Here is a 67,443-nt window from a genome sequence, read left to right on the forward strand (position 1 = left end):
TTCAGTAAGCTTATATTTTAGATATTAATATCTTTTGCACAGAAAATTATTGAAGCTTATATGACACTTTTTCCTCACGTTTATCCAACTTAATCTATGATTGTATGAATATGATAATCCTATAAAGCAAAACATGAAGCTGGATACACACTACACTATGTGCATTTAGTTAGTTCTTTATTATATGCAGAAGTGAACTGTTAATACAATGAGAACCAACTAGATAGAAGAGAGTAGGTAAAAAGTGAGCACCACCTCGAAGCAATAAAACAACCTGGAGAAATTAAAGGCACATTTATTGTCATTCAGGTCACCAAATTTTAATATGATCTGCAGAATTATTAATTTCGTAAATTTAATGTGCATGTTTGATGATTTAGGTAATAAATTTCAGTTGTATTCATAAAGTGACGAAATCAAAGCCCTTGCAGTGCATGCATTTGTTCTAAAACCAGTGAAACTGCATCTATGTTTTTACTGATGATAAAATTTTCAGGCACTCAAGAAGAAGCAGCAGAGGCTTATGATGTTGCGGCCATCAAATTCCGCGGACTTAGTGCTGTTACAAACTTTGACATGAGCAGATATGATGTGAAGAGCATACTTGAGAGCACTACTTTGCCCATTGGTGGTGCTGCCAAGCGTTTGAAGGATATGGAACATGTGGAACTGAACGTGGAAGCTCGTAGAACAGACCAAGAAGATCATAGCAGCAACATCTTGAACAACTCTCACCTAACTCAGGGAATCAGTAATAACTATGCAGGAGGAACAACTCATCATCATAACTGGCACAACACTCTTTCATTTCACCAACCTCAACCTCAAGCTTGCACCACCATGCACTACCCTTATGGACAGAGACTATGGTGCAAGCAAGAACAACAAGACAATTCTGATACCTCTCACCCTTTGTCTTATCCTGATATTCATCAACTACAGCTAGGGAATAATGGCACGCACAACTTTTTTCACACAAGTTCCGCGTTGCACCCTATCATGAACATGGATTCTGGTTCCATTGACAACAGCTCTTCATCTAACTCGGTAGTTTATGATGGTTATGGAGGAGGTGGGGGCTATGTGATGCCTATGGGTGCTACTACTGTCGTTGCAAGTGATGGTGATCATAATCAAAGAGGCCATCATGGTTTTGGTGACAATGAGATGAAGGCACTTGGTTATGAAAGTGTTTATGGATCTAATGATGCTTATCATGCACATGCAAGGAACTTGTATTATCTTTCCCAACACCAATCATCTTCTGTGGATGCAGTGAAGGCTAGTGCATATGATCAAGGAGGTTCTGCATGCAACACTTGGGTTCCAACTGCTATTCCAACGCTTGCACCAAGGTCTACCAGTATGTCTCTATGCCATGCTGCTCCACCCTTCTCGTTATTGCATGAATAGGTGGAAAACCAGGGAGAAGTTTGAGTCACCAAGGTGATGATGGATGACAATGATGCATATATTTCTGACTTTCTTCTTCCTCTCCTATGAAGTTGTTAATTTGACAGTGTGCACCTTTTGAAAAATGAGAATATAGTGTTTCTTTCATCATCTCTAACTTGAAGATCCTTATTTCACTATAGGGTCTAAGTAATCTAGCTAGCCTCAAGTTTAGTCATGGCAGAACCATTTGCTGTGAATTTTGGTAATTAACCTGGAGAATATGTGGACAGATAGATCATTGGGATGCTTTTTATTTTCACTGTTTTTTTTTTAAATTCTGGAATAACAAGGATCATACAAAGGGTGGAGTTTTCATCAATGTATAAGCTTGTCCCTAGTTTTTCTTTAACAGAATTCTTTCTATACATTCTGCACCGCAATCACAAATTATGTTCACCTTCTACAAACATTCGATTCGTTTGCTTCATTTGACATATTATGAAAAATATTTTGCACCTTATATTACTATATATGGTCACTCACGAAAATATTACTTAAATTCTGAATGCCTTATATAATCTATATATCTTATATATAACGAACGTGTGTTGAAAACGTCTATGTTCTTGTTTAATTATTCGAAAATAGAGGAATGTCAAAATGATGCAATAAGAATAAAGTTAAACAACGAGTACAAATTAAAGTTGTAAGCACATGCCTATATGTATAGTTTTTTTACATGATTTGTTCCACCTTAATATAATTTTCAAATAATGATAAAAAAATAACAACTTAATTATTCGTAGTCCAAATGATTTAGGAAAAGAAAAGGGATGGTAGGCTGATAGTGAAGACAGAGAAAGAAACGAGACAGTCCAAAAACAATGTTGTCTAAAACCTTAGTTTATTGAAGGTTTGCATAGGTACAAGGCTGTTTTGGTGGTGGTCAATATCTTTTGTCCAGTGATTCAATCAATGAGAAAACAAGAAAGTGAATCTTAGTTTTTGATTTCCCCATTTTGCTCCTTGTTTGTTTGTGATTGTTGTGGTAGTGATGGTGATAAAAATATGAATGAATGAATATAATAAGAAGAGGTGAAGGGTAAAAGAAAATGGCATGAAAACAAGTGAAGGAAACAATGAGGGAAGGAAATCGATATTTATCGGAGAAATCAGCGGAGTACCCGTGCCTCCTCGGAAAGAAAACCTAATATTATTTTATGAATCATTTCTCTCTCTGAGCATCTGCTTCTTGCAGGATTGTTTTCACCCTTATCCATGCACAAACACTGCCCCTTCTTCACCAAAGAGATTTCCAAGAAAAGTGAACTTTGTTAAAGTGTTGTAGCATGTACTAGTGTAGTGGGTCTCAATCCTTTTCCTTACTTTTTGTTCCCATGCTTTATCTCTCTGTTCATACCTTTAACCCTACAGCAAATCATTTATCAGGGTTTTAACACCCTTTTACCTTCATTCTTCAAATTATTATAGATTATTCTAAACTGTTGCATGTATGATTAATACTCACTAACTCACCCTCATAACATGTTTTATCACCTTCTCACTCAATCCTTAGGTTTTGACCCCACTGCATGGCTTTAGTGGGTGAGTGATGGAACCACCAAATTAGGGCCCCAGAGGTACCTCTGGAGGACTTAAACCCTCCATTTTTTTAAGCTATTTTCATGCTTTTTGGGTATGGGATATAATTTGATGGACTTGAAACAATATATAGTGACATCTTTAGCTTCAACTTTTGTCTTTTACTAAAAAAACAAGTAAAAAAACAGTGTTATAGCAACTCCTTTTTTTTTAATGTTTCCATTGATGTGCATTCTTTTGTTTAATGATTTATAAATGAGTCTCATTGAATAAAGTGTGATTTTGGGTTGTTTAATGAAACTTCCACAAAATTGATCTAATGTTGATTCATTATTTTAAAGGGTGTTTGAGAAAAAGGTGTGTTACTACTACATTTTTCATTAGGGTCATAATGATTGAAACTTGGAGGTCACAGATTTGTGTTTATTTGGTTTATTGTATTAAAGTTTACAATGAAGACAAGAATTAAAGAAATGAAATTTAGAGTGTTAAAGATGAAAGAAAGTAAAAGGGTTTTGATTATGGGATTTGGGTTGGAATAATCGAATATTAAAAAAATGCATGCTTCATGCATGTGCTTCTGTGTCTAACTTCTCAAATAGAATCCTATCGTAAGCTAACAAGCTCTAGGAATGCTCATTCATGTCTTTTTCTTGGGGCTTTTATTAATTTATCAAATCCAATGCCCTAGCTTTGTGCTTGTGGAAACTCTGTTTGGGATTTCAACTTTTTTGACTTTGACTACCTACCCTTTCCTTCCACTATTTATTAACATTCTTTATATAATAATAAAATATACACCATATGTGGACCTACCCCTAATTACTATTTTCTTAATCAACTCTCTTAACATTAAGAATAACAAACCAACTCTTCAAAGTTTTAGATATTTTGTTTTATTTATATTACTTTTGAAAAGTGACAAGGTATTCACTATTATTTTTTATATTTTCTCATTAAGTAAAATGGGACACGATTTATTAAAATAGAGTGAAAATGTAATTTAGTCAAAGTATTTATTCTTATAAGCATAAATACTTTCTTAAATAATATATGAATTAATAACTTTGTTGGCTTAAAAACCATTTACTGCTTATATTTCAAAATGGAGGTGATATGCAAATATATGCATGGGTGTGTCTTAAACTAATAAACATACAATATCATGAAATAGAAACCAATTTATAGAAATCAAAATAATTAGTTGCAATAATAACTAAATTAGAAACCATTTTAGAAACTAAAAAAAAAATTGGTTTTTAAATTAGTTTCTATTATTTTTTATTATTGTTAAATAGTTTCTAAATTGACATCTAATTAGCAAAATGTTTTTGCTACCAAATTTAGAAACTAAATAATTGGTACTTAAAACCTTGGTTGCTAATTAAATATCAATTTAGAAACTATTTAACAATAATATAAACTAATTTAGAAACCAATTTTTTTTTTAGTTTCTAAAATGGTCTCTATTTAGTTCCTATTATAACTAATTATTTTGGTCTCTAAAAATTGGTTTTTATTTCATGATTTTCTTGTAGTGATACTTGTTTAATCAAATTAATATTAGTTAAGGATAAACTATATTTCTCAAAATTAAATATTGCTTATTATATCTAATAACCCAAAACTGCTTATATTTGAAAACAAAAATATAATATATATTTAATTTTGTATGTGATGAATGATTAATTAAGAAAAAGAAGAAGAAAGAGAGGTGAAAACTTGTGGATGGGGGAATGGGTCACAATCACATGAAGCAAATGGTTAAAGAAATGCATAGTTTGTTGAGCTTGATCAATTTCCTATTCCCTCTTCAAAGAATGTGTCCCAATCACTAATGAACTTCTACATTGTCTTGTCCTCTCAAGAATACCACAATCAACCTCGCTGTGGGGAAATAATTAAACACTTCCCAAAAAGTTTGAGATAATAAATAGATTCACCAATTTTGTTTCACTTGTTTAGTATCAGCCATTCCTTCGCCACCAAATAAGATGTATATGCAGAAGATATAACACAAGATCCATCAACACACATTGACCAACACCCACATGCAACACTTGCTTCAACTTTGCATACATTACTTCTGTCCCAAAACAATGAATACTATTGTTCCTCTCTTTGCCTTGTAAAACACTTTTATATATGTTCATCAATTAATAATATTTCACTCATATTAGATCTATTTATGCTACACTTAAGTTACAAATATGAAAAAACATATGATTAGGTAAGATGTAAATTTCTCTTATACATGATAAGAGAAAATCCAATGGACATAAAGGAAAATCCAATGAAGGGCTCATGAGACTAGTCACATTGCATCAATCAATTACCATGAAAAACATGTACATTCAAATAGATTATCACAAGATCAATGAACTTAAGTCTATAAATATTTGAATATCATAATGTACTTTGGGTGTATGATTTATATCAGGGTAGGACATTATTTATATATATTTTTTGGAAACAATAGGAATCACATATGTTTTTGTGTTGTACAAAAAAAGTTGTAGTGATAAGAAAAATGAGGTGTATTTTTGTGTATTTAGCTTGAGTGAATCATCCCTCCTATGTGTATTTTTGTGTATTTATTTTGCTTGTATATGGTTGAAATACCTTTTTATATTCATATTTTTTTTAATAAAAAAATAAGTTATAGCCTATTTGACAATATTTTAGCTGACATTACAAATTTTTACTGTAGTTTCCATGTGTGATTTTAAGTATTAAATAATCATTTTTTTTTAACTTGGCTAACTTCTCTAGAGGAATCTTCCTTGGAATATAGAAAATATGGATGAAATTTCTATATCTTTGTTAACAACATCATGAAATATATATTGGTTAAGGTAGTTCTATAGAATGCTTTTTAAGTGATTGGATGGTTTAAGGTGGATGAAACGATCATATTAATTTATTTGCTCTGCAAACTTGAACTCGAAGTACATGTCGAATGGATAATACTATCTTTTAAGTTATTTTGTAGTTCGGGAAAATAGACAAGGCTTGAGTCCCATCCATTTAAACATAAATTTCTCCACTTGTACTTTTTTTAATAATTAACCCTGAAAATTATAGTTTTGGTTTTGTTAAAATACTCCATGAAAAAAATTAATGTTGTATATTTAAGATACTTTAAAAAAGCTATTTTTTTGAGATATTTTAATAAATAAAAAAGCACCCCAAAGTTAAGGTTATTTTTCCTCTATTATTATAGTTTCTTTCTACACTTCCATGACGTGTTAGGAAAGTTTAAAAAAAATTCATGCTTTAAAATTTTGGAATGTGGAATTTAGAAATATATTTTGAAATTGAACAGTATTATGAAGTGGACTTTAAGCCTAACTCAACCCCATAAAACCGGCTCAATGGGGTGAGGTTTGCACCCATTTATATATTATGAAATGTCCTTGCTCGTGCGTGGGACTATATATTTTGGGTGGTCCGATAGCGGCCCGATAGCGGGTGACACGATAGGCCCAACAAATACTCGCTAGGATAGGCTCGAAAATGGCTCTGTTACCATATTATGAAGTGGACTTTAAGTCTAACTCAACCCCATAAAACCGGCTCAATGGAGTGAGGTTTGCACCAATTTATATATTATGAAATGTCCTTATCTCTAGTCGATGTGGGATCTCCAAAACAGTTTGGTGGGATGTATGTCTGGCCATGAAAATACATTCCAAATTTTCATGCTACGCAATTTGGAAATATATTATGAATAAGTGAATTCCAAAATATTTCTAATAAATAGATAATTTGGATTTTTTTCACTTATATAATGCAAGAATATACTTTTGAATTTTGGATTGTAGAATCTATAATGAATAAGTGAATTTCAAAATATTTTTAATAAATAGAAAATTTGGATTTTTTTCTACATCTATAAAAGTGCAATAAGAAAGTATTTGGTTATGAAAGACTAAACTTGGAACATATAGTTACGTGGGACCAAATTCAATTGCATATTATAATGAATGGAAGGGGTGACAAACGGCCAACCCGCCCTGTTTTGACTTGACCCATCACTAGCCTGGCAAAAGCAGGACAAGATAGGTTGGTTCGTCAAGGTTATACAGGCTAAAATTGTTAACTCACCCCGTCATAGGATGGGTCAGTCAGATTCACTACTTTTCAATTTTATTTTTTTTTATAATTTTTTTGTTTGTTTTGGATATATTCTTTTGTTATAGTAATTGATATCACTTTTTGGACAATAAAAATGCAATGAAGAGCAATAAAATTGAATCAAACCTTAATATTCTAATAAAAAAGGTTTAATGTCTAGCAAATAAAGTAAATATCAACACTACTTTAATAAATCAAATTATGTATACAAAATTATTGTAAATAAATTTTTATATAAAATATTGATCATCACTAACTTTAATTCCAAAAGAATGATATTCTCTTTAGGACCTGTTTGTTTTTGTGGATGTACAGTTCACAAACAAAGAAGTGAGAGGATATTTGGATCTAGGGTTTTACGGGGAAGAGAAAGAGAGAATATATCTGTGAACGGTAAATATTCTTTTTCTGCCAAATGCAAAGATGTAGAGGAAAAATCAAGTCAGCATATGTTATTTTCAAATTTAATCTCATTTATTTTATTATACTGTTTGTGGTATTTTTTATTTTTTATTACGGTAAGGTTTTTTAATATTAAAAAAAGTATTTTTTATTTATATAAGATGTGATTTATTTTCCAATTTTATAGTATATATTTAATATTTTAAAAAATTACTTGATGTTCTCTTTTTATTTAATTTGTTGTTGTGTTTATATTAATATATTTTGTGTATAATTATTATGTTTATGAGTTATAATTTATTTTATAATAGTTTATTATGAAATTCTTTTATATTGTTAATTACATTATACTTTTTTTTATTTTTCAATACTACATGGTTTTTAATATTAGAAAATAATTTTTTTTTTTTATATAAGATATGATTTATTTTTAAATTTTATAGTACATGTTTAATATTTTAATAAATTACTTGAAGTTCTGTTTTTATTTAATTTATTGAATACATATTTTTTAAATTATACTTATTTTACATTTAATACATATTTATTTTCTAAGTATAATTTTTAAATCTATTAATATGTGAAAGTTGTTTATTTTTAAACAAAAATAACTCATTTCATTATTAAATTTTTTTAATAGATAAGGGTAAATTTGTAAAATAATATTTTACACCTTTAAAAAAATTTAAAATTCTCTCACAGTCATCACATCATTCACAAACTCCCATAAATTTTCCTCACATATTCTCTCTAACATACTTCAATCAAAACAACCTCACTTTTTTCACACATTTTTCTCACATTTACATATTCACTCCATCAAATCCTCACACATCCTCTCCTTAATCCAAACACACCCTAAAAGTGCCAAAAATATAGAAGGATGGGTTGGTGGGCTGACCCGTCCCGCTCCGCTTGTAGTCCACCGGGTTGGCAGATTAGATAGATCAAACAAATTCAGACTGACAAATTCAAAAGATTGATCCGCCTCACCTAAATGATGATGAATCGACTTGTCAAATTCGATTCACTTTATCATACCTAAGTAGAGTAACTTGAGGTAGAAAAAAAACATTTTTTAAACCATTTCTTCCTTTGTATTCACACTTTCTTCTTCCAACTTCTTAATGTAAAAAATAAAGATCAATATGTCATTATTATAATTTATCAAGAATATATTTTTAATTATCTAATATAAAATATTCAAATTACGTAATTTGAAATAAAATATTGGATCGTAGAAATCCAAATTAGGATTACATAATTCATAATATAATTATATAATATAATAAAAAATTATGTGATTTGAATTTCAAACTAAGTAAAAAAACAATATTTTAAATTAGATAATTTGGAAAAATATTTCGGACTGTATAATAAAAAACATGGTTTAAAAATTGAGATTAAATTATTTAAAATATAATTTTTAATGACATAATACTAAAATATGGTTATTTTAAATAATTTTGAATTATATAATTTAAATATCTCATGTATTCTATATTATAGTTTCGAGTTAGATATTATGATAAATATATGTTGGTGTTTTATATATTATAAGAATAAGAGAATAAGTTATGGGTTGCAGTAAGAAAAATGTTCTCCCATGAAAGAAAATAATTAGTCTCACAGCAGCAAAGGGAAGTGTAGAGTAGTATAACCTTTTTGCCTTCAAATAGTTTAAAAGTGTTTTAGGGATTTTAGGTTGCATATTGATCCATCAAACTTTCGAATAGGGCAATCGATTCCTGCTTCGGATGATTTTTGACATGTATTTAATCAACTTTTGAATTTTTAAAATTATTTTTTATTTTGGAATTAAAAATATGAAATTAAAAAATACATTCTGAAATAGTTTTTTTTGTTCCAGAAATAAATTGGAAAACCAAAATCATATTCTGGAAAAATAATTTGAAATAAAAAAATTATTTTAAAAACATATTTTAAGATAGGGATTCCAGAATTTAGATAAGTATTTTGGAAATCAAAATCTAGAAATATATTTTGGAATATCAAATTCAGAATTATTTTGATCCACATTTTAAAAGTAAAAATAATATTTTTATCATTTTAGATGAGGCATTGGATGCAGGTTCAAAAACATCAGGTGGGTGCAAGAAGTAATTTCCTAAATAGAACGGATTAATTATCTTTCTCTTCTAAAGACACCATAAAATAAAGGGGACTGTTTCTTCCTGCACCTCCATATCTTCTTCTGACACCTCCATACACAACATGAAAATACATTTTTATCCTTCTTGTGCCACCCCCATAGAATAACTTCCGGATTATGTAATCCGGAAAGACATTTGAAAAAAGACTTCCGGATTACATAATCCAGAAGTTAAAAAAGACTTCCGGATTATGTAATCCAAAAAGTAATCATGCATCTGAAAAAAGACTTCTGGATTATATAATCCGGAAGCTAATTACAAATTTAAAAAATGATTTCCGGATTATGTAATCCAGAATATTACAGAGGGGTAGTTTTGGAAATACAAAAATCTGGGGGTGAGAGAAGAAGGTATGGAGGTGCAGGAAGAAGCAGCCGTTATTGGGTATTTCTTCCTGTATCCATATATTTTTCTTCCTGCACCTCTACATTCTATATGCAATACCACAATTATCTTTGATAATTTTGGATGATTCTAAAATAAGGATTCCATAAACAAAAAATATTTTGGAATAGAGATTCTGTAAGCAAAATATCTTTCTAAAATAAAAAATATAAAACATCATTCCAAAATATCTTTTTCCGAACACATTTTTTTAATTTTCAGAATAATAAATCCAAAATTAATTAAAGGTGTTCTAGAAAGTATTCTGAAAAAAATAATTCGAAAGTTATTTTAAAAGGGATAAAATAATCTTTTCGAAGAATGATAGGGTGAAGAAAGTCATTTGTTGGGATGCAGGAGAAACAACCTTAGTTATTTTGTTAAACTATGAACTTAATATTTCAATTAAGTCCTTTTTAATTCCTTTTATTTTTAACATGTTAAGTTTTACTTTTTTATTTCAAAAAAGTAAAATTAGCATTTTAGCATGTTGAGGGAATGGATATGATTAGATTCAATTAGCTTTCTAACCACTAAATATAGTACACAGCCCAATAATAAAATCTAAAATAAATTATCAAATTCGTCTTTGAATATATGACTGTCAATTTAATTCTTGAAAAAGTTAAAATTTTAATTTAATCCTTAAATGTAAAAAAAAAAATCAAATTGCTCCATAATATCATACTTCCATGCCATTATATTTTAATGACACAATAATCTCAAAAAACTTAACAAAAAACGTAATTTGCATTATTTTTTACATACACAGTACTAGAATAAATATTGTTTTTTCAATAATTAAATAGATAACATGTCACATTAAGAATCAAATGGGTCACTTACCCTAAAGTTTACAGTGAAAATTACAATGAAGTTACAATATAGCTAGGCAATTTAGATTACCCGAACATGCACCAAATTATTTATTGCACTAAGACCCGTACTTTAGGTCTCTCTTAAGCTTCTTTTCCTTTTTCTTAGAAGCAAGGAATGGCATTTTCATTTGGTAAATGAGGAACGAAAGTAACAAGTTATAGAGCCATATGCACGATTGGATCAGCATCTGCAACTTTAGATGTTTTAGATTGCTTACTAACCATTGGCTCAACATCCAACCATTTTTTAATAAGTTGAAATACTGTTTCATCTCGTAATATTCCACGATGAGAAGCAGCAACTCCCACCCTTTCTGTGGCTTTCAGTCCATCACCCTGTAATACGAAAAGACAAGAACTCCACAAATTAATACTGTTAAGTAATTGCTATCAGAAGATAAATTTGGAAGTAATATATAATGAGAGCATCACATAGTTCAAACAAATGCCCTTCTCTTTGGACTACTTCCATACGCATATCTATCTGGTTTAGCATTACAGCTCTGCTCAAAGCAGTTTACAAAAAATTTCAATATGGCTACAGGTAAGTGTTCTACAGAATACAGAAAGATCGGAGAGAGTACCTTCGCAGATTCAGTAGGAACTGTTCCATCTCCATCGACATAAGAATATTGTGGCTGAAAACATAGAGGAGAAAATTTCTTAATACATGCATGCACACACAACAACGTATTATTAGCAAGAAATGAGAGAATTATATCCTAGGAACAAAAAGAAAAAGAAAATACAGTGTCAAAATGGCATAAAGTAAGTAAAAACAATTTAATATCTTTCACACCAGTTATATTCCCTTGAAACTAACATGAATTAATTAAAACAATGCAAGGGAAATATGCACATTTCTCTCCAACTAAATATATTGAAGGAACTACAAAAGCAGCAGCCGGAATCATAGCCTCCTTATTTTTATCAAAACCCTTAAAAGCAAAAAAAAAAAAAGGAAACTAAAGTTGTGCTGTAAATAGGCACTAATTTATGAGAGTATCTCTCTATATATTCATATTATATTTTGTAATTATTACAGGAAATATTGTATTTTCCGTCTTTCGTTCGTAGGTTGAGCCTATTTATAATTCCATCTTTCCCTTAGTAGGTTTAGCCTATTCCTAGCTTCCATCTTTCCCTTAATAAGTCTATCTTGTTCATAGTTTCCATCTTTCCTTTAACAAGTTTAATTTTATAAATATGGCTTTGAGCTTGTAAAGAATCATAATCCGATAATATTGAGTTCTTCTCTTTTCAAGTATCTACAGGTAAGGACATAAGGAGCCAGGGCTGCCCGAAGTATATAAATTAGCAACATGTCACTTGTACTAAGCCTGTTATTATATAGCATTGCCAAAACAGATTAGATCTCATAAAGTCTTGGACATCCCAGAGCTTGTCAAAAGGAAGCTTCAATTATTATGACCATGATGAACTGGAAACTCAGAAAAAAGGACATGCAAGGACAAAATGACTAAAATCAAGTAAAAGAATAACGGACTTTAATTGACTAGTTTCCCTATCACAGTGAAAATTACAAGAAATGTGAGGACCTTTAATAAGAACTTAAGGGGAACTGTGTATAAAGGATAGATTATGGAGGCAAAAAGAACCCTAAGAAAGGAACATTCCCCATTTAACTGTGCTCCTTGAATTTTATACGAGACAATGACAAATCCCAAAGAAATCAACGGTTTTCAAGAAGTATATCCCTGAGAATAAAGTCACTGATCATCGTGGGTTGGCACCCTAACCATTTTGATCTAAATCTTAGTCAACATTCGTAGCTAGTTCCATGGGAATACCCAATGTTTTTTTACATGAATTTCCAACCCCTTCATACTTTGGCTTACTGTAAACTTCCCAACAGACAATGTAATTTTTTATATGCTTTCAGACCATAGCATCAGAATTTTATCTATCCTCTAAGACTTCTGCAGCCATACACGGAACAAAGTCTCACATTGAATAAGGTATGATGCTTGTTGAAATATTTAATCAGCTTAGTTCTCCCCCTTTGACATCTAGCTTCTAAGGGAGAGTTCCCCAAATGCATGGGTGCTTATCCATCTCAAGGGTTGTGGTACCTGATCACTGAACCTTCTTTAAAAGAGTTGCAATGGGTCAACATCACACTCAACTGTTACACTTCAAGTTATGTCCCCTTTCACCTTCCCATCAAAGGTGGGTAAATCCACCTTTAAATGTCCAAGAGGCAAGAACGACCCTTTACTTCACCGCATTCTGATCCACCCTCCTCCATGCTCTTGTCCAGCCTGATTGAGTAGCTATCATCCTCCCCATTCAATATATTGTGCAACATATGTTTCAGGTGTGAGATGCTGGTGGATCACCCAGCAGACTAAGGTGGATGACCTTGATAACCTTCAGCTGCAACATGAAACACTATGTTTCATGGCCAAAAATGCCTCGGGAGGAAACAGAGAAATAGAGAAGAATGAATGGAGGCACTCGCATATTTGCTTCTGTCCCAGGACAATTTAAATTTATTTTCAGCGGAAGTTTGGTTAGATTGGTCACCATGCTTCAATCAGTTGGAAAACTAATGGGACTTTATTTCAGCAGCCACAGATTGGTTGGCTAAGGGATGAATACCCTTTAGTTAATTAGTTAGGATAGTTGGTTCAAGAAATAAGGAATGTTACCTAAAAATAAAAGTGCAGAAGAGAGAGATCACTAGTCAAAGTTAAGTGAGATAAGTGAGAATGTTGGTTGTTTAAGTGAGAATGTTGGTTGTTTAATTCAGAATGTTGGTCGCTTAAGGGAGAACAGCAAAGATAAGTCGTGAACTTAGCCCATTATGATTCTTATAGATTAAGACCTAGAGAGATGTTTTATATAACTTTTTATGGGTAAACAAGATCCTAAATTCATCACAGATCAACTATTGATCATAAGAAATTACTCTCTAATTAAAATATTGGTGATTAATTTCCCTTTTTGTTAGGCTTGGATGTAACATGACTTAAACTCATGTAAACACCTCATTTTAAATATATAAAAAATTTATTCCAATTATATTGTTATTATATACACTCAGTACTAGTATTAGTTTGATCACCGTTTACTTTATTAATTAGGATTTGATTGAAATTGAAAAATGCTTTTAAACTTAGATTATTGTAAGGAAAACTTAATTTAGAAACAAATTGATTTTAATTTGGCATTTTTAAACTTTTATCGATAATGTTGATTGATTATTTATAATTTGCACGGGATTGAGATTATAATCAATTAATTTAGGTTTATTTGTATAAGAAATTAAATTTGAATAATTTAATTAGGTAGTGATAATATGAATAGGATATACCAAGATAAGTTTATTTTTTAAGTAATTTATATGAAGGTTGTTTTCGTAAAACTCAAACTTCACATCTTTATACCTTCTGTAGTAGGTATGGTGATTATCTATATTCCCAATTTTTCCCTTTGTATACCTCAAATGGTCCATCATAGGGGCACCAAAGAGATCACTCATGAGTAATGAGTTATTAATTTTCAATAAAAGTAGATCTGCAATCATTTGAAGATTTGATTTTTTAGAAGAAAATAATAATGTTCTTGTTAATAGTTTTCTATTCAGTCTGTAGAGGAAGCCCTAATTCCCAAGAGCAAGAATTGATTTATGTTTAAATTTAGAATTCAGGATTTTCTGGTCTAAAATTTAGGATTGTGGCAAATACTAGTCTCTCAGTAAAGATATAATAAAACGATGCAGAATCAATGAACTATTTTTAAAGATTGAAGATTGAAGATAGAAGAGTCTCATTAGCGGTCTTCCTCTTTGGCATGTAAGAGATTTAAGTGACTCACCATTGTGTGGCAAATTTCGGATAAGTCCTCAATTGGAGAATCTTCCGAACCATAACTGCATTAAGCCCGAAAATCAGGACATGTCATAAGCAAACATAGTATAGAAACCTTTGAACATCTAGAAGTGTAAATTGCATCTAAACTCTCATGAGGATAAGATTATCCTTCTTTTTTATCAAGCTCAAATGCTAATGATAAGATTCCCCTTCTTATGTAGACCAAAATTATGAAAAAGGGTTTTAAACTTCAATAATAAAAAGAAGTCCAGATAATGGGAAAATATAAGAAACTGGTTATGGGGCTTCGTAAATTCAGATCAAAGTTGTAGGGAGGATAAACATTCCAATATCAAGGTGATCCAATTTCTACCAATTTTCTTATCTCTCAACCTAAATTAACGCTTCAGTCAAAAAAACAAAAATCTAAATTAATGCTTCTGGATTATAGATGTACTATTTTCCAACAACAATTTAATCACATACCAAACATCAAAAGGGGTGTCCAATGATGTCCCATAAATGTTATAGAAGCTGACTCCATCTGGCAGTGTAGCATTTGCGGTAAGTTGTCGTGTTTTAATAGCCCAGTCTAGGATATCAAAGTTAAAGGGCAGCGATATCGTTTTCCCATTATAACTTAGCTGCAAAAATAACAACATAAGTCCTTTGTACAAGTAAAAGGAAAATTGGATGAGAAATCATTTTTTGTATTAGAAAAGGAAAGATAACAACTTGTATGGTTTTCATGACTAACACGATCATTTCTTTCTTGGCATTAGAGATAAAATTTGCATAATGACATTTAATTAGCTTACTAAGCGAAAAACATCATGCTGACTTCAGATCTTCCTTCAAGGAGAGGTTACCTGAGCTACAGCCAGAGTCCTCAGAACAGGACCAGATCAAAACAACCAGTTTTCCTGATTGACCCCGGAACTCATCCAAGGTCTGTTCAACTCTTATCTAATAACCACAATTGGTCATAACTGGTAAAAGAATATGCATGTCAGCTGGTTTTTTCAGAAACTGTCAAACACACTGTAGAGCCTAGGTGGGTCAACCAGTATAAGTTGGTGTGGCATAGCAGCTCAGCTCATGAAGTGCCATGCCACAAATGGTTAGGGGCTTAACTCGAGAACTTGACATGCAACGCAAAGGAGTTAGCCATTAGGCCAAAAACACCTTAATAATGGATGCAGTAATATATCTATTAATCAGATTTAGTTATCACTAATATTCCATTAATAACATTTCTTTTACATTTAAAAAAAAAGTGTAATCATGGATGATATAATTTGAAATATTGATTTCTTACAGAAAAAAGATATATACAAAGAAATGGATAACTAAAACTAAGGGAGAACAAGTTATCCTCCAAACCAGAAAAAGGATACAAGAAGAAGAAACATGAAAAAAAAACCCTCAAGAATACAACAAGTCTAACCATAAACAGAATATTAATATATGCCAACAAATTACTTGGCAATCATACAAGAAAAATCAAAGCTTCATCATATAAATCCTTGAACATTTTAAAAAGCATATATGCCCACATATCTTACATTCATCAACCTAAAGAAAAGTTCAAATAGATTACCTCATTATGCCTCAGTGCTTCTTCAAATAAAGATATACTCTGGGTTGGTCCATAAGATTCCAAATTGCTGTTATTCTCCCCGTCCTTTGTATGCTTTCGCCAGACTAGAATTTCTGGCTGCTTTTTCCATTCATAAGATGGATTTGCCAACATTTCATAGACTGATGGACACTCCACTAGCTAATGTGTAAGATTCCAAAAAAGTTAGTGGTTTTACAGCATATTACAGAGAATAAGAAAATTGTGACTGTTTAAAGGAATGAATTGGACTTCGACCAGGCTTTGGATCTCAAGAACCAATAGATATGAGCTGCAGACATCGATGAATCACTGTAATGGGTGCCAGAGAGGTTCAACAAAGTGGGGCCTTCAATAGCTAAGTTAGAATGGTTAATTGTAGTGAGAAACTCTCAGAGAATGTGTGGAAGTTATACATGGGGAGTGGGCTAAGCCATTAGAAGCTTCATAGCAGAAAACAACTCCAGCACCCCTCGGCCATTCTGTCCTTAATGTAGCTCATATCCACTAGTTCCAAAGGGATTCAAAGCTAAGTCACCATCCAACTCGTTCCTTTGAAAAGGCAGTTCATTTGAACTGGACCATGCCCCCTTCCTTTGCAATGAGACCATGATTTAAACTTTTGAAAATACAATGGAAATCTGTCCTTGGAAAATTATTTTCCCAATGGTCAAAATTCATTCAAAGATGGTGACTGAATTAATTAATTGGGAACAAGAATTTACCAATTGATGCATAGTCCACCTTTTCACAAAAAAGTAGCTTTGAAAGCCATCAACAAACTCTAATCCAGTTAATAAAGAATCATTGATGCACCCTGGGGCTCCTGTTCATGTGGAATTCATATTCAAGCATGGATGGTTAAGACATCTGGGAAAATGGAAACAGATGCGTATAAATGAAAAGTATCTTAAGTTTTTTACAATTGTGATGCAGAGCACTGGCAATGGTTCGACATATTCATAGTTGCACATTTTTCTAACACTTTCATCACATCAATATATTTTTAGTAGGGTCCATAGGTTAAAAAAGTTCGACAAGAAAAGACATTTGTTTCTCTTAGTAACTAATGTTGGAAGACAATAATGGCTCGGTATTTATTTCACTCCAGTGCATGGAAAATGTCAGAAAAAAATCAAGTTCCTCATAAAGAACAGACACATAAAATTATGGATTTTAATGGGGCCCTTGCTAATCAAATCAATGAGGTGAAAATATCCATTTGAGTACAAAGAGTAGACAATTAGTATTAAGTAGTTTCACAAATTGGTAGAATAGCAGGTTGTCCATAAATTACACGCTGTTAAGAATTTATTTCAAATTCATCTTATGAGTTTCACATTGACTATATCATTGGTGTTGGATCTATTTTTCATTCATGAGAATTTTGTTGGTACCAATCCGTTCATGTGTATCAATGTGCAGATATTCTCACTAAAGCTCTCTCTCCCTTTTGGTTTTGTGCTCTTCAGTCCAAGCTCAGAGTGGTTGATTAGCATGTTTCTCACCCCTCAGGAGCTTGCAGGGGTATTGAAGCATAGTTTTACTCCACAAGTATACTTTACTTATACAGTAGTAATTTAGTAGCTTCTTTGACAGTTGAATTCTCTAACTAACCTAGAGTTCGTTAGATTCTGTCAGTACTTTCTTTCTGTTAGAAGCTAGTGTCACCAATTATATATATAAATCTGAGGTAACTCAAATTCTTGGGGAGTGAATTCATTTTCATTGATTACAGAAACTTCTCTCTCAGAAACTCAATATATGCTATAGTCAAGAGCAAGTTTATATAAAGCAAACCTAATGTTTTTAAATTTCCTATCATAGTCCAATACAATTGACTGCTGATTACTGAAAATAACAGATAGGCCAAACGAAAGGAAAACATGCGACGACAAAGGAATCACCTTGGAAAGGACAAGCCAAGCAAATCCACTTATTCACATATTTCGTAAACACCTGCCAAGGAACAATGAAAACAACCAGTAGTTACAATATAAGTTCCCTCTCTATAGTTACAATACAGGCATTTTAAGAGGTCATTGAGAAAAATTATACACACATCTCTGTGAAGCGACATGAAACACGAAATCATAATTCCTCCCATGGAATGTGAAACTAAATTGACTTTTCTTCCACCCGAAGCTTTGTGAGCAGTCTCCAACTTATGTTTAAGACCTTCCATTGACTTGTCAATCCTACCATCAACAACATACATAGTGTGAAGTTAGACCCTAAACTCCTCCATAAGCATTTATAGCAGAAAAAAACAAGACAGTAAAATGAAAGGAACTTCTATTGTAAATTGAAATCAACTTATGTGAGTGGACGTTTTGAAAATTTAAATGAGACATATTCGATAAAACTAGGGCATAAGGACCTGTTTGGGTAAATTTCTCTAATAAAAAGAAAAAAAATGAAATGATTTTCTCCAAAAATTAAAATTAACTTATCCATAAACTAATTTGTAAAACTTTTCTCCTATTAGTTTCGCCAAAACCAAAAGCTACTTTTTAACTTAAACATAAGCTAATTATTGGAAAATCACCTTAATTGCAACCTCAAGGATGACTGTTTAGATCTCACGGATAAGGTCAAATTAAAGTAGATAAGTGGAGACAAAGTTTATCTTACAAGTCAATTTGGTAGGATCGAATTAAATCCTAAATCCAAATAAAATTCTAAGACTAGTTTTAACTTAAAGAAGAAGTTCATTTCCTATTTTCCTATCAGGTAAGTGTTTATGGAAAAATTTATCCAAACAATTCATAAGTTGACTTGAAGTCATGGAACATGCCAAGTTCGCTTGATTTATATGTTTTCTCCTATTAGAGTCTGAAAAATTCAGGAAACGACGTTCATAGTTCATTGCATTACCTATTGCTTTGGCGGAAATCATATCCGAACCCAAACAGCGTGGTTCCCTTCTCGTAACCGCATCCAACAAGCATCTCAATCATGTCGTGAAAATGATACACCTCCGTCAAATGCACACACTTCGTAAACTGCCGCACAACACAAGAGAAACAAACACTCAACCACAAGAACACACCAGAGAACTAAATAATTACGAGTAAAAGCATCTATAACCAGTGACTCACCCACGAAGGATCCAAAATATCGATCGCATAGAGACCGTGATCATCGTCAGGGACCACAAGCTTAGACTTCTTGTCCAACGTTTCACAGTAGCCTGAGAGTTGGCGTCAATTTGCGAGACCAACAACGACTTAACCGAAAACTCATAAATGGTGGAAAGAGAAGAAGTAGAGGTAGACCTGTTTTGGGATTGTAAAGAGACCAAATCTTCTTCCGGAACTCCATGTCAGCGAGCAGAAGCCTGACCCAAACCCGAGTGGTGAACCCGAATGTCTTGGGCTTGGAATTCACAATGGAGCCGCCCATACCCGAAACCAGCAGAACCGGGTCGCGATCGGCGATCGCCCTCACCTCGTCGGATCCAAAGCACGGGCAAAAACGCATGGCTTCGTCTTCTTCTTCTTCTTCTCAGTGAAGCTGGTGAGTGAGTTTCATCAACAACCAGTGAGCGAGCACGCACCATTTATTTATTAGTGTAGGGATGAATAAATAAATAATAAAATTATTATTAATTTTGGTTACTGCTTGGTGGAGCCAAAATATATACTTTTTGTTTTTTTAATTATTTTTTTCGTATATATTTATAGTTAATAGTCAATTTGATACCGTGGTTTTTAAAAAATTCAATTTGATCCCTAAGTTTTTTAAAATGTATTCAAAATGGTTTTTTCTGGTAAATATCACCAAACGATATTAAGTGGTGCTTATGTGGCAGACACGTGTAAGTTACATGGATTGTGCTTACATTACTTTAGTGAATACTGAATTAGGATTTAGGTTATTCAAATTGGGGATTTCGAATTTTTGATTTAGGACACCACGGTCTGATTTCGAAATCCCCAATTTGAGTAACCTAAACCCTAATTCAGTATTCACCAAAGTAATGTAAGCACAATCCACGTAACTTACACGTGTCTATCACATAAATACCACTTAACGTCGTTTAGTGATATTTAACAAAAATGACCATTTTGAATACATTTTAAAAAATTTAGGGACCAAATTAAATTTTTTAAAATCCACCATACCAAATTGACTATTGACTATAAATATAACGACAAAAAAGGTAATTAAATTTTTTTTTCTCTTATAAAAGCTTCCTCCTTAATTACTATTATAAATATAAACTGATACTTCAAATAATAAAATAATCTGCAAAATAAATAAAAAATTATTAAAATTAAATTAAAAGGTTTTGTTGTCCATTTTGGAAATATATTTCATTGGATTCTAGAATTTTCGGCTTTATCCTCTGCGTGTGTGCAATGTACGCCATCTGGATATCCATTTTGCATCTGCATCCTCCTTCTTTGGTTTATTTGCTTTGGCGTATTGTTGAGGCTCTGAATTTACAACTCTAGTCCCTAACATTTATGCCTAATAAATCATTCGCCAAATGGAATAATATCAGTTTTTTTTTTATCAAATTAGTTTTATATCATTACTAAATTCTTGAAGAATAAATTTAAGTATTTTCACCCACATTTTATGTGACATTCATTTTACCAACAATACATTATTGAATTTCAACACTTCACATGTTTCAAGTGTATCGAAACTTTGATTGAAATAGGATACTTCCGATACCGTATTATATCAAATATATATTTAACTAACATTTGTCAAATAATTATCTGAATAATATAGTTTATTGTAGCAATTCAGATTTTTGTTTCATTTTAAAATTAGTTTTCATTTGTTTTTTAAATAAAAACAAAATAAAGTTGAATTCTAACTATATTTAAATAATAATTTGACATGATATATTATTTAGATCAATATTTAACACATTGTATAAATTGTACAAATGTACTATTTTTTTGAAAATTCCCATGTACTCCTTTATAGGAGTTACGTTTACGAAATCATCAAATTTTTTCTTTTGAACACAACCAATCACGTACATTTTTTCCAAAAGTGTGTTTAGCACATTTTCTTTGTTCTTCCCAGGCAATTTCTTTCCATATTTCTTGATAAGTAGTACATGATTTTTAAAATTCAAAATTCAATACATTTAAATCAAATTATTTAATATATGATGAATTAAACTTGTTAAAATTTACCAAAAATAATATAAATAACACATATTTCTAGAATCATACGTCATCATGTACAATTAACTGAAAATCGAGTATTGAACATCTTTATTCACTTGAACGTCGTAGTGCCTTTAACATGTATCTTCAAAGTTTAGATTATGAGAAGACCGAAAACCAGACTAAGAAGAAAGAGCAAAGAGTTTGCTAGAAAGCTGAAAAACAATACGATCAACCGATATAAGGAGATAGAATAATTCTCTAGGTCCAACTCTAATGCGAGAACAATTACTAACTTGAAATACTCACAAAGATAAAAATGAAGGAAAAAAAAAACAACAAAAACACTATTACATTTTTGTTACTTACACATCACTTTACCGATGAAGCATATGAGTATTGGTTACTCAATTCGTTGCAGTATTCTGAATATACTTCTCATCTCAAAATAGGTGTATAAAGGTTTGTTTTTTTTTTTTACATAAAGAATATCCTAGATAGTGAAAGGTTTTACTCCAAAACTATTTTCTTAGAAGGTACTTTTTAAAACTAAAATCTGGGTATAGTTTCTAAAAAATAAAACATATAACTATAAATATTTTATAAGGAGCTTAATTTATTTTTCTGTTGAAAAGTAAAGATCATTGAAGTAAGTTTCTTTTCTTCCAATGAAGTTTTTTTTTATTTATATAGTTAAGAATTGAGTTATTAACAATATATTTAAAGAACTCAGCTATTTACTGAATGTGTAAGTGACGAAATAAAATGTGGGAGGTTTTGTACGAAAAACAAAATGGCAAAGTCAGAAGGAAAATAGTGTCAAATTGAGGAGGCAAATAATAAATTAATTAAAAAAACTAAAGGTAGGAAAATATGAGAGAAATAAATATAAAATTATAAGATAAGATATTGCTTTTCTAGCAAGAAACAATTAAATAGGTAGACACGTGCATTCCTAACAGACAAAATTGAAAAAGAAATGCAGCCACGTGTTTTGTCTCAAGAGTTGTAGAAAATCCTTATACGATACCTACATGTTCAAGGCATCTATAAAATTCTAAATGGTATATCCCTTAACTATATACCTTTGCTGGCCCAATGCCTACACATTATTTCACACTTTAGATTTCTAATAAAATATATTCTTTAATTAACATGTTATGACAGTTAGAATTAAGTACGGATCGACAGAATAATTCAAGTATTAGGTAATACACTTTTAATCATGATAAAAAAAAACAAAAGATTTAATTGTGGTTCAGTCCCCAACTGCAACCTGCATCCACACGGGTAACTATTAGGTTTTCATTCTATCTTGTTGCACACCAAATTATCTCTTTAAATAAAGATTATAAAAGGGACACAATGATTAAGCTCACCCACTAAATATGGTGCCTAGTTAGCCTAACCCAATTGGTCATGGCTTCATGCCCAACAATCTCCCACTTGAAGCCACGAAACAATGTTCATCTGCACTTCAACTATGTACATGGTGTTTTGTTAGCCCAATTCAATTGGTATTGACTTCATACCCAACAATCTCCCACTTGAAGTCACGGAACAATGTTCACATGCGCTTCAACTGTGTACATGTACTTCTGTAATCTGTCGACGGAACTGTGTACATGTACTTCTGTAATCTGTTGACGGAACTAAATGTTCCACCTCTAGTTGCCACCGGCCTTCTTAATCATTTTAATGACTTCGTTAAAACTTCCCTGAGTTTCAACACGTCAGTCACTGACCCATTCTCTGTTCCTATCGACTCCCACTTACAAGAACTGTCGAATCCTGGAACAACCTGAGAATAAACACTCTCCATATTCAACAAGAATTTTTCTGAAGAAGTTTCAACCGCTGGAATACTAGTTCTCCTAACCCACTGTCGTCTAGGAACCTCAGCTGAAGCATGACACGTTCTCCCACTGCCATAAGTACCTCTGATTGGTCTACCTGAACCTTTCCATGCTCGTTCATCCTGAATCTGACATGTGGCTCTGGGTTTCTCTCTTGTAAAGACAACCCTCTTCTGCCCACGAGATTTTGTGAATCGGACTTTGTTTATCTTATGAACTGGGATGGTCACTTCATGTTCCTGTTCGTCCAACTAGTGTCTTCAACACTATGTCACCCATGCCCGTAACATCAAGAGTGTTGTCCGCTAGTCTTACCTTTCCAAAGTCCTCAATAACTAGATTCTGCAATGCTTCAGAATCCATGACCCAGGAATCCACAGTGCTATCCGCGCAACAGACTAAAAGGTCCTCGTCCGCGAAGTCTTCTGCAATGTTGACTTATTTATCATTTGGACATTGATTCCTGAAATGCCCCACCTCCTTGTTCCAACATGTTACACTTGAGCAATCCCGAGTCTTTGACTGACTCCTTCTTTTATTATTGCTCCCACTATCTCTGATATTTTTCTTACCTCTGATGACATATAGCGATTCACTAGATAATTCCCCATAACTCCTTCTTCTGACGTCCTCGCCAAAAACGAGATAACGAATCTTCTCAAAAGTAAATCCATCAGATCCCGCTGAACTGGTAACTACTGTAATAGTTCCGGACCAATTGTCAGGCAAAGATAATAACAGTAGTAAAGCTTGAACTTCATCATCGAACTTAATGCCCACTGACGCAAGTCTGGCTAAGATCATATTGATGTGCTTAGTAACTGAACTCGCAAATCCTCAATTTGCATTTTCAACTCACTGAAATTTGTACCATCGAATTTTCAATTCGGAACTTTCTATTTTCTACCATCTCAAACAACTAGTCGAGATACTCGGTACAACTAATTTCAGATCTTTGACAATCTTTTTTTTTTTAAATCAAGACCACAAAAATTGCACCACCCAAAATCAGTCACCAACAGACCTGGTCGCAGTCCCCAATGCACTAGTGCTCCGCACCACCACCGTCGCTGGTCACCACCGTCATGAAGCAGATATGGGAGCCTCTTCCTTGCACCGCCATGAAACCCTAAGCCTTGGGACGCTTCTGCCGCCTCTGGAAACCCTAACTTTGGATCTCTAGTGTGTAAACGAACCAAAGCTCTGATACCACTTGATGGGAAAAACGCACGCGAAAACAATACACAATCATGAATCAACTGCAGAAAAATAAACAACGACACAAGATTTAGCGTGGTTCGGTCGCCAACTGCAACCTACATCCACATGGACAACAATGATCTCTTTAAATAGAGATTATAAAGGGGACACAATGATTAAGCTCATCCTGCCTAGTCAACCCAACCCAATTTGTTCTGGCTTCATATCCAACCATCATTGTTAAGTACTGAGAGCACTAAGTATATCGAAGACCAAAATCTCACTTAATGTCAGAATATCTTTTATAAGTACTATCCGAATTTAAAGTTGACTAGAAGTAAAAAAAGTAAAAAAAAAGAAATGAGAAACAGAGGAACCAATTCACCCAAAACAACAATTATTGTTAGTGCTTACCCGTTTGGGAACACCTTGTATATACTTTTGCTCGCCCAATGCCCTACATATTATTTCACACTTTAAAATTCTAATAAAATATATTCATTAATTAACCATACATCAAAAAATAAATTTAAAGAAGTATTTCCACTGATATCTAAAAAGCACTGAACACAAAATTGCATTAACTAAAGTCATTCAAAATATTTAAAGTTAAACTGTGATTATTTTGAGCCCCTGATATTTGTAAAACTGTTACACATTATAATTTTTCGATTTTAAGTCATTGAAATTAATCCCAGACACAAGAACCAACTTTTTGAACAAAAAAAAACCTACTCTTTTCTAGTTTAGGAATCCATTTATTTGTTTAGAAAGTTATTTAAAATTTTGCAAATAATCGAAAGGAGGTGCTAAATAATTATGTACCAGTTTTTACGGTACAACTTTCTAACTAACAATAATTAATATCCTTTGATGTCTCTTTTTATGTGCCGACACACCCAAAAGTCTCTAAAAAGCTCATATAATAATAATTATCTAGACAATTTCTCTACACGTTTCTTAATATTCTTAATTATATAATACTAGTCATGTCAAAACAAAATTAAAACAAATCAAACAATAACATAACAATGCATTAGGAAATAACAAAAAATTAATCATATGTACCCAATATTTTATCATTCCAAACCTTGAACAACAATGCTTGCGAAATTATATATATATATATATAATATAATATATATTTTATTGTTTAATTACCGATTATTTAAATTTAATAATTTTTTTATAATTAATTAGATATATAAACTTTTTATTAATAATAGAAATTAATAGAATTCAATAATTATTTTAATCTTTAAAATATCTTTAATTTAGTCTCTATAATTAATTATTTTTTAATAGTTTCTATAATTAATTATTTTTTAATAGTTTCTATAATTAATTATTTTTTAATAGTTTCTATAATTAATTATTTTTTATTTATAAAATTAATTTTTATTTAATTATTAAAATTGTTTTTAGTAATTATGAGAAAAAGAAATATATTTTAAATATGATTATTTGACCGCTATATTTTACAAAATATGTAATTTTAGTCTTTAATTTTAGTACACTAATTTTTATTTATTTATAATTTTGATCTCTAATTTCTTTTATACAATTTTGACGGTTTAATTTTAATAATCCGTAATTTTATTCAATTTTTAGTTTACTTATAAGTAGTTTTTGTTTTACTTTAAATATAATATAGTGAAATGGAAAAAGGAAACGCTATACTCGTAATTTTTATGTGATTGAAAAGACTAATATTGTTGCAAAATATAATTATCAACAATTTCAATATAATTTTAAAATAAAAAAAAAAGAATGAAAATTGCGTAAAAATAAATCCAGCATCAAAATTTCAGATTATTACAAATTATAATTTCAGAAAAAAAAATCACCATTAATTCCATATTTTAAAAATAAAATAATAATAATAATAATATTTTTTGTTCATATATTTATTTATTTAATATTTTTGTAATCAGTTAGAGTGCGAACCAGTTTCTTATCTGGTTGTTGTTCCCTTACCTTACGAGCTCGATAGCCATGGAGGTTGTTTCGCAGCCTCTGTGCACCATTCTATTCGCCACGTGCAAACACTCACTTCTCATTCCGCAAAAAATCCCCAATCCTTCTAAACACTTTCCCTTCTTCTCTTTTCGCTCCACCACTCTCTCCTCTTCTTCGCGTTTTTCTCCTCCGTCTCGTAATTTCTTTTTCTTTTCCGCCATTTTATCACTATTCACTTTCTTCTCATCCTATTTAGTTAATTAATTAATTTAATTTCTTTTCACATTTTCTAATATTCGGTGCGTTTGTTGATTTTGTGGCAGTTTTGTTCGCGGCGCCGGAGAACCAATTGAGTGTTGGTGAAGGAGAGAACACCGATGCAAGTGATTGGGCACTGCAAGGTACTTGATTATTAGTTGATTTTTTTTAATCTTGTTTTAGTTCAACGTTTTAGTGTGTTTTTGAATTCAAGGAAGTTGATTAACCTGTTTTATTTTTTATTATCATATTATTGGTATGGAATATTATCGATTTAATTGATTATTAATGTTTGGATAATCATCCCCATAAGAATTTAGAGAGAGAAAAAATGAGGAAAAAAGTTAAAATTAAATCTGTAAGCCAATTTACAATAGCGTATCTGTTTCCGTGTCAATGGCCGTGTAGCGTCCTCCGGAAGCTATAAACTATTGCTTTTGCTAAATGAATAAATTTGGCATGGTTTCGTTTCTCTATGTGCATATTGGATGTGTATCCAAACACACTCAGTGCTTGTATTATAGTAAGGCAAAGGTGCCTGTTGCATGTACCTCTTTCCAATTATAAGCCAAGACCCTTGAGTGAGAAGTTCACAGTGAATTAGAGATATCGAGTTTTGAACTGCAAAGTTGTTTTCTGCTATTAACTTATAGTTGAATGGAAGGATTTCCTTGGATTTTAGGTTTACAATATGCCTCATAACCATAACCTGCTTCATTTGTTTGGCAGAATTTGTATCTTTTTTTTTGTATTCAATTACTGGGAGTTGGAAGCCTTTTAATTAAAGGAATGGAAGTGATTGAAATGAAACACACAAAGACTACTGGGCAGCCTCTGATTAATATTTGTTATTCATTATTTTCAATTTTCCAAATCCATGCAATCTAAGATATAGTTTGGAATTGAATAAGTTGATTTGTATATTATCCTGTGAACTTCTTTAGATTTTAGGCGCTTGAAATTTTCCTCTTTCCTCTGCTGTTTCATGATCATAATCATATAATTCATCATAATTCATGAATAGGTTTAATGAGAGGAAACTTGCTAAATCAATTCTGGTTTGTTGTTATAATTAGCTCATAACTTGGTATTATTTTGCAGATTTTTATTCCCTGAGGAGGGATGTTGAAATTATGTTACAACGTGTTGAAGAGATTAGAGAGTCTTCTGGTCTACAATTACTGGAGCAAGAACTTGCCAATTTGGAGGAGCAAGCAGCTGATAGCTCTTTCTGGGAAAATCGGGCCAATGCTCAAAAGACTCTTTCGACCTTGGCTGATATTAAAGAGAAGATAAAATTACTCAATGATTTTAAAACCCAGGTTAGTTTCTTATTTTGATTTTCAACAACGGGGAACCCCAAGTTTCAGTGTCCAATTATAAACTCCTGACTGAAAGAGCACTGGTCTAGATATGCTAACAATAAAAAGTGGAATGTAAAATTGAAATACATAACAGGTTTGTTTCAACTACCGTGTACAAATAAAAATGCATTCTTGTTGAGTTTGATATTTTTGTCCTGATAATTAAAACACCATGCTCTTCTCTAAAATTATTTTTGCATTACTAATTAAAATGAATTTGCTTTTACAATTATTAGTAAGTGGGTTTATGCTTAACTCAACTTCACAAAATCAGCTTGTAAGGTGAGGATTGCACCCCACTTATTCCTAAACGTGGGATCTCCAACAACAATTATAGAAATAAATTAGAATATAACGTTTTTGTACCTGCTTTTTGGGTGCCTCTTCTAGTTTGAAAGGAAAAAGATTGATCTATTTTCTAAGGAATGCACAAAATTGTCCCTGACCCTGACTTTAATTCTCCCATTTATGCTTTCATGCCCCCATTTTTTATAATATATTATCTAATACCTTTGTTTAAAAGAAATTTGAAAATTTTAAAAGTAATTTTGTTCACGGGTTTCATTTATATTGATATGACGGTTGCAGTGCTAGATTTATTATAAAAGTTGTTAGATTTTTGGTCTTGTATGTTGGGCATATGTGCTAAATATGTTTCTTATATTTACTGTAATAGGGATGGGAGTAGCTATAAAAGCTAGACTAGACTAGACTATTCGTTGCCTAAATAGCTATTGCCATATGTTCGAGACATTGGATTATGCCAGGCTAGTTACCTATCTCAGAAGGGGTTGTTGACTGGGGATTTTTTGAAAATATAAAAGCTTTGCCTGGCCTGAAAGTTTATTCAGAGCCCTGCAATGTTAAGTCCTTCAATCGGGCCAAAAAACTTAATATTGGTATAACCTTTAATAAAAAAAGTTGTATTTTCTTTAATATTGGTATAAAAGAAATAAAAGAAAACTTAGTGGTAAAAGAACATAAAAACCAAAAGGAACTAGCCCACTAGCAGACTGGGGAAAAGGAAACCATACCATCTGAAGACTTGGCTTTTAAAGAGGGCTGATTCATGGTAGGTGTATGGTGTATGCCTAAATCTTCCTTTTCTCTCTAAGGGCTCATTGTGTGCCCTTTTCTTCTCTTATGCAAATTAAGCTATGTGCCAATATGGATTTTCATCGCAATGAATGTAGGTTGAGGATGCAGAAACAATAGTTAAGCTGACCGAGGAAATGGAATCCATTGACAGAGGACTTTTTGATGAGGCCGCCAATCTTATTAAAGAACTGAATAAATCGCTAGATCGATATGAGCTAACTCAACTTCTCTCTGGTCCTTATGATAAAGAAGGTGCTGTTATCTCTATTACAGCAGGTGCTGGTGGTACTGATGCCCAGGTAAATAGGTTTCTATGTTCAGATGCTATATTAAGAAACTTGTTTCTGACATTCCTAGTTCGTGGTGAAAACATTTTAGTCTGATATATTATACTGGTAGAATGTCAGAACTTGACTGCCAAGAAAAGCTACAATTTGACTTTTTCCTTGTCCTGCAGTTGAGTTTTGACTTTAGAATACTACCTAGATGTCTCAACATATTTAACCTTTCCTGGCTTTTAGTAATATTTGTTGATCTCTACTACCAAGTATCTATAAAACAGTCATATACAATAAATCTGGACAGGCGATCTCCTAATATATGGGGTGTGGGTTTGTTAAGTAAATAAAATTCCACCATAGTTATATGCGGGAGCCTGTTTTACTATTTTATTTCCATCCCACAATACAGGGTTTTTTCCCTGTCTCGTGTGAGATGATGCAACCAACGTATCCATCTTTCCTTTTCCTTTTTCTATTTGGATTATATTTTGAAATTTGAATACTTAATGGTGATTCTGCCAATTCAGCTTTAACTTCTGTATAAAAATTATCATCTCCAGAACAGGATTGGGCAGACATGCTTCTTAGGATGTACGTGAGATGGGGTGAGAAACAGAGATACAAGACCAGAGTGATAGAGAAATCCCCCGGAGAAGAAGCTGGAATTAAATCTGCCACTGTTGAAGTTGAAGGTCGTTATGCATATGGGTATTTGTCTGGGGAGAAAGGAACACATCGCATTGTTCGTCAATCACCTTTTAATGCCAAAGGCCTTCGTCAGGTAATAACCAACATTTTGATAGCTGAAATACCGTGTTTGTGAATAACAAGTGTAATGTCCACTCCTCCCCTCCTAGCCCCACGAATCAAAATAAATATATGTCCTTAGTCATTTTCTACAGATTTGCTATTAGATATTTGATGAACCGTTAATATTATTTTTCCCTTTAATTATCAAATTCATAATATTTTCTTTTAAACTCCAATTTTTAATATCTATAAACAGACAAGCTTTTCTGGTGTTGAGGTTATGCCTCTTCTGCCCGAGGAATCTATGAATGTTGAAATTCCCGAGGAGGACCTGGAAATTAGTTTTTCAAGAGCAGGTGGAAAGGGAGGTCAAAATGTGAACAAGGTTGAAACTGCAGTTCGGATTACACACATTCCAACTGGTGTCACTCTTCGCTGCACAGGTTCGTTAATCTCCTTTGGGAATTATTTGATCCCATTTGTATATTTTTCTGGACTTATTACATACCTTTCTAAAGTACTATTCCATGTTGCACTGGGCAATATGCAGGTTGGTGCACATAGTTTTAAATATATCATAGTTCTAAGATGATGATAACTCAGATAAATTTGGAGACACTATACTTAACAAATAATTTAGTGTCAAATCTACTTTAATGGATCAAAATTTCAAACATATGCCGCAAAGTGTTCCTCATTTGGGAATTCTTATCCTCACTTTAACCCTTTCGGTATGACTAGAATCTAAAAGTAGTCGTTTAGGAAACTAATCTATAAGCACAAAGTCATCGCAGCAATATCCAGTAAGCTAATTACTACAGCCCTCTTTGTTTGGAACATGTATATGATAATCGAACTTGAAACTGTTTTAGGCGACCTTCTGAATTTTCAGTTATGATTACTTGGTTTGTGTTAAAACGTTTTATCAAAAGACATTTATTGTGAATTGCACATTTGCATATCTAACTGATTAAAATGTTGTGTGAATGGTATACTATGTAGTGTATTTGGACTTTTGTTAAGGAGGTCTCAGGTTTATATTTGGCATGGACTGTGTATTTTCTAGGTTCACTAAATACAGGATCCGGGACTACTAATGCTTTTGTTAAATTTTGAGGGTCACTTGCGCCATTTCCAGTCTGCATCCAATTCAAACATCTGTTTTTAATTGCAAGTTTTAACTTTAAAAAAGCATGGTTGCAGAGGAGAGATCACAACTAGCGAATAAGATCAGAGCTTTAAGCCGTTTGAAAGCCAAGTTGTTGGTTATAGCTGAAGAGCAGCGCGCATCAGAGATTAAGCAGATTCGAGGGGACGTAGTCAAAGCTGAATGGGGGCAACAAATACGGAACTATGTATTCCATCCATACAAACTAGTTAAAGATGTAAGAACAGGGTATGAAACGACAGATGTCATCTCTGTAATGGATGGCGAGTTGGACCCCTTCGTCAAATCTTACCTCAAATTCAAGTTCAATATGTCACTGTCGACAAGTGTCGTTAACTGATATACCCCCTTCGTAGAAATGGATTACGGTTTGGTTGTTGTATTAGTTGCTCTCTGTAGTCAATTCCAATGCAAAATTAAGTTTAGATAATATGTTGTTTTGCAAGTCTTTTCCATTGATAATTTTAATTATTGTTTTTTACTGCATTAATTATTAATATTATCTTAACTGGGTGTTGTATAAAATGGATAATTAATGCAACTTAGGAGCTCGAAGTATCAAAATAGTGCATTTTTCAATGGCTTCTTCCAGTGATATTTGGAATTTGAGAGTACCACCTGCCATTTATTTACCGAACTAGACTCTTTACATTGCAATTTTCTGCAGCTCCATTTTCAACAACAAATATACTGTAGGTAATTTCCTTAAAAAATCACTAGTTTATTTGCAGATTGATTGCTCTATATTTTATGCATACAAAATTGTTCTGAATTTGAAAAGTATTGTGGAGTATCACAGAATGTCTCGCCCATTGAAAATTTATAAACCTTCATTGTTCATTTTGGAATAACATATAACTCTATTCTGTCAATTGCCCGAAAAGGTGTTATTCATTTTGACAGAGAACCTTTAACTAAAATACATTTGACACAAATCTTTGAAAAAAACCATGCACAGATGGGCATCAAGGGCCCTTCTTTTTTCCAAACAGTAAGCTCAAAGAATATGTGTTTCCCTTCTTTTCAGCAGCTTCTACTCGATTTTTGCCAACCTACAGTCATTTGTACAAGGTATCAATGTGTATTCATTTTGATCGATGTCCAGTAGCACAAAAGGTAAAAAAAGTCGTAAAAAAGTTACAAAATGCATACTATAGAATTAGAAAATACCTTGTCCATGAGCCAATAACCAACAGATGGCATGTACTGAACAAGATACATAACAGCGAGCACAGGCTGCACGCAAAAGATTTAAGGATTAACGTTGCAATCTGGAAATTTTAATTCATGCTAATTGAAAGCATCAATTAGCCTATCTAAGTGAGAAACCAAATGCTTAGATGCAACAAAATTTTAAATTGAGGAAAACATTCAATATTGTGGGTCGAGTGAACAAAAACTCTTCTGGATTCCAAAAAGTAAAGCAGGAACAAATATTCCCAGAATCATCCTTGAATTTGATGATGTTGCAAATTGACAAGGGAGCATTACATCTTCACGTCAATTACATAATTATTCCGACAGTTGCATGAAATGTACCTCAACACACTGTCATAGTGACACATTTAATGATACATTGAAAGGATGATGCTTTAAGAGGCAAACAAAGTGACGTGTATGAAAAATGGCAAAACAAGTATTAAGCAGATTCATTGTACAAAATGCAGAGAATCTACGGAGACACGAATGTTGAAAAATGGTGACATATTCAAACATAAGTAAATTTCTAATCAATGCTTTTACCTGATATGATATCCAAGCTTCCTTTAAGCCATGGGTTGCAGCAATGATAGTCAGCTCCGCACACCTTTCAGATGATACACGCTTCTGTGGAGACAGAATTTCACATGAATGAAACAATCTTTCAATGACTCAATTGATATATCCAGAGCAGACAACATGCGAGTTAAAGTGGACAATAGCAATAATCAAAACGAAAAGGGGAGAGAATACTGTATACACCAATATCTTGCACCATGCTGCTTCTTTGCAATATGTCATTTTCTTTTCAAAATAACATTAAATATTTTTACATATTCTTAGCTCCAGTTTCATTTAGCAAACATCAAAGAGGAGACCAGCAAGCCACATTCCTAGTTTAAAAATAACAATTCAATGTGTCTACTAAGCGAAAGGGAAAATATGTATATAAATTACATTCATCAATTTTTGTTAAAAATGTACAAGAATTTTTTTTCTTCATTCTTGACAAGCATGTATCTACAAGCTCAGAAAATGGTAATGTATCTTGATTTATCGCTCTAGAGAATTAGAAGTTTCCAAAGATACATGTACTACGTACTATGGTGGGAAGAAAGTAAAGAAAAATTCACTCATGTTTTGTCTTTCTTTGCAGTAGTAATGGATGATGAATTAGCAAATACACAAACCTCAGATGGAACCTTTGATCCAGCATTATTTGATGTTTCTATTGGACCAGGACAGACCACAGTTACTCGGATTCCTTTCTGACAGAGCTGTCAACATTAAATGATTAGTAGTGCATGACTATGTACAGTATGATAATTACAATAAAACAACATTCATTATACCCATTTTTTTCTCATTAGACAAAAAAACTACTGCGTTTAACTTCCAGTTGTGAACTATAGTATGGTTTATCATGGTAAATTGCATCCCTTCCTAAGATAATAGACAGTCTACATACCTCTGAACGCAAGGTATGGAAGTAACCATTGAGCGCATATTTAGAAGCAGAGTATACAGCCTGACCTGGGGCAGGTGTCTTTCCTGCTGCACTACTCATCTGATTGTAATTGAAAGTAACAAAAGATTATCAGTTTATGAATGGGAAAGAGGTTAAAAGAAATACTGAATAAGTTTTCCAAAATTATGAGCATTAGTTCTTAGCATAGTCAACAATTAAAGCGAAAACATAAAACACGCCAATATAATTTTACCAAACAGTTAAAATTGTTATTGTTCGTTGACAGATAATATGTAACAGAAAAGTTGACTAGTGACTACTCTCCTTTTTAGTTGCACTTGTTTTGGTTAATAAATCAATGCAGTCACAAACATCTGCCTGCAAGCTCCAGCTGCTGTAGTGTCTGATCACTACTTAGAAGAGTGTGCTTGGTTTGCAGTTAGTGCATTTTCAAAAGCATCCAAACATGAATGGAAGAAATCCATGGATTGCCATTCAATGTGGAAATAAACGTGAAAACAAACACACATTTAATATACTATTTCCATTCAAATTTCATAACCAAAATAAGATATTGTTATGAATTCCTGCTTACCACCACAAAATGACCATGCCCCCTCTTTAACATGAAAGGTGTCAAGAGCTTTGTAAGAGTTATTGTCCCAAAAACATTGACATCAAATGTAGCCTAATCAGGAGAAAAGAGTAATATAAAACTTCAGATGACTACTTATAATGTTTTGAAAGAAGACTGAAAAAGGGGTAAAAACAAATTTAAAGTAAAGGATTGGTAATTAACAGCGGGAGTAAGAGTGTCCTCTATAAAATACCTTAAGACCTTCCTCAGTTACATCTAAAATTGATGTTTTCTGCACAACAAAATAATCAATTCACAATACAGTTAATTGAATGAGCATATATGATCAGCAAATTTTATCAGATTGGTGAAGAGAAGTTTTATGAGCTTTCAACAAAGCATCATCACTATATTATACTGGAATGAAATGATAAGCTAGCATCACCCAATGAAATTTTCTCAGTGCTGGTGTAGATAGTAGCTAGCAAATTTTATAAGCTAGCAAATTTTCGGTTAATGTAGATAGTAGCTACAAACATCCTGAAATGCGTGCTGACCAGTAAAAAGTATCACCTTTGAAGTAGGAATTTCTATTGATGAAATGTTTCTAAACTCATAGGGCCACGGATGCACACACACCTTATAGGATGAATTAGTGACTAATAATGTTGTCTTGAAAAATTATATTTCTAAACGAAAGGATGATAGTCAACCTCTATTTCCTCTTCTTTTACACTAATAGGTGTAACTTTTAACTTACAACTACAAGCATATAGAAGTACTAAACAAGACATTGGATAAAGCAGTCAGTCACTTACAGGTCGCTCAAAAGCTGCATTATGGATCATGTAATCAACACCAGAATCCGAAAAAAAGTATTCTGCTTTCTCAACAGCTATCCTAAGAGAATCCTCTCCAGACGATAAATCCAATGGTAAAATCTTGACTTCATCAGGTGCATGCTTACCTGGTGGTATGCAAACCACATATTAATAGAGCATGGTATGTGACTATATCATTATTTGTACACAATTTACAAACTAATTTAGCACATGTAACCAGTAATACAACACAAAATACCTTTCAGTTGTGCCCTTACTCGGTTTAGCTCAACTTCATTCCTCGCAGAGATTATAAGCCTGGCCCCTAAACTTGCAAGCTGTTTAGCCAAAATCTCCCCTTTATTACATCATTGAAGGAACCAAAAAGAAGAAGGAATCAGCTCTGCAAGCAAAATTAGTTACAAATAGGGAAAAAATTCTGGCTGTTTAAAGGAATCCTTCTTAGATTATACAGAACAAAGTAAGCAAAAAGGAATTCTGAAATAATAAAATAAAGTAAGAAAAAAGTGGCAATATAAAGCATTGCAGATTAGAGTAGTGCCAGTGATATACTTTCTGACACACACCACTATTAGCTAAGCTTAAAATTGATCGAAAAATACAAAATCGGAAGAGGGAACCATTAAATAAAAAGTGAGAACAAATAAAATTTGTTATTTCGAGTAATTTCAACCAATAAAAGAGTGCGTATTCAAACAAGTGACTTAGAAAGTGCGTTGCTATCATTAATCACCCTTGATTACATTTTTCAAAGGCTAATTATTTTGATTCCTCCACTTATCAAAGTGATTTTCTGCGCGAATTAGAATTCCAGATTGATTTGATCGAAGTCCAAGGTCAAAATGAGGGAACTAATCAACTCAACAGAAATATAATACTGAAATTGAAAAAAAAAAATCAAGAAGGAAGAGTTATTGTTATACCAATTCCACGGCTAGCGCCAGTAATCCAAACAACCTGGGTGGAAATGAAACATGAAAAGAGAAAGTCAGTTACGCAAGACACGAAGAATGAAGCACTCAAGTGTGTGTATGTGTGTGATTCTCGCAACCTTATCTTCAATTTCTTCGCGTTTAGGTTGCTTCTTAGACATCAGAGTGAAATCGCCTAATAAATCAAAACGAGAATTAGAACAAAAAAATGATAAGTGAAAAGAGAAAGCAACTGAATGAGAAAAATGAAATACCATAAGCGGCGATGAATTTGTATAAAAAGACGAAGAAAAGGAGTACACAAATGAAGAACACCAACATGAGGCTGGGCGATGCAATACAATACAATATAGAAGCTTTCGCTGTGCAGTTATTTCTGGTTTTGGTTGCAACGGAGTGAAGTGCCAACGCGATTTTCTAACGCGATTTTCCAACGCGAACGTGAAAGCTATTTACTAATCCCGATTTTGTTTTCGATACTTTAAAGGCGATTATACCGTTACAATATACAACTTCTTATTTCTGAATGATAAAAACAATGTTAAAAGTATTCCTTTATGCAGTTTAACCAGAATTGTTTTAGATTAAATATATATATATATTTTTTAAATTATACAACTCAAAAGTTAAAAGATTAAGTTTTATATTTTGGATTAATTATTCTTTCACTTTTAGATCATACAGTCTCAAAATACATTTTGGATTATATAATTTAAAATTAATTTTATATTTTAAAAAATATATTTTAGATTGCATAATTTTATTTTACTTTTAAATTATACCATTTATTAAAAACATTCTAATTTGCATAACTTGAAATATGTTTTATTCAGATTGATTAATTCAAAATTAACATTTATTTTACTTAGATTACTGAATCCAATAGCAAATTTTTTTCTTTCTAAAAGGATTTGGATTGTTGTATCAGATTGATTGTTTTAGATATTTTTTATGTTTCGTTCAAAAGAATTTGTTCCTTATTTTTATAATCATAATAAAAATTTATACGAATTTTTAGAAAATTATTATATTTATACTTTTTAAAATTGTGTTAGAACAGTGCTAGAATTTTCAAAAATCCAACAAATATTTTTTGAATTGAACACTTCACCGATAAGTGTCTTACGAGTGTCGACACTGATACGTATGTCCGACACTGATACGTCATTTAAGAGGAGTGTCTGAGCCTCATAGATCCCAGAGGTAATATTATTTTTCTTACAATTTCTTCATGTACCTCTATGCTTTCTTCATGCACCTCCACAGAACACATGAAATGATAATTTTGCCCTTTTTTTCATTTTCTACACCTCTCCGATAAGGTTAGAAAAAAAAAAAGCAAGTGATATTAACCATTTGTGGCATCATCTACCAGCATTGCACAAGACTGAGATATAAATCGCAAAAGGTAAAATGGGTATTTCAAAAATTTAGGGGTGCAGGAGGAAAATAAAAAGGTGTATAAAGTAATTGAATGGAGAAAGAGGGCCGAGGCGGAGTCAGGCCTAAGTGTGAGGCCCATAATTGAAAAGCCCAGGACGTGCAGGAGATGGAAGGGAAGAGAGGAGGGTTTTGGGCATTATGATCCATCATCATCAAGCATAACAGAAGAAAGAAGAGAGTATCGAAAAGACGAGAAGAAGGTAGAGAGTGAGGTTTAGGTTGGTTTCACTGGTGCAGATCCATGGCGGCGAGTAGGAGCACTTTACCTCTGATCAAATACCTAAGAGTGCGCGTCGACGCTCTTCCACGCAACTCTCCCTTAACCCTCGCTCCTACCGTCTTCCTTCGCCGTTTCTGCGAAGAGGTTCGCGGCAGTTTTCTCGACAAGTCCGAGGTCGCAGATCGCGTTATCTCCTGCGTTAAAAACTTCCAGAAAGTTGATCCCGCCAAGGTTCTACTCTCCATTTCCATCTATTACCGCTTTCCGCTCATGCCTAATTTCTTGATCCTGTTATATTTTCAATTGCTGCCAACCCTACACATATGCCACGTCACTTTCTTCTTCATGTTAGTGACAATCAATCTTTCCAAAGTAGCCATTTCACCTGCAACGTCGATGATGTTGTTCGACTGTTTCGTGACTGTAACGGTTACTGATTGCATCGCTCGCATTTGTCTAATTTAGAATCTTAGAATAATTAAACCGCTAATTTTGTCGCCATTTCTGAAGTTATAAAAGTTGTGAATCGACTTTTCTACTGGATGGCTTTCATTGTGCATAATGTTAAATTTAGGTTAGGGAAACATTATTTTATTTTTATTTTATACTTTTTCTCATAACTGTTTTTGCAGAAAACTATCTGAATAAATATAAAATTATACAAGTAATACCTTAAGTAAGAATTTGAGTACGTAACCCATAATTTTTCCCAAGTCGTTAGTGTTGTTGCTTCTCCGTTTTGTGAGTTGGAAAATGCATATGGACGATTGGTTTCACAGAAATAGCAATTCAAAAACACATTAGTCCTAAGTATACGTATTTTAGTTAGTTTAGGGGCCAGTTTAGCACGAGTTAAGACTTGAGAAATTACTTATATAGGAGATAGAGTGATATTTCAAGGATAAAATGGATGGTTTTATTTGATGATGAATTTATATTTTCACTGATTAATCCCATGGGCTCTGTTATGCTATGTATGGATGAAACATTTTTTCCTATTTTATTTGGCTAAATTTTGGATTTCTTTTCATTAGTTTTGAAATTTTATATTTGTAATGCTTATTCATGTGATTGTGTGTTTGTATTTTGTCAGGTTACCCCTAATGCTCACTTCCAGAATGACCTTGGATTGGATAGTTTGGATGCCGTTGAGATAGTGATGGCTCTTGAGGAAGAGTTTGGGTTTGAGATTCCTGATAATGAGGCTGACAAGATCAACTCTATTAAACATGCTGTGGACTTCATTGCATCCCATCCTCAGGCAAAGTAGAGTGTATACTACTTTTTCTTTTGTTTCCCATTGTCTAGTTTAGTAGGTGCATCAGACATTTTTGCTACCAAAGTGAACTTTATTTTCTCATCCCTCAGAAGAGTGTTTGCTGGGGATGTGCCAGCGTCCTTTGGTGGTAGTACTGGCATCACAGAACTTCACATTTTGTTTCCTCCCTCATTCATGTCAATAAGAATTGTGTTGAATTTCTAATTATTCTTGAGTTCTCCTCAGCATTGGATGCATTGTGCTACTCTCTTTTGCTTTGTTTTTTACTTCATTTGTAATAGTTATACTCTTGTTTAGTCTCCATGCACCAGGATCCATGTTATACATTGCTGGATGATTCTTCTGCAATGAGTTGTTCCCGTTTTTAAGGAAGATCTTCTTTTACCCTGTATTTGTTTTGCATATTACAAGAATATTCATCATTGAAAAGGAAAAAAAAAAATTCCGAAATTGATAAATCAAAATGATTGAAGTTGACTTTGGCACAAACGTCTTTCCAGACTCTAAGGCAACTTGATGATCCTCCAAATCAAAAAAGCCTTAAACTTGATCTTCCCAATGGCTATAATGAACAGCGTCAGTAGAAGCCTCTGTTGTATCAGACTCCCTCACAGTCGCATTGAGAATGACAGAATTCACAACCTTGTCCTTCTTTTGCTTAGGAACATTTTCCACTTCCTTCTCAGTATTTGTAGGCTAAAGCCTCCTTCTGTTAGCTAAATTGTGCCCAATCATCTTGCAGGATGAACAGAAATGTGGTAAATTCTCATACTCAATATCAGCAACAAATGCATATCTCAGCCGCGCCACAAAAGATTTGATTAGGTGGTTCAGTAAGCAAATTAATATCTACTAAAACACGAGAAACAAAAACACGAAGAAAACCCCTCAACATATTCCAAGAGCCAACTGCCAAAACCCTTATCTTATCTTCTAAAGAGAAGGCAAAGCTCATAAAACCCCTTTTCAAGTGTTACGGCCATTCAAGATCCCAAATATTTCCAAGCTACGTCCAGTTTTTTGCACACCTCTAGATGAGTCAAAGGTTTATCTCGTTTGGATAGAATCACTCCATGTAAGTGATTTTTACAGTCCTCTAGACCAGATAAATTTCCTCAGATATTTGGACCGAAACCATATCCCCTTTTATACAAAAAGGCAAATGAGAAAGTGGAATACTGCAAGCATTATGCAGTACCTGAGCAAAGGTACGTTTTTGAGCCAATGCTACATGAGAAAACTTCGCAGCCGAAGGAGGATCATGATCTTGAATACATCCCCAAGTATTTCAAAACCTGCAGAATGAATTCCCATGAATGAGAACCTGGGGGACAGCCAAAACGCATAGCGTTAGAACAGAAGAAATGACTGAGACAAAACTCCAAACGCTTACCAGAGACTAAGCGTGGCGCGATAAAGAGACCCTCAAGAAAACTAGCAAGAAACAGACTCGCACAAAGAACACTGCCCAACAGCGCCAAAAGAACCACGAACGCAGAAGAACTGCTAATCAATCCACAACCAATTGCGATCAGAAACGATCAAACCACAAAACAGCACAACAGCAACAAAAAACCAAACAGTTGGCATGCAAACGAAACCCAACTCAGAAGGAGATGAGGAAAACCAAATAACCTGCACAGCACAGTGGAGTAGCAAAAAAGTTATTATGCATAAGTTATGAGATTTGAAGTGTTAATTAAAAGAGTTTTAATTTTATTCACAACAAATTGTATTTTCAAAATCTTGTAAAACAAACTTAATTCAAATTCACAAAAAATGGTTATTTTAAAATAATAACAACTTTTAACTTTAAGATTATTTTTATTATGATTATTTTAAATAGTATTTAAAAAATAGTCCACTTTTAGATTTTAAACTTTTTCTTTATTTACTAGCGCCTTATCCAATATTATAATCATATTTAAGTATTTTTTAAAGTTATTTAAGCTAAAATTGTAATTAATTGATAATGTAAAAATTACAATATACATAAAAATTAACATCATATTTTAAAATATATGACTTTGACCTCTATTTTTTTCTATAATTTTGGTATTCTCATTTTAAAATAAACACATTTTGTGTTTTTGTTTTGTGTTCGGATCTGAAAAATCAAAATGTAGTTGAATTTTTTGTGAGAAAACTAAAAAAACACAAAAAATTATTATTCCATTCTAACTTTACATATATGATGGTTTAGGGAGGAGCCAAAATTTATAAAAGATTTTTTTTCAAACTGTTATAATAGTGAGAATAAAAAAAGTAGTTGTTAAAGTCACAATTTTCAAGTAATATCTAGAAGACAACATGACTATTAACTCTAATTTATGGTACATATATTGTATACAAATATTTTAATTTGTAAATAACTCAAATATGTATACCCAAGGTAACTACACAAATCAACACTTGACAACGTCTGGAAATAGCCTGGATATGCAATATCAAAACTTGCTATTAGGTGTAAAAATGCACGAGCTTCCTAGGAATTTCCATTGCTAGCATCCAATATGAGTCTCCATTCCTCAACAATGGTCTTTGATAACTTCTGAAATTATATTAGAAACACAATCTTAATTGTTTGCTGAGGAAATCACACAGACATTCCATCAGCATGATACCTGTTTGACTTTTTTTTATCACCAATTGCTTTTTATTGTAGAAGATTTTTTTTTTTTTTAAAGAGAAGAAATGCTAAACTAATTATCAGAAAACAAACCTCTTATAATGCTCAACAAGGTCTTCAACAAATTCTTCTTCCCAATAACTTATATCGATATATTACATACTCTGAAACAAAACCAAAGCCAATAATAAATTGTCAACTTCTTTTGTTCTTGGAAGAAAAAAAGGCAACCTTGGAGAGATGTTTTCATACATACCACAAACACCAAAGCTTCTAGAGATTTTCTAAATCAGCGATCCAAAGTCACTGCAGAAAACACCGAACATCCACAACCAATCAACAACAAAAAATACAACACTATTTTTCACTCAACAAAAGATAAAAATCAAAAGAGAGAGAAAAGAAACATGTGCCAATACGAAGTTCTTTGATTGAACTAACTAAAATGGTAAGAAATGACGAAATCAAATGAAAAACTGATCAGTAAATCAAATAGAAAATTTCTTATTATATCAAATGAAAAACTAATCTGTAAATTAAATAGAAAATTGTTCCTTATATCGAATGGAAAACTGCTCCCTCGCTTATTCAAATTGCGAAAAATGGTTGTATATCAAATGAAAATATTAAAATAGAGAATGAAAAAGAGGTTTGATGTAAAGCCTTCTATTTAGTTTTAAATTTAAAATTTTAAAATTTTAAAAACTTTCAAATTTTCAAACTCTATAACTTTTTTGAAACACTTCAAATTTCAAAATTTATTTTCAAATTTCAAAATTTTGAAATTTAAAATTTAAAAGTTTTGAAAATTTCAAAATTTGAAAACTTAAAATTTCAAAATTTGAAGTGTTTCGAAAATGCTTTAGGGTTTGAAATTTGAAAATTTGAAAAAATAGGAAATGACACCATGCTCATAATAATGAAATAAAATCACATATTAATATAAGAATAAAATAAGAAAAAAATTGAACGAAGTTAAAGAGTGAAATATTTTGAAAAGTTAAAAAAATTGAAAATTTAAATATTTGAAATTTGAAAATTTAAAAAGTTGAAATTTTCAAAATTTTAAAAATTGAAAATTGAAGTGTTTCTAGGGTTAGAAAATTTGAAAAATTTAAGATTAAAATTTTTGAAAATTTAAAATATAAAAAATTAAAATTTTGAAATTTAAAGTGTTTCGAAAAGGTTTTAGAGTTTGAAAAATTGAAAAATTTAAGATTAAAAACTCTGACAATTTAAAAATATGAAAATTTAAATTTTAAAAATTTAGAAATTTAAATTTTTTGAAGTGTTTCGAAAAGGCTTCAAGATTTAAAATTTTGAAAAATAATTTAAATTTAAAAAATTAAAAAATTTGAGAAAATAGAAAATGACACCGTACATAATAATGAAATAAAATCAAGTATTGATATAAGAATAAAATAAAATAAAAAATTAAGAAAAGTTAAAAAGAGATTACTATAAATCGATAATAATATTTTAAAAACGTATCCATTAAAATAACTAAATAACTGTATTTTTAAATTATAAAGATAAATAGATAATTATTTTATCAAAAATGTATTTTTAAAAATAACTAATATTTTTTAAATTATAGTGCGGTTAAGTTGTAAAGGTATGGGAAGATAAATAAGTAATTATCTTTTTTAAAAATTACATCTATTAAAAATAATTAAATAACTGTATTTTTTGAAAGTTAAGGGGTAAATAGCAAGAAAAATAAACGATTATCTTTTAAAAATAACGGAAAAACTGTATTTTAAAAATTGTAATATTGTTAAGCTGTAAAATTATATAAAGATAACTTTTCAAATTACAATATTGTTAAGCTGTATTTTTTAAATTCAAACTTTTCAAAATAACTATACTTTGAATTATAAATATTGTGACCCTAAGACACATATTAGAATGTTGAGAGTCAAATTGTTGAGGCATAAGATTAGTTTTCTGGGAAATGGTTGATTGAAGTAATAAGGTATGTAATTAATTTTCTATGGCGTTTTAGATAATGCATGACAATCACTTTTATTATCACACGATATTATTTTTTAGATATGTTTTAAAGTCTAAACCTTTAGCGTTCATGCACATCTCAAGAATTTATTAATAATTTTGAATCTTGGATTTTAAATATTTTGTACGATATACTTTGATTGGAGAAAAGATTGGAAAACTCTTTGATTTTGTGTTTCAATTCTATGGTATTTTAGTGTTATGCACCACAATCACTTGAATATATGTTAACTCTTTCATGGAATAAGGTATATACATCTCAAGAATTCATTAATAATTTTTAATCTTGGATTTTAAATATTTTTGCATTCAAGAATTCTTTACATAAGGTCTCATTTATGAATGGACAAGAATAAGTAGAAGAAATCATTTTTCTTCTGGAAAAATAGTTGATTGAAGTAACAAGATACGTACTTAATTTTTTATGGTTTTTTAATTGTTATTATCGTGGGTATACATGAACATAGATAGAAGAGTCCAAGTCATTGTTTTGTGCTTTTGATTCTCATAATTTTTTCATAAATATGAGATTGATCATTGTTATTTGAATACAAACATCCTCCATCTCTTTCCTTCCCTTGAATATGGCGTGAAAATGTTAGAATCTGGCGTGAAAATGTTAGAATCGTAGATTTTGACTTGAAAATGTTAGAAAAGTCTTGACAAGTCCAAATTCACAATTCTAACATTTTCGCACCATATTAAGGGGAAGGAATGAGAAGGAGCATGTTTGAATTCAGAAAACAATTATCAACTTCATATTTATGAACAAGAAAATGTTTTGATAATCAAAAGTTTAAACAATGTCTTGACTCTTTTATAATAGTTTTCTTCTAATCAAGTTTACAATAAAAGTTAAAAACTTCATGAGAATATGACACACGTGATAATCCTCCTCCATGCACATTAGCCTCTAAATATAGTGAGCAATCACTATATATTTTTTTAATTATAATCACTATCAAGCTTAAAAAATACATGAACATAGATAGGTAATTATTTTTTTAAAAGTATATTTTGAAAAATAAATAATATTTTAAATTATAATGTAGGTTATTTCATTATTATTTTTTGTGTTAGGTAGGACAATCATGTGCAATTATCATAAAGATATAATTTTTTAAGTATGTTTTAAACATTAAACACCAAAGTTCATAGTTTTATTGTAAAGTTATTTAGAAGAAAATCATTATAGAAGAGTCAAGTCATTGTTTTGTGCTTTTGATTCTCATAATTTTTTCATAAATATGAGATTGATCATTTTTATTTGAATACAAACATCCTCCATCTCTTTCCTTCCCTTGAATATGGCGTGAAAATGTTAGAATCGTAGATTTGGACTTGAAAATGTTAGAAAAGTCTTGACAAATCCAAATCCAAATTTACGATTCTAACATTTTGACACCATATTAAGGGGAAGGAATGAGAAGGAGCATGTTTGAATTCAGAAAACAATGATCAACTTCATATTTATGAACAAGAAAATGTTTTGAGAATCAAAAGTGCAAACAATATCTTGACTCTTTTATAATAGTTTTCTTCTAATCAAGTTTACAATAAAAGTTAAAAACTTCATGAGAATATGACACCGGTGATAATCCTCCTCCATGCTCATTAGACTCCAAATATAGAGACCAATCATTGTATTTTTTTTTAACTATAATCACTATCAAGCTCGAAAGAAAATACATGAACATAAATAGATAATTATTTTTTTAAAAATGTATTTTGAAAAATAAATAATTATTTTTTAAATTGTAATGTAGGTTATTTCATTTTTTTTTATGTTAGGTAGGACAATCATGTGCAATTATCATAGAGATATCATTTTTGAAGTATGTTTTAAACATTAAACATTAAACATCGAAGTTCATAGTTTTATAATAAACTTATTTAGAAGAAAACCATTATAGAAGAGACAAGTTATTGTTTTGTGCTTTTGATTCTCATAACACCTTTTTGTTCATAAATATGAGATTCATCATTAGAACAGAATAAATGACTGAGACAAAACTCCAAACACCTGGTGAGTTACAAAATCGCTTACAAGAGACTAAGCGTGCGCGATAAAAGACCCTCAAGAAAACTAGCAAGAAAAAGACTCGCGCAAAGAACACCTCCAAAAGAATCACAAACGCATAAGAACTGTTCACCAATTGCAATCAGAAACGATCAAACCACAAAACAGCCCAACAACTAAAAAAAACCAATCAGTTGGCATGCAAACGAAACCCAACTCAGAAGGAGATCAGGAAAACCAAAAAACCTGCACAACATAGTGGAGTAGCAAAAAATTTATTATGAAATTTGAAGTGTTAATTAAAAGAGTTTTAATTTGATTCAAAACCAATTGTATTTTTAAAAACTTGTAAAACAAACTTTATTCAAATTCACACAAAAAAATGGTTATTTTAAAAGAATATCAACTTTTAACTTTAACATTATTTTTATTATGATTGATTTTAAATAGTATTTAAAAAAGTAGTCCACTTTTAGATTTTAAACTTTTTCTTTATTTAGTAGCGGAACAGACGGGCACTGTGTATCCCAAATTTTATTTTTGTTTTTAATATATATTTGTATTTTATTATTATTATTATGTATTCAGTATTTTATTGTTATTATGTATCTAATATTTTAAAATATATAATTTTTGTCTTCTATTATGTATCTAATATTATAGTCATATTTAAGTTTTTTTTAAAGTTATTTAAGATAAAATTGTAATTAATTTATAATGTAAAAATTATAATATACATAAATATTAACATCATATTTTAAAATATATATAACTTTTGTCCTCTATTTTGTTGAATCTATAATTTTGGTATATTCATTTTAAAATAAACACATTTGGTGTTTATGTTCTGCTATGAAAAATCAAAATGTAGTTAAATTTTTTGTGAGAAAACTAAAAAGACATAGATTGGTTTGAGTGTGTGTTTCTAGTTACAGCTCAATTCAATGTTCAATGATTCTTCACACCTGATTTTTCAAGTCCAATGCTATCATCCTCACCAATTATTATTCCATTCCAACTTCATATATATGATGGTTTAGGGAGGAATCAAGATTTATAAAATATTTTTTTTCAAACTTTTATAATAGTGAGAATAAAAAAAGTAGTTGCTAGAGTGATAAGTGCCTGATTTAAGTAATGTTTTATATTAAAATATAGGCACTTATGAGGATTTATTGTTAATTTACATATAAAATAATCTTTAATTTATGAATTTATACCTTTTTACATTTTTATGAGCTTTATTTGAATAAGAGCATTTTATTTCCAAATTTGGTGTTAATTGCAGATTTATAGAGAAGATTGAAGATTTGAAATAAAGGAGAATAATTTGAGCTAAAAAGATAAAGCCGGAAGGTTGTAGACCGGAAAAAGATGCAAAGACAGATTGGGCTTTTTTTTATGTTTTATCATTTAGCTCATTAGGACGACATAGGAAACAACATAAGCCTAGAAAACTAGTATAAATAGAGGGCTAAAGGCTCAACCCTAGTGTGGTGTGCCAGATTGCAATAATACTTAACATATCATATTTGAGTGCTAGGAAGAGACTTGAAATGTTAATTGCTATTAACGTCTGAGCTTCGTTCTAAGTTGTTCTTATAATTATGCGAGGAATCGATAGTTAGGGAACATTCTTAAGGATTTTATATGCGAGGAATCAATATAAATGATTTTTATACAGGCATTAATTTCAATCAAATAACTTGACATGCTAATCAAAATACATGAGAGCGAGAGAGATGAAACTTAATCCCTATTTTTCCAACTTGAAGCAACCAACTCTTTGTCTATTTTCTTATTGATCATCGCCAACACAACCACTTTCAATACACTTTTAATTGTTTTGTTTTATATTTAGCGATTATTGTACTTAATAATTCATTGTTCCTTGTGGGATTGATATCCGTCCTTAGGGACAATTATTACTTCTGACAAACGCGGTGCACTTGCCGTAAAAAGTCATCATGTTTCTAATAGTGAGAATAAAAAAAGTAGTTGCTAAAGAAACAATCTTCAAGTAATATCTAGAACACAACATGACCATTGACTCTAGTTTATGGTATATATATTGTATACAAATATTTTAATTTGTAAATAACTCAAATATGTATACTCAAGGTAACGACACAAATCAACACTTGACGACGTGGAGATACCACTAGAATTAGCCTGGATAACTCCTCATATAAAAACATATGCAATACCAAAACTTATTATTAGTTGTAAAAATGCATGAGCTTCCAAGGAATTCCCATTGCTAGCATCCATGTCAAGAGCAGATTACATTGGCATATTGCATACTCTGAAACAAAACTGAAACAAAACCAAAGCCAATAAATTGTCAACTTCTTTTGTTCCTTGAAAAAAAAGGCAACCTTGGAGAGATGTTCCCACAACATACCGCAAACACCAAAGCTTCTAGAGATTTTCCCAATAGCGATCCAAAGCCACCGCAGAAAACACTGAACATCCTCAACCAACCAACAACAAAAAGTACAACACTAATTTTCACTCAACAAAAGATAAAAATCAAAAGAGGGAGAAAAGGATCATGTATCAATACGAAGTTCTTTGATTGAACTAACTAAAATGGTAAGAAATGACAAAATCAAATGGAAAACTGATAAGTAAATCAAATAGAAAAAATTTCATTATATCAAATGGAAAACTAATCCATAAATCAAATAAAAATTTGCTTCTTATATCGAATGAAAAACTACTCCCTCGCTTATTCAAATTGCGGAAAATTGTTGTATATCAAATGGAAATATGAAAATAGAAAATGAAAAAAAGGTTTGATGGGTTTTATAAAGCCTTTAGTTTAGTTTTAAATTTAAAATTTTGAAAATTTAAAAAATTTTGAAAATTTAAAAAATTTCAAAATTTCAAACTCTAAAGCCTTTTCGAAAAACTTCAACTTTAAAAATTTATTTTCAAATTTAAAATTTTTGAAAACTTAAAATTTCAAAATTTGAAATGTTTCGAAAAGACTTTAGAGTTTGAATATTAAAAATGTAAACAATTTTGAAAATTTATAATTTAAAAATTTAAAATTTAAATTTTTTTAATATTTTAAAAAATAGGAAATGACGCAATGTCCATAATAATAAAATAAAATTAAATATTGATATAAGTATAAAATAAGAAAAATATTTGAAAGAAGTTAAAGAGTAAAATATTTTGAAAATTTAAGAAGTTGAAAATTTAAAAATTTGAAATTTAAAGTGTTTCTAGGGTTTGAAAATTTGTAAAATTCAAGATTAAATTTTTTTAAAATTTTAAATTTTGAAAATATGAAAATTTAAAATTTTGAAATTTGGAAATTTAAAATTTTTGAATTCGAAAAGGCTTTAGGGTTTGAAATTTTAAAAAATTTAAAATTATAATTTTTTAAAATTTTAAAAAATTTAAAATTATAATTTTTTAAAATTTTAAAAAATTTAAAATTTAAAAGATTTAAAAAAATATGAAATGACGCAATACACATAATAATAAAATAAAATCAAATATTGTCATAAGGATAAAATAGAAAAAAAAAATTAAAAAAAAAGTTAAAGAGGAGAATTCCCTGAATCTATACCTATATATAATGGGGATTCCCTCATAATTGTTTTTTTACATAGATAACTGTTTTTTATCTATACCTATATATCTATACCTATATATAAAGGGGATTCCCCTTCTAACTGCCATATAATATTATTTCAATTTTATTCTTAGATTTATATTTTAAAAATTTAAAAATATATTATTTCATTTTTTTAACAGTTTTAAATGTATAACAGAAATATATAACAGAAGAGATAACATTATTTTTAAAAATCAAAACTAAACATATCTTTTTCTCCCATTATTTTCTCTCATCAAACGATCTTTTCGTCTTCATATTCAAATTCATATTCAAAATATGAGAAGTTTTTCTTACGTTCCACGACCACGAACCCAGGAACCCAACCAATAATCTTTCAATTATAAAATAGAAGATGAAATTGCATTGTATGAATTTACTTTTATTTTTTATTTTTTATGTTTTATTTATTGATAATAATATTATTCTTATTGTGCTAATACATAAAACATTGAAAGGGAAAGAACGCTGCAATTGTCAGGTTCAGTGCCATGGCAGTAATGGATTCCGACTCAACATCGAGTGTGGAACGGATGACGGTAGTAACGAAGTCGGCGATTTTGATTGACTCACCGCAGACATAGACAAGGAGAGAGTGTGGAACGGATGACTCATAATGATAGTTAGTTTTCAATTACAAGGATTCCATTTAGAAACTGCTGCCACTGTGTAAAATCCTTCAGGTTTCAAATTTTTTCAAACTTTTTAAATTTTTTAAACCCAAAAACATTCCATTAACAAGATTCTCCATTTTTTGTTTCGTGAACATTTATAACTCTCTCAAATTAATCTTTTGGTCTCATTACCTTTTCTCTCTCTTATTTTCTCTCTATTCTTTGTATCTCTTTTCTTCCTTAATCTCTTTTAATTTTATTATATGCGATTTGCAGTTTGAAGAACTTTCACGCGTTATGGCCTGGGATTTGCAAGCTATTGTGGGATGCACCATTGCCCTAGCCACCACTATGGACAACCCGAATCTCATTCTTTCTCAAGGTTTTTGTGCTGAACAAGATGACCTACTTTGTGATTTTCATAAATTCTCATAAACCAAAACGATGAATTTTAAATTTGCGAAATTTTTAAATTTCAAAAAATTTCAATTTTTCAAAATTTCAAACCCTAAAGTAAAACACTTCAAAAAAATTAAAATTTTAAATTTTAAAAATTCTTAAATTTTCAAAAATTTTAAATTTTTTAAACCCAAAAAATCTTTAAATTTTTTAAACCCAAAAAATCTTTAAATTTAAAAATTTAAAAATTTTCATATTTCAGAATTTTCAAATTTTTAAATTTTTTAAATTTTCAAAATTTTAAATTTAAATCTAAACTGAAGACTTTATAAACCCATCAAATATCTTTTTCGTTTTTTATTTTCTTATTCAAAATATTAGTCGTAATTTTGTTTCAAGAACCACGAAATCAAATCAACCAGTAAGTAGTGTTTTTCAATGGCTTCTACACAGTTGACTCTTGCAAATTCGTAAGTATGTATATAATTATTGTTTTGTGTTTCTTATAATAATTACCAAAACCATTCCATTAACAAGATTCTCCATTTTTTGTTTCGTGAGCATTTATAACTCTCTCAAATTAATCTTTTGGTCTCATTACCTTTTCTCTCTCTTATTTTCTCTCTATTCTTTGTATCTCTTTTCTTCCTTAATCTCTTTTAATTTTATTATATGCGATTTGCAGTTTGAAGAACTTTCACACGTTATGGCCTGGGATTTGCAAGCTATTGTGGGATGCACCATTGCCCTAGCCACCACTATGGACAACCCAAATCCCATTCTTTCTCAAGGTTTTTATGCTGAACAAGATGACCTACTTTGTGATTTTCATAAATTCTCATAAACCAAAACGGTGCTTAATGAATTGGAAGAGATTTACAAACCTTTCTACCCTCATGTTCATAACAACCCTCATCCCATCATTTCATGTTTCCAACCTATCCCTCATAAAAATGTCAAAGAACTCAAACTATCAAACAAAGTAGATGAATAAGCACAAGATTTGCACGACACGGAAGCATCTAAATGCAGAAGAAGGTAAGTCATTCATCCAACTGAAATTGAAAATTGATGGTACATGTATAATTTTGTTTTGTTACATTAAAAGTCAACATGTTATGTAATATCATCAAGAATTTTAAACATTCTCTTTATTTATAAAGAAAATATTACACATTATGTAAACATGTATGCCTTTAAAAATAAATAAATAACTGTATTTTTTTAATTATAATTACTATCAAGATGAAAAAAATACATGAAGATGGATAGATAATTATTATTTTTAAATATATTTTGAAAATAAATAATATTTTAAAATTATATTGTATGTTATTTCATTATTATTTTTATGTTAGGTCGAACAATCATGTGCAATTATCGTAGAAATATCAAAACATTATAGAAGAGTCAAGTCATTGTTTTGTGTTTTTGATTCTCATAACACTTTTGTGTTCATAAACATGAGATTGATCATTGTTATTTGAATACAAACATCCTCCATCTCTTTCCTTCCCTTGAATATGGCGTGAAAATGTTAGAATCATAGATTTGGACTTGAAAATGTTAGAAAAGTCTTGGAAAGTCCAAATCTACGATTCTAACATTTTCACACCATATTAAGGGGAAGGAATGAGAAGGAGCATGTTTAAATTCAGAAAACAATGATCAACTTCATATTTATGAACAAGAAAATGTTTTGAGAATCAAAAGTACAAACAATGACTTGATTCTTTTATAATAGTTTTCTTCTAATCAAGTTCACAATAAAAGTTAAAACTTCATGAGAATATGACACACGTGATAATCCTCCTCCTCCATGCTCATCAGACTCCAAATGTAGTGAGCAATCACTGTATTTTTTTTAATTATAATCACAATCAAGCTGACAAAAATACATGAACATAGATAGATAATTATTATTTAAAAAATGCATTTTGAAAAATAAATAATATTTTTTAAATTATAATGTATGTTAGTTCATTATTTTTTTTGTGTTAGGTAGGACAATCATGTGCAATTATCATAGAGATGTCATTTTTGAAGTATGTTTTAAACATTAAACACTGAGGTTCATGTGCAACTCTCATATGTGTTCTTTAAGTCTAAACAATTTTTTGAAGGTATTTGGAGTCTAATGAGAAAGAGGATGATTATTATGTGTCATATTCTCATGAAGTTCATTTATTGTAAACCTATTTAGAAGAAAACCATTATAGAAGAGTCAAGTCATTGTTTTGTGTTTTTGATTCTCATAACACTTTTGTGTTCATAAACATGAGATTGATCATTGTTATTTGAATACAAACATCCTCCATCTCTTTCCTTCCCTTGAATATGGCGTGAAAATGTTAGAATCATAGATTTGGACTTGAAAATGTTAGAAAAGTCTTGAAAAGTCCAAATCTACGATTCTAACATTTTCACACCATATTAAGGGGAAGGAATGAGAAGGAGCATGTTTGAATTCAGAAAACAATGATCAACTTCATATTTATGAACAAGAAAATGTTTTGAGAATCAAAAGTGCAAACAATGACTTGATTCTTTTATAATAGTTTTCTTCTAATCAAGTTCACAATAAAAGTTAAAACTTCATGAGAATATGACACACGTGATAATCCTCCTCCTCCATGCTCATCAGACTCCAAATGTAGTGAGCAATCACTGTATTTTTTTTAATTATAATCACAATCAAGCTGACAAAAATACATGAACATAGATAGATAATTATTATTTAAAAAATGCATTTTGAAAAATAAATAATATTTTTTAAATTATAATGTATGTTAGTTCATTATTTTTTTTGTGTTAGGTAGGACAATCATGTGCAATTATCATAGAGATGTCATTTTTGAAGTATGTTTTAAACATTAAACACTGAGGTTCATGTGCAACTCTCATATGTGTTCTTTAAGTCTAAACAATTTTTTGAAGGTATTTGGAGTCTAATGAGAAAGAGGATGATTATTATGAGTCATATTCTCATGAAGTTCATTTATTGTAAACCTATTTAGAAGAAAACCATTATAGAAGAGTCAAGTCATTGTTTTGTGTTTTTGATTCTCATAACACTTTTGTGTTCATAAACATGAGATTGATCATTGTTATTTGAATACAAACATCCTCCATCTCTTTCCTTCCCTTGAATATGGCGTGAAAATGTTAGAATCATAGATTTGGACTTGAAAATGTTAGAAAAGTCTTGAAAAGTCCAAATCTACGATTCTAACATTTTCACACCATATTAAGGGGAAGGAATGAGAAGGAGCATGTTTGAATTCAGAAAACAATGATCAACTTCATATTTATGAACAAGAAAATGTTTTGAGAATCAAAAGTGCAAACAATGACTTGATTCTTTTATAATAGTTTTCTTCTAATCAAGTTCACAATAAAAGTTAAAACTTCATGAGAATATGACACACGTGATAATCCTCCTCCTCCATGCTCATCAGACTCCAAATGTAGTGAGCAATCACTGTATTTTTTTTAATTATAATCACAATCAAGCTGACAAAAATACATGAACATAGATAGATAATTATTATTTAAAAAATGCATTTTGAAAAATAAATAATATTTTTTAAATTATAATGTATGTTAGTTCATTATTTTTTTTGTGTTAGGTAGGACAATCATGTGCAATTATCATAGAGATGTCATTTTTGAAGTATGTTTTAAACATTAAACACTGAGGTTCATGTGCAACTCTCATATGTGTTCTTTAAGTCTAAACAATTTTTTGAAGGTATTTGGAGTCTAATGAGAAAGAGGATGATTATTATGAGTCATATTCTCATGAAGTTCATTTATTGTAAACCTATTTAGAAGAAAACCATTATAGAAGAGTCAAGTCATTGTTTTGTGTTTTTGATTCTCATAACACTTTTGTGTTCATAAACATGAGATTGATCATTGTTATTTGAATACAAACATCCTCCATCTCTTTCCTTCCCTTGAATATGGCGTGAAAATGTTAGAATCATAGATTTGGACTTGAAAATGTTAGAAAAGTCTTGAAAAGTCCAAATCTACGATTCTAACATTTTCACACCATATTAAGGGGAAGGAATGAGAAGGAGCATGTTTGAATTCAGAAAACAATGATCAACTTCATATTTATGAACAAGAAAATGTTTTGAGAATCAAAAGTGCAAACAATGACTTGATTCTTTTATAATAGTTTTCTTCTAATCAAGTTCACAATAAAAGTTAAAACTTCATGAGAATATGACACACGTGATAATCCTCCTCCTCCATGCTCATCAGACTCCAAATGTAGTGAGCAATCACTGTATTTTTTTTAATTATAATCACAATCAAGCTGACAAAAATACATGAACATAGATAGATAATTATTATTTAAAAAATGCATTTTGAAAAATAAATAATATTTTTTAAATTATAATGTATGTTAGTTCATTATTTTTTTTGTGTTAGGTAGGACAATCATGTGCAATTATCATAGAGATGTCATTTTTGAAGTATGTTTTAAACATTAAACACTGAGGTTCATGTGCAACTCTCATATGTGTTCTTTAAGTCTAAACAATTTTTTGAAGGTATTTGGAGTCTAATGAGAAAGAGGATGATTATTATGAGTCATATTCTCATGAAGTTCATTTATTGTAAACCTATTTAGAAGAAAACCATTATAGAAGAGTCAAGTCATTGTTTTGTGTTTTTGATTCTCATAACACTTTTGTGTTCATAAACATGAGATTGATCATTGTTATTTGAATACAAACATCCTCCATCTCTTTCCTTCCCTTGAATATGGCGTGAAAATGTTAGAATCATAGATTTGGACTTGAAAATGTTAGAAAAGTCTTGAAAAGTCCAAATCTACGATTCTAACATTTTCACACCATATTAAGGGGAAGGAATGAGAAGGAGCATGTTTGAATTCAGAAAACAATGATCAACTTCATATTTATGAACAAGAAAATGTTTTGAGAATCAAAAGTGCAAACAATGACTTGATTCTTTTATAATAGTTTTCTTCTAATCAAGTTCACAATAAAAGTTAAAACTTCATGAGAATATGACACACGTGATAATCCTCCTCCTCCATGCTCATCAGACTCCAAATGTAGTGAGCAATCACTGTATTTTTTTTAATTATAATCACAATCAAGCTGACAAAAATACATGAACATAGATAGATAATTATTATTTAAAAAATGCATTTTGAAAAATAAATAATATTTTTTAAATTATAATGTATGTTAGTTCATTATTTTTTTTGTGTTAGGTAGGACAATCATGTGCAATTATCATAGAGATGTCATTTTTGAAGTATGTTTTAAACATTAAACACTGAGGTTCATGTGCAACTCTCATATGTGTTCTTTAAGTCTAAACAATTTTTTGAAGGTATTTGGAGTCTAATGAGAAAGAGGATGATTATTATGAGTCATATTCTCATGAAGTTCATTTATTGTAAACCTATTTAGAAGAAAACCATTATAGAAGAGTCAAGTCATTGTTTTGTGTTTTTGATTCTCATAACACTTTTGTGTTCATAAACATGAGATTGATCATTGTTATTTGAATACAAACATCCTCCATCTCTTTCCTTCCCTTGAATATGGCGTGAAAATGTTAGAATCATAGATTTGGACTTGAAAATGTTAGAAAAGTCTTGAAAAGTCCAAATCTACGATTCTAACATTTTCACACCATATTAAGGGGAAGGAATGAGAAGGAGCATGTTTGAATTCAGAAAACAATGATCAACTTCATATTTATGAACAAGAAAATGTTTTGAGAATCAAAAGTGCAAACAATGACTTGATTCTTTTATAATAGTTTTCTTCTAATCAAGTTCACAATAAAAGTTAAAACTTCATGAGAATATGACACACGTGATAATCCTCCTCCTCCATGCTCATCAGACTCCAAATGTAGTGAGCAATCACTGTATTTTTTTTAATTATAATCACAATCAAGCTGACAAAAATACATGAACATAGATAGATAATTATTATTTAAAAAATGCATTTTGAAAATAAATAATATTTTTTAAATTATAATGTATGTTAGTTCATTATTTTTTTTGTGTTAGGTAGGACAATCATGTGCAATTATCATAGAGATGTCATTTTTGAAGTATGTTTTAAACATTAAACACTGAGGTTCATGTGCAACTCTCATATGTGTTCTTTAAGTCTAAACAATTTTTTGAAGGTATTTGGAGTCTAATGAGAAAGAGGATGATTATTATGAGTCATATTCTCATGAAGTTCATTTATTGTAAACCTATTTAGAAGAAAACCATTATAGAAGAGTCAAGTCATTGTTTTGTGTTTTTGATTCTCATAACACTTTTGTGTTCATAAACATGAGATTGATCATTGTTATTTGAATACAAACATCCTCCATCTCTTTCCTTCCCTTGAATATGGCGTGAAAATGTTAGAATCATAGATTTGGACTTGAAAATGTTAGAAAAGTCTTGAAAAGTCCAAATCTACGATTCTAACATTTTCACACCATATTAAGGGGAAGGAATGAGAAGGAGCATGTTTGAATTCAGAAAACAATGATCAACTTCATATTTATGAACAAGAAAATGTTTTGAGAATCAAAAGTGCAAACAATGACTTGATTCTTTTATAATAGTTTTCTTCTAATCAAGTTCACAATAAAAGTTAAAACTTCATGAGAATATGACACACGTGATAATCCTCCTCCTCCATGCTCATCAGACTCCAAATGTAGTGAGCAATCACTGTATTTTTTTTAATTATAATCACAATCAAGCTGACAAAAATACATGAACATAGATAGATAATTATTATTTAAAAAATGCATTTTGAAAAATAAATAATATTTTTTAAATTATAATGTATGTTAGTTCATTATTTTTTTTGTGTTAGGTAGGACAATCATGTGCAATTATCATAGAGATGTCATTTTTGAAGTATGTTTTAAACATTAAACACTGAGGTTCATGTGCAACTCTCATATGTGTTCTTTAAGTCTAAACAATTTTTTGAAGGTATTTGGAGTCTAATGAGAAAGAGGATGATTATTATGAGTCATATTCTCATGAAGTTCATTTATTGTAAACCTATTTAGAAGAAAACCATTATAGAAGAGTCAAGTCATTGTTTTGTGTTTTTGATTCTCATAACACTTTTGTGTTCATAAACATGAGATTGATCATTGTTATTTGAATACAAACATCCTCCATCTCTTTCCTTCCCTTGAATATGGCGTGAAAATGTTAGAATCATAGATTTGGACTTGAAAATGTTAGAAAAGTCTTGAAAAGTCCAAATCTACGATTCTAACATTTTCACACCATATTAAGGGGAAGGAATGAGAAGGAGCATGTTTGAATTCAGAAAACAATGATCAACTTCATATTTATGAACAAGAAAATGTTTTGAGAATCAAAAGTGCAAACAATGACTTGATTCTTTTATAATAGTTTTCTTCTAATCAAGTTCACAATAAAAGTTAAAACTTCATGAGAATATGACACACGTGATAATCCTCCTCCTCCATGCTCATCAGACTCCAAATGTAGTGAGCAATCACTGTATTTTTTTTAATTATAATCACAATCAAGCTGACAAAAATACATGAACATAGATAGATAATTATTATTTAAAAAATGCATTTTGAAAAATAAATAATATTTTTTAAATTATAATGTATGTTAGTTCATTATTTTTTTTGTGTTAGGTAGGACAATCATGTGCAATTATCATAGAGATGTCATTTTTGAAGTATGTTTTAAACATTAAACACTGAGGTTCATGTGCAACTCTCATATGTGTTCTTTAAGTCTAAACAATTTTTTGAAGGTATTTGGAGTCTAATGAGAAAGAGGATGATTATTATGAGTCATATTCTCATGAAGTTCATTTATTGTAAACCTATTTAGAAGAAAACCATTATAGAAGAGTCAAGTCATTGTTTTGTGTTTTTGATTCTCATAACACTTTTGTGTTCATAAACATGAGATTGATCATTGTTATTTGAATACAAACATCCTCCATCTCTTTCCTTCCCTTGAATATGGCGTGAAAATGTTAGAATCATAGATTTGGACTTGAAAATGTTAGAAAAGTCTTGAAAAGTCCAAATCTACGATTCTAACATTTTCACACCATATTAAGGGGAAGGAATGAGAAGGAGCATGTTTGAATTCAGAAAACAATGATCAACTTCATATTTATGAACAAGAAAATGTTTTGAGAATCAAAAGTGCAAACAATGACTTGATTCTTTTATAATAGTTTTCTTCTAATCAAGTTCACAATAAAAGTTAAAACTTCATGAGAATATGACACACGTGATAATCCTCCTCCTCCATGCTCATCAGACTCCAAATGTAGTGAGCAATCACTGTATTTTTTTTAATTATAATCACAATCAAGCTGACAAAAATACATGAACATAGATAGATAATTATTATTTAAAAAATGCATTTTGAAAAATAAATAATATTTTTTAAATTATAATGTATGTTAGTTCATTATTTTTTTGTGTTAGGTAGGACAATCATGTGCAATTATCATAGAGATGTCATTTTTGAAGTATGTTTTAAACATTAAACACTGAGGTTCATGTGCAACTCTCATATGTGTTCTTTAAGTCTAAACAATTTTTTGAAGGTATTTGGAGTCTAATGAGAAAGAGGATGATTATTATGAGTCATATTCTCATGAAGTTCATTTATTGTAAACCTATTTAGAAGAAAACCATTATAGAAGAGTCAAGTCATTGTTTTGTGTTTTTGATTCTCATAACACTTTTGTGTTCATAAACATGAGATTGATCATTGTTATTTGAATACAAACATCCTCCATCTCTTTCCTTCCCTTGAATATGGCGTGAAAATGTTAGAATCATAGATTTGGACTTGAAAATGTTAGAAAAGTCTTGAAAAGTCCAAATCTACGATTCTAACATTTTCACACCATATTAAGGGGAAGGAATGAGAAGGAGCATGTTTGAATTCAGAAAACAATGATCAACTTCATATTTATGAACAAGAAAATGTTTTGAGAATCAAAAGTGCAAACAATGACTTGATTCTTTTATAATAGTTTTCTTCTAATCAAGTTCACAATAAAAGTTAAAACTTCATGAGAATATGACACACGTGATAATCCTCCTCCTCCATGCTCATCAGACTCCAAATGTAGTGAGCAATCACTGTATTTTTTTTAATTATAATCACAATCAAGCTGACAAAAATACATGAACATAGATAGATAATTATTATTTAAAAAATGCATTTTGAAAAATAAATAATATTTTTTAAATTATAATGTATGTTAGTTCATTATTTTTTTTGTGTTAGGTAGGACAATCATGTGCAATTATCATAGAGATGTCATTTTTGAAGTATGTTTTAAACATTAAACACTGAGGTTCATGTGCAACTCTCATATGTGTTCTTTAAGTCTAAACAATTTTTTGAAGGTATTTGGAGTCTAATGAGAAAGAGGATGATTATTATGAGTCATATTCTCATGAAGTTCATTTATTGTAAACCTATTTAGAAGAAAACCATTATAGAAGAGTCAAGTCATTGTTTTGTGTTTTTGATTCTCATAACACTTTTGTGTTCATAAACATGAGATTGATCATTGTTATTTGAATACAAACATCCTCCATCTCTTTCCTTCCTTTGAATATGGCGTGAAAATGTTAGAATCATAGATTTGGACTTGAAAATGTTAGAAAAGTCTTGAAAAGTCCAAATCTACGATTCTAACATTTTCACACCATATTAAGGGGAAGGAATGAGAAGGAGCATGTTTGAATTCAGAAAACAATGATCAACTTCATATTTATGAACAAGAAAATGTTTTGAGAATCAAAAGTGCAAACAATGACTTGATTCTTTTATAATAGTTTTCTTCTAATCAAGTTCACAATAAAAGTTAAAACTTCATGAGAATATGACACACGTGATAATCCTCCTCCTCCATGCTCATCAGACTCCAAATGTAGTGAGCAATCACTGTATTTTTTTTAATTATAATCACAATCAAGCTGACAAAAATACATGAACATAGATAGATAATTATTATTTAAAAAATGCATTTTGAAAAATAAATAATATTTTTTAAATTATAATGTATGTTAGTTCATTATTTTTTTTGTGTTAGGTAGGACAATCATGTGCAATTATCATAAAGATGTCATTTTTGAAGTATGTTTTAAACATTAAACACTGAGGTTCATGTGCAACTCTCATATGTGTTCTTTAAGTCTAAACAATTTTTTGAAGGTATTTGGAGTCTAATGAGAAAGAGGATTATTATTATGTGTCATATTCTCATGAGGTTCATTTATTGTAAACTTATTTAGAAGAAAACCATTATAGAAGAGTCAAGTCATTGTTTTGTGCTTTTGATTCTCAAAACACTTTTTTTTTTCATAAACATGAGATTGATCATTGTTATTTGAATACAAACTATTACAGTAAATGAAGATAATGAATATTCCTTGCTTGATGTGATGTTTTAATGTAGTGTACGTAATTGTACGTAATCGTAATGAAAAAAAGGTTTTGATAAACCCTACTTGTAGAGAAAACTAAATATAAAATAAACTTTTATTCACTGGTATATTAAAGAGTAAAATACATGGTGTATATATAAGAGAAAGATTAAGACCTAACTAAAATAGAAAAGGAAAGTTGGGCCAAAGAAACAAACCCCAATAATTTACAATAGAAAATTAAATATTGTAACACCCCCCCTCAAGCTGGGGAGTAGACATTTGTCAGACCCGGCTTGGATTTGAGAGTAGAGAACTGTGCGAAAGCAAGGGGTTTGGTGAATATGTTAGCAACTTGCATTGCAGAGGTAATGGGCAGCAGTTTGAGGAGACCAGAGTTAAGTTTTTCACGAACTAGGTGACAATCAATTTCGATGTGCTTGGTTCGTTCATGAAAAACTTGATTGGAAGCTATTTGAAGGGCAGATTTGTTGTCACAATACAGGGTTGCAGGCTGGGAGAGAGGAAGATGTAAATCCTGAAGGAGGTAAGACAACCATTGTAGCTCACATGTGGTGGTGGCAAGTGCTCTATACTCGGCTTCAGAGGAGCTGCGAGAGATAGTTGGCTGCTTTTTTGATTTCCATGATATTAGGGAGTCTCCTAAGTAGATGGAATATCCAGTGACAGATTTGCGTGTGGTAGGACATGTTGCCCAGTCAGAGTCACTAAAACCACAAAGGTGAAGTGAACTAGTGTGAGAAAAATATAATCCTTCACCAGGGGTGCCTTTGAGGTAACGCAAAAGACGGGAGACAACTTGTTGATGATGAGTTGTGGGTGCAGATATGAATTGGCTTAAATTGTGGACAACGAAGGCGATGTCTGGTCGCGTGTTGGTTAAGTAAATTAGATGTCCAATGAGTCTTCTGTACTGGGAAGTGGCATCAGCATCGAGAGGTGAGCCTTGGTCGGGAGAGAGACGGGAGGTGTGAGTCATAGGAGTGGCCACAGGTGTAGAGTCAAGCATGCTAGTTTCTTGAAGGAGATCAAGAGTATACTTGCGTTGACTTAAATGAAGACCAGTAATGTTGCGAGCAATTTCCAGTCCCAAAAAGTAAGTGAGATTACCTAAATTTTTTATCTTGAAGTGATGGTGAAGGGATGCAGTAATTGTATTGATTTCCTCCGTGTCATCACCAGTTAAGACCAAGTCATCAACATAAACAAGAATAACAGTGAGTTTATCATTATTATATTTAAGAAAAAGAGAGTCGTCAGCAACAGAGATAGAGTACTTATTTGATAAAAGAAAAGTAGAAAGTTTTGCGTACCATTGACGACCAGCTTGACGAAGACCATACAAAGACCGTTGAAGCTTGCAGACATGCTGGGGAGAAGGAAGAGAGAGGCCAGGTGGGGGGGGGGGGGGGTCATGTATACCTCTTCATGGAGATCACCGTGAAGAAAGACATTATTGACATCAAGTTGTTTTAAAACCCAATTTTTGGTAGTGGCAACAGCAAGGAGAAGGCGAACGGTAGTGAGTTTAGCAACAGGTGCAAAAGTGTCTAAGAAATCAAGTCCTTCAACTTGGGTGAACCCTTTGGCAACAACTCTAGCTTTGTGGCGCTCAACAGTGCCATCAGAATGATATTTGATTTTATATACCCATTTACAACCAATAGTTTTCTTTCCTGGAGGGAGAGGGGTAAGTTGCCAAGTATTGTTAGCAGCAAGAGCTTGAAGCTCAACTTGCATGGCAGATTGCCAAGAAGCATGTTTGGAGGCTTCGGTATAGGTGCGAGGTTCAGGATGAGAATTGATAGAGGAAATAATATTTCTAAAATTAGAAGATAAGGAATTGTAAGACAAGTAATTATGAATAGGATATTTACTACTTACAGTGTTGGTTGCTGTGTGGAAATCAGCAAGATAGGCAGGTTGTCGGTGAGGACGAGTTGATCTTCTTGGAAATTGGGGTGAGGTGCTTCCTAGAGGTGCAGGAGGTGATGATGCTGGTGGAGGTGCAGTGTTGGATGCAGGAGCAAAGACATTATTTGCTGGAAGATCAAAGGATAATAAGGCTGGTGGAGGGGCAGTATTGGGTGCAGGACTAGAGGCACACGGCTCGGCAAGAGATGCAGGAGTAGAGGCACACGGCTCGGCAGGAGGTGCAGTATCAGAAAAAAAAATCAAGAGCAGAATTATATTCGTTAGAAATAGGGAGAGATAAAGTGTTGGGGTCCCTAGGCAAGCCACCATCCAATTTATATGGAAAATGGGTTTCATGAAAGATTACATGTCTTGATATCTCTATGCGATGAAACTTTAAATTTAAGACAATATAACCTTTTGTATTTTGCGGGAAACCAAGAAAAATACCTTTGATAGATCTATCATCTAATTTCTTCCTATGTGCAGTAATGGTACTAGCATAACATAGGCAACCAAACACTTTTAAAAAAGAAATGTCATACGGTTTTCCAAACAATTGTTCATGAGGAGTGATGTTATTAAGTAATGGAGTAGGAATAGAATTTATTAAGAAAACAGCATGATTTATAGCAAATTCCCAAAAAATAGGAGGAAGATTTGCTTGAAAAAGTAAGGCCATGGTTACATTTAGTATGTGTTGATGTTTACGTTCCACAATGCCATTTTGTTGTGGTGTTTCTACACAAGATGTTTGATGTATAATTCCCTTTGAAGCATAAAAACTGGACATAGCAAACTCAACACCATTGTCAGTACGAATTGTTCTGATATTAGTTTGGAAATGATTTTGAACAAAAATAGTAAAGTTAATGATGTGCGAACGCACTTCAGATTTATTATGCAACAAAATAACCCAAGTATAACGCGAGTAATCATCAACAATAGTTAAGAAATAACGAAAACCTTGCATAGAAGTTATGGAACAGGGTCCCCAAATATCAAAGTGTACAAGATTAAAAATAGCAGAGGTAGCAGTAGTACTTAAAGTGAAAGGAAGTTTTCTCTGTTTTGCACGACTACAAGTGTCACATACATGATGAGTATCAATAGTAATAAAAGGGTATTATTTACGTAAGACATGTAATCTTTCATGTGAAGGGTGCCCCAGTCTATAGTGCCACAGTGTTTTGTCCGTGATATTATAATTAATAAGAGGAGCAAAGTTATGTGGTTTAGAGCGACTAGAAGCAGGCAAGGTAGTGACAGGGTACAAGCCACCAGTGGCTTCAACTGTACCAATCCTCTCTTGGGTGAGATTGTCCTGTATAATGCAGTGAGTTAAAGTGAAAGTTAAAGTGCATTTAAGTTGGTGTGTGAGTTTAGAAACAGATATTAAGTTTAATTGAAAATGAGGCACATATAACACATCAAAGAAATAAAACTTGGCCGAAAAGTGTACTAAACCAGAATATGTGGCATAAACAGTTTGACCATTTGGGAGACTAATTAAGACAGGTTTGATTTTAGTCCAAGTAGTAAAAGCGCTCAAATTGTGGCAAACATGATCAGTGGCACCAGAATCAACAAGCCAAGATTCTTTTATAGCAGATAGTGAAGAGAAAAACTTACCCGTTGAAGATTGCTCGGTATTGGTGATTTTGCCCGTCGAGAAGGTTTCGACTTGATTAATTTGAGCGTGAGGGACAGGATCCTCAAGGTTTTGCTGACGCAAAATGTTGGTCAGGAATTGACACTGTTGTGATGTAAGTTGAATCCCCTTTACATCCTGTTCTTTAGAAAAAGACTCAGAAGAAGAGTTAGTAGTAAACATATTGTTGGCTTGGGATGTCCTATTGATGGATTTGTAGCCAGGAGGAAACTCATGCTTTTTATAACAGGTGTCGACAGTGTGGCCAAGACGATTACAAAAGGTGCAATTTTTTCTAGTAGAAGAAAACTTTGAGGTTTTAACATCACTAGAAGGAAAACCCACTTTTCGAAAACAAACAGCTTCAGTATGACCGTATTTACCACAAAAATTGCATGTAGTAGTGCGACTACTGTTAAGACTATGAAGACTAGGGGCAGGAACAACAGTGGATAATTGTCTCTCTTGTTGAACAACCAAGGAAATTTTTTTGGATATGGCAGGAATGGGATCCATGAGCAAAACATTAGAACAGATATTTTTATACTGATCATTTAATCCTCTTAAAAATTGCATAGCACGATCCTCACATTTTCTTTGATTTATAATAGAAATGACAGAACAAGAACATTTTACTGGGCATGTGCACGTAGGATTAGGTCTAAAATTCTCTAATTCGTCCCAAATAATACGCAATTTTGTAAAATACTCTGTGACAGACATATCCCCTGGTTTAAAGAAATAGCTTCAAATTGCAAATCAGAAATGCGAGATAAATCCCCTTGTGAATATCTAACTTTTAAATCATTCCAGATGTCAAAGGCTATGTCCATCCAAACAATGCTTTGCCAAATAGGGATTGAAACAGAGTGTACTAACCAAGAGACAACCATGTTGTTACAGCGTGTCCAAGACGAGAAAGTGGGATCATCCCTTTGTGGGCACGGGTGTGAGCCAAGTATGAACTCCACTTTGTTCTTGGCACTAAGAGCAGTGATGAAGGACCGACTCCACGAATGGTAGTTTGTTGAATCAAGAACAGGCGACACCAACGAAGCTGCGGGATTCTCGCTTGGGTGTAAGTATAGGAAATTGTTCATCGGCTGTTCCAAAAGGGGCATCAGTGTAGGGTTTCCATTTGAAGAGGAAGCCGGTGTGGGATTTGCATTAGCCATCGCCTACAAGGATTTAAAGAAACAAAAAAAAAACAAAAAAAAATAACCAAGAACAGCAAAGAGGGAAATAAATATCAGAGAGAAGCGCAGCAGAGCTCTTCATTCGAAGAGCTCTGATACCATATTACAGTAAAGTAAATGAAGATGATGAATATTTCTTGCCTGATGTGATGTTTTAATGTAGTGTACGTAATCGTAATGAAAAAAAGGTTTTGATAAACCCTACTTGTAGAGAAAACTAAATATAAAATAAACTTTTATTCACTTGTATATTAAAGAGTAAAATACATGGTGTATATATAAGAGAAAGATTAAGACCTAACTAAAATAGAAAAGGAAAGTTGGGCCAAAGAAACAAAGCCCAATAATTTACAATAGAAAATTAAATATTGTAACACAAACATCCTCCATCTCTTTCCTTCCCCTTGAATATGGTGTGAAAAGTTGACAAGTCCAAATCTACAATTCTAACATTTTCACACCATATTAAGGGGAAAGAATGAGAAGGAGGATGTGTTAATTCAAATAACAGTGGTCAACCTCATATTTATGAACAAGAAAGTGTTTTGAGAATCTAAAGTGCAAACAATGACTTGAATCTTCTATAATAGTTTTCTTCTAATCAAGTTTTACAATAAAAGTAAAAAACTTCATGAGTATATGACACACGTGATAATCCTCCTCCATGCTCATTAGACTCGAAATACATTAAAAAATTGTTTAGATTTAAAGAACACATCTAATATGGAGAGTCGAGTTATAGTCTCCAAACGCATGATTCTAAGAAGACTTTGTGATGCAAAACTAGCTTGTTTTGTCTTCTTCTTTGTTGTAGTTTTGTACGTTGCAGAAGAATGGACTTGAAAGTGACATCAATGGCTGAATTGAAGTGTGGAGAAGATGAAATGAAGATGAGAAGTAGAAGCTTAGAAGAGGTTTGGCCAACTTCTAAGAAGATTCAGGCAAAACACTAATAGAAGTGCAAACTTGAGAGTGAGAATTTGAAGACCAATGAGCTAGCAATTTGGGCAGCATTTTATTATCAATTCAAATTTGAAAAATACATGTCTAAGAACTTCTATTTATAGCCTAATATAGTGCCACTTAAATCTTGACAAATACCACTATAATTGGAGCAAATCTTTTCCATTCATAGTGAGACAAGTGGCGATTTGTAAGTGGAGAAGAATCCTCTCAATTGAGGTGCAGCCATGTGTCACTCATGCTTTCCATGTGCTGGTTCAGCTGGTCATTCACACTTCCCTTGCCATGTAAGTGTTATTCATGCCTCCTTAGAATGTTTTCCAAAATCCTAAAAATGTCTAGGTTTTGTTTTAGGCCAAAAGAAGCCCAAATGTGGCTCTATCTAGATTTTTCTATCCTATTTACATCCTATTCTACTAGGTCCAATACATGGCCCAAAAAAATAGGCCTAATACATGTCCCA

At 31.4% G+C, this 67,443-nt stretch overlaps 5 protein-coding genes across 8 annotated transcripts in view; 3 read left to right on the forward strand and 2 right to left on the reverse strand.

Moving 5' to 3' along the window:
• LOC137826506 (AP2-like ethylene-responsive transcription factor BBM1) overlaps positions 1-1,792 on the forward strand; it is a 4,887-nt gene extending 3,095 nt beyond the window's left edge. For both annotated transcript variants that reach the window (XM_068632487.1, XM_068632486.1), the window contains 2 exons: positions 1-4; positions 497-1,792. The exon at positions 1-4 is cut by the window's left edge and continues 73 nt beyond it. In XM_068632487.1, the coding sequence (XP_068488588.1) occupies positions 1-4; positions 497-1,413 (921 nt within the window). In that variant the 3' untranslated portion in view covers positions 1,414-1,792. The remainder of the gene's footprint in view (positions 5-496) is intronic.
• Positions 1,793-10,869: 9,077 nt separating this feature from the next.
• LOC137823391 (phospholipase A(1) LCAT3) lies at positions 10,870-19,981 on the reverse strand. Its single transcript, XM_068628498.1, has 11 exons — positions 19,705-19,981; positions 19,528-19,619; positions 19,304-19,431; positions 18,489-18,624; positions 18,334-18,385; positions 17,152-17,252; positions 16,409-16,588; positions 15,295-15,452; positions 14,813-14,867; positions 11,557-11,610; positions 10,870-11,308 (listed from the first exon to the last, which is right to left on the reverse strand). Exons 1-11 carry the CDS (start codon positions 19,907-19,909, stop codon positions 11,129-11,131), a joined length of 1,341 nt encoding a protein of 446 aa, XP_068484599.1. The 5' UTR covers positions 19,910-19,981; the 3' UTR covers positions 10,870-11,128.
• Positions 19,982-26,518: 6,537 nt separating this feature from the next.
• LOC137823392 (peptide chain release factor PrfB1, chloroplastic) lies at positions 26,519-31,925 on the forward strand. 2 transcript variants are annotated; one of them, XM_068628500.1, is made up of 7 exons: positions 26,519-26,772; positions 26,900-26,977; positions 27,936-28,156; positions 29,392-29,595; positions 30,143-30,358; positions 30,584-30,770; positions 31,394-31,925. In XM_068628500.1, the coding sequence occupies exons 1-7, from the start codon at positions 26,613-26,615 to the stop codon at positions 31,441-31,443; spliced, it is 1,116 nt and encodes a 371-aa protein (XP_068484601.1). In that variant the 5' UTR covers positions 26,519-26,612; the 3' UTR covers positions 31,444-31,925. The 2 variants fall into 2 exon arrangements, with proteins under 2 accessions (XP_068484601.1, XP_068484600.1); XM_068628499.1 differs by having other exon boundaries at positions 31,531-31,925.
• A 361-nt stretch (positions 31,926-32,286) lies between these two features.
• Positions 32,287-37,042, reverse strand: LOC137823393 (uncharacterized). 2 transcript variants are annotated; one of them, XM_068628501.1, is made up of 12 exons: positions 36,769-37,042; positions 36,634-36,689; positions 36,506-36,539; positions 35,821-35,919; positions 35,559-35,707; positions 34,994-35,032; positions 34,759-34,851; positions 34,164-34,262; positions 33,886-33,972; positions 33,239-33,322; positions 32,666-32,731; positions 32,287-32,547 (listed from the first exon to the last, which is right to left on the reverse strand). In XM_068628501.1, the coding sequence occupies exons 1-12, from the start codon at positions 36,833-36,835 to the stop codon at positions 32,461-32,463; spliced, it is 960 nt and encodes a 319-aa protein (XP_068484602.1). In that variant the 5' UTR covers positions 36,836-37,042; the 3' UTR covers positions 32,287-32,460. The 2 variants fall into 2 exon arrangements, with proteins under 2 accessions (XP_068484602.1, XP_068484603.1); XM_068628502.1 differs by having other exon boundaries at positions 36,834-37,024.
• A 1,032-nt stretch (positions 37,043-38,074) lies between these two features.
• Positions 38,075-39,663, forward strand: LOC137823828 (acyl carrier protein 2, mitochondrial). Its single transcript, XM_068629112.1, has 2 exons — positions 38,075-38,408; positions 39,271-39,663. The coding sequence occupies exons 1-2, from the start codon at positions 38,199-38,201 to the stop codon at positions 39,445-39,447; spliced, it is 387 nt and encodes a 128-aa protein (XP_068485213.1). The 5' UTR covers positions 38,075-38,198; the 3' UTR covers positions 39,448-39,663.
• Positions 39,664-67,443: the final 27,780 nt, after the last annotated feature.

Source organism: Phaseolus vulgaris, chromosome 8, assembly GCF_000499845.2.
Source record: "Phaseolus vulgaris cultivar G19833 chromosome 8, P. vulgaris v2.0, whole genome shotgun sequence".
In the NCBI taxonomy this organism is placed as follows: domain Eukaryota; kingdom Viridiplantae; phylum Streptophyta; class Magnoliopsida; order Fabales; family Fabaceae; genus Phaseolus; species Phaseolus vulgaris.

Bases quoted from the DNA above. Each gene is read 5' to 3' on its own strand.
- LOC137823392 (XM_068628499.1), top strand. From the start codon at position 26,613: ATGGAGGTTGTTTCGCAGCCTCTGTGCACCATTCTATTCGCCACGTGC. The intron at 26,773-26,899 runs GTAATTTCTTTT...ATTTTGTGGCAG, and splicing joins GCGTTTTTCTCCTCCGTCTC to TTTTGTTCGCGGCGCCGGAG. The intron at 30,359-30,583 runs GTAATAACCAAC...ATCTATAAACAG, and splicing joins ATGCCAAAGGCCTTCGTCAG to ACAAGCTTTTCTGGTGTTGA.
- LOC137823828 (XM_068629112.1), top strand. From the start codon at position 38,199: ATGGCGGCGAGTAGGAGCACTTTACCTCTGATCAAATACCTAAGAGTG. The intron at 38,409-39,270 runs GTTCTACTCTCC...GTATTTTGTCAG, and splicing joins AGAAAGTTGATCCCGCCAAG to GTTACCCCTAATGCTCACTT.
- LOC137823391 (XM_068628498.1), bottom strand. From the start codon at position 19,909: ATGCGTTTTTGCCCGTGCTTTGGATCCGACGAGGTGAGGGCGATCGCC. The intron at 15,453-16,408 runs GTAATCTATTTG...TTATTTTTGCAG, and splicing joins AAGCACTGAGGCATAATGAG to CTAAGTTATAATGGGAAAAC. The intron at 11,611-14,812 runs GTGAGTCACTTA...CTATGTTTTCAG, and splicing joins CCGAAATTTGCCACACAATG to CCACAATATTCTTATGTCGA.
- LOC137823393 (XM_068628501.1), bottom strand. From the start codon at position 36,835: ATGTTGGTGTTCTTCATTTGTGTACTCCTTTTCTTCGTCTTTTTATAC. The intron at 34,852-34,993 runs GTATTTTATAGA...TCTCCTGATTAG, and splicing joins TAACTGAGGAAGGTCTTAAG to GCTACATTTGATGTCAATGT. The intron at 32,548-32,665 runs GTATTTTCTAAT...AAATGACTGTAG, and splicing joins GTTATTGGCTCATGGACAAG to GTTGGCAAAAATCGAGTAGA.